Source organism: Benincasa hispida, chromosome 6 (genome assembly GCF_027475165.1).
Source record: "Benincasa hispida cultivar pf3 chromosome 6, pf3_genome.v1.1, whole genome shotgun sequence".
Classification (NCBI taxonomy): domain Eukaryota; kingdom Viridiplantae; phylum Streptophyta; class Magnoliopsida; order Cucurbitales; family Cucurbitaceae; genus Benincasa; species Benincasa hispida.
The window spans coordinates 435,576-507,664 of record NC_143483.1 but is presented as its reverse complement, the minus strand read 5'-3'; the positions used below and the strand labels follow the sequence as shown (position 1 = coordinate 507,664).

Below are 72,089 nucleotides of genomic sequence, written 5' to 3'. Positions count from 1 at the left end.
ATATATTCGTATATTTAGAAGAAATTTAAGAACATAATTTGAAACGTATCTTAAAGTCGAAAGATATTTATGTATAATTTAACCCAAGGTATATTATATTATGCATTTGTAATGGGACCTTTTATTGAAATATTGTAGATTTGAAAAATAATTAGGGAAATATGGTTGTTTGAAAACTATTTAGAGATTTGTAGTGGTTTCTCATTTTCGAGGCACTTATCGAAGGTTAAAAGCTCAACAATGGAGCTTTTCGAGTGTTGACCATTCGGCCTATGCTTATATGCTTGTCAGGTCTTCAACATTCGACCTCCAATTAGGTCGAAAATTCAACTCTCAAAAAAGGTCCTTTCCCATCGACCTGTCGCTTGCCTTCCCATGCCTCTACTGCTGCATGCTGACCGAGATTCTCATGTGGGCAGCTTTAATCATCCCACCAGCCACAGCTTTCTTGTGGGTCGAGTGTTCAACACTCGACCTATGGGTTTTTAAACCCCCCTCCTCCCATCCTCATATCACACTTTCGAATGCTCTCTGCCTTCTTCGTTCTCACTTATCAGAAACCCTTTTCCTCCCTTTTTTTATCATTTCCATTTCTCTTCTTCCATTTCATTTCATACAAATTGTCCCCACACTTCTCCCGTGATCACAAACTGTACTGGTTTGTTAATTCACTCTACTGAATTTCTATTTTTTAAGAATAATTATAAATTTTGTTTTTGTTCTTATATTATTATTTTTTAATAGTTTTTATTGCTGCTCGGGAAACAAAGATTCATAAAGAGGTATATGTCTGATCAATTAAATTACTATTTTTTTATGAGTCATAGATTCTAATATTATTGTATTTTTTGTATTGTTGCGAGATAACAAATTTTAAAAAAAAAGGTGAACATTGTTACTTTGAAGGAAAAAAAAAAAACTACGGTCGAATTTATGAGTTGGACTTTTAACTTTTGTTTATTTGTAGTTTTTTTATTTTTAATATTTGTTTATGCTAAATATATCATTTTTATTCCTTATATTGATGTTAATGATTTTTTAATATTAGTTATATATCTATATTACGCTGAATTTAATAATATTTTAGATGTATCATGTTTATGTTAGTCTACCATGTTAACATTAATTTTTTAATATTATTTTTTAGTTGAAGATCAATAAGTAATTTTGTTTATTTGTCGTTGTTATATGATATTCTATATTTTAATATTGTTTTTTAGTTAACAAATTTAGTATTTTGTTTGTTTTTAATAAGAAAAAAAAGTTACTACTTTATTGTTTGTTTTTATCTAACTGCGATGTTTATAGTTTAAAAAGTTTATTTTATTGTTATGAAAAGTTGATGTTTATAGTTTAAAAACTTTAGTATTTTTAGTTTAATACAAAATTATTATGTTTTTTTAATATATTTATTATGATATTTAATTTTTTTAGTATTAACTTTGAAAAAATAGTTTAAAAAGTTTAGTTTGTTGTTATGTTTAAAAAGTTGATATTTATAGTTTAATAACTTTAGTATTTTTAGTTTAATACAAAATTATTGTGATTTTTTTAAAATATATTTCCTATGATATTTGATTTTTTTAGTATTAACTTTGAAAAAATAGTTTAAAAAGTTTAGTTTGTTGTTATGTTTAAAAAGTTGATGTTTATAATTTAAAAACTTTAGTATTTTTAGTTTAATACAAAATTATTGTGATTTTTTAATATATTTCTTATGATATTTAATTTCTTTAGTATTAACTTTGAAAAAATAGTTTAAAAAGTTTAGTTTGTTGTTATGTTTAAAAGTTGATGTTTATAATTTAAAAACTTTAGTATTTTTAGTTTAATACAAAATTATTGTGATTTTTTTAATATATTCTTATAATATTTAATTTCTTTAGTATTAACTTTGAAAAAATAGTTTAAAATTTTAGTTTGTTGTTATGTTTAAAAAGTTGATGTTAATAGTTTAAAAACATTAGTATTTTAATTTAATACAAAAATTATTGTGATTCTTTTAAATATATTTCTTATAATCTTTGATTTTTTTAGTATTAACTTTGAAAAAATAGTTTAAAAAGTTTAGTTGTTATGTTTAAAAAGTTGATGTTTATAATTTAAAAACTTTAGTATTTTTAGTTTAATACAAAATTATTGTGATTTTTTAAAAATATATTTCATATATATTTGATTTTTTAGTATTAACTTTGAAAAAATAGTTTAAAATGTTTAGTTTGTTGTTATATTTAAAAAGTTGATGTTTATAATTTAAAAACTTTAGTATTTTTAGTTTAATACAAAATTATTGTGGTTTTTTAAATATATTTCTTATGATATTTGATTTTTTTAGTATTAACTTTGGAAAAATAGTTTGAAAAAGTTTAGTATTAATTTAAAGTTTAAAGTTTTTTTTAGTATAAAAGGTTTTTTTATTCGATTCTTCTAGTTTTTAACAATTTTAATGTTCAAACTAAGTTTTTTTTTTTTTTTTTTAGAAAATGACAGGACAAATATTAGAGATTTATGTTGTTTACAAATGGTAATATGATTGATGGTATTGATAAAGTTGATTATGACCAATCACTATGTGGGAGTTTTAGCATAATTGTGAACTGTGAAATAGATACGAAAACAAATCAGTTAGAAAAAATATATAGACGTCCTAATCTAGCACCATCAGGATCAATAATGTTTATGTCATTCCCTATTCCGAATGAACAAGCTATGAACTTGATGTTCTCAATTGCGATGCCACTCCCGAATTTAGTGCATTTGCATGTAAATGCAAGCAGGATACGGTTAGATATAAACTTGAATGCACCATTTAGTCAGTTTGAAGATTCAACTCAATGTATTGATCCTGATCCGGAATTAGTTACATCACCATGTGATAATGAGATATGGTGGCTAACAATCAGATTTTAGAACAAAAATGAACGATGAATTTGAATAGTTAGGATTTTGATGGTCATAAACGCGAGTTACCTTTAGATACATTCAACGATTTGGATATGAATATACAAGATGGAATTCGAGAATACGACTCAGTTAGCTGGACGAGCCTACGGTTCTCGGTATTTATTTCAATTCAATTTAGTTTTTATATATGACTGATCTAGTTAATTTAGAATCTAAATTATCAGGTACATTAATACTGAATCAAATTGGTTTTTTTTATACAAATTTTTATTGTATTTGTCTTTAATATTTTCAATATCATATTTTGTGTTTCAGATTAATTAGGAGCCTTACAAACTTGTTATGCACACTTTGTCTAATTTCTGTATAAATGTCAAAACATATGGCGGACGATAAGTCCTCTCATATATTTTCACATCGGTGAGTGGCATCTTGGTGATGAGACAATTCGGTTTTCAGTAGGATGTCCCATCGCCTTGTAATATTGAACCCCTACTGCATGACATTGACTTAAGAACTGGAGATTGATCTGAAAAAAGTTGCACATTTGGTAGTGTGATGGCACTATCGTGCAAGTTTTATTATAGTGGGGTTTCAATTGGGTTGTCTGGCAGGATGTCACTCAAAACTAGATCAACTGGTATAATAATATCACAAGACGTTACGTTACTCGTTCAGAAGCAGTTGTGGGTCATCTAGTAAATAAATTAATATTATTTAATTATTTTTAATTTAAATTTATTTTAAATATTGTCTAATTATTTTATAATTCATAGAGATCGAACAACAGTAAACTCTGTGATGTTGCGAATGATCCGAACCAGGTTATTGCTATACGCAGTGACAACCAGAGCAAAATGGAGGAGATACATTACATTACGATATATCTATTGTTCCTCCACTAGTTCTTAGACGTAGAGGGCCCATTCGAGAAGAAGAAGATGAGTTCAATGAGGTTACCCACAATATGGAAGAATTGTCCCTTATGATGTAGACGTAGAGTCAAACTGATTATGTCAGTCCGATGATGATGATGCCAGCATTTGGTTCAAGATATTATGACTTAGAGGTTGGTCCATCGTCTTCATACGTGCATGAACATGGTTGCGGTCGTGGAGAGCCTAATGAATATCTATATTATGAAGCGCCTGCAGAGGTACCGGAGCAGCCTCAAGTTCGAAGTTGACGACCACAACCAGTTTGAAATCAATGACGTTCGCCTTGTGGGACACATTGATTTTTTTTAATTACTTTTATATAAATGAGATACTGTATTGATATGAATATTTTAATTTACACTTTATTATTTTTAAATTATAGAAGAAAACATGAATGAGATATTATTTTATATGATATTTCCTAGAGTTAAGTTAAGAAAATTATGATAAAAAATAATAACAAAGTGAGAGTGAGGTGGAATATAATAAATAATAAAATAAAAAAGGGAGGTGGAAGATTAAAATAATAAAATGGAAGAAGGAAGTCGAGTATTCAATATTCGGCAATTGTTAGAGTTTTGAAAACTTGACATATTGAATTTTTTTTAAAAAAATAACAATATTTTTCTAAATTGTTTTGAAACAACAACATTTTCCTAAATATTTTTAAAAACCACAATATTTTTCTAATTTTTCCTTTGGAATGCACGATGTGACAATTTTTTTAAAAAAATTTTTGAATTATTTTCCAACCAAATTTCTCTAAATTTATTGTCATTAGACTGCATTATTCAAAGAGCCAGATATTTTTCTTAATATTAAAAAAGCAAGAAAGTTGTTGGCCTAAAAAAAAAAACTTGTCAATTAATTACAACGTCATAAATTTGAAGAGCCACTTGGCAGAAGAAAAATAATGGAGTCAATGATTCTTTGTGATGTTTGAGCCTCCAATCTTGAATATTTATATTATTATTATTAAATGCTTTATCCAGTAGTAAAAAAGGTACAATTATAAATGTAGAGGATATTTTTTCTTAAAAAAATATTTACAAAATATAACATTTAAATAAAAATAATCAACATTGATTTTAATTATATATATATATATATATATATATATATATATATATATATATAATCGATACAATTTTTACTATTTTACTTTCATCATTTTTTTTATTATTTACTACAATATTTACTATTTTCTTTTTAAATTAAAATAGTTTACACCTCAAACATATACTTTTTTAACCAAAATTAAAATAATTTATACCCAAACACACACTATTATAATCTAATTATAATAACATAGGATTATAATAATCAACTCGGTGTCTCAAACGCTTCCAAATTTAATTTATATAATGCTAAACATGTTGTAAAATTGGCTAACAAAGAGTCGTTGAATTGTGATTGGTAGGTGGATTTTACAACCATATTTCATGATTTGGATCATAAGGATGTTTACTCTAATTTTGCCCTAGAGTTTTAATAATATGAGGTATTTTTGTGTAAAAAAAAAACAATCTTATAAATTTTGAGAAGAAAATATAATTTTTTTTCTTAAATTACATTTTTATCTTATAAAATTTAAGTTTATCATCAATCAATCATATCATTTACCAAGTTATAATTAAAAAAATGTTAGATACAAAAGTCTAAATTGAACAAAATCATATTTTGAGTATTATTTTCACAAACATTTTGTTTGTTCTTTAAAAAAACATTGTTTGGAAAGACATAAATTATTTGAAGTCATTTGTCATTTTATGGGAAAAAAATGTTTTCAAAAGAAAAACTTATAAAAGAAAATTAAAGTATCTATTATTAAAAGAGAAAATTTCACAAATAAAAAAAACATCAAACTATTTATAAAATAGAAAAAAAATATATTAATAGACATTAGTAGACTTCTATTAGCATCTTGATAGATTTCTATCAATTTCTATCTGGCCTCCATCAAATAAAATTAAAATTTTGTGTAAATAGTTTTCCTTATTTTTCTATTTTTGAAAATCCCCTTATTAATAACCGATTTCTCAAAAATTTTAACTTTTTAGAAAAATTAATTTTTTTAAAGCACGTCTAAATTAGTTCAAAAGCTTTGTAGACTAAAAAGAAGCACATGAAAAAAAAAATCAATTTTATTATATATATTATAGAATAGATTATAGAATAGATGCTTAATGCTTAGTGTCTTAAAAGAGGTATCTTATCCCACTTTCTCTTATAAAATTTATAGTACTACGATAGTATGGAAAATTTTCATTCATTATGCCACAAAAATAGAAATTAAAAATTATATGTGCTCCCCATAATAAATGAATAATAAATTAATAAATCATTTAGTGACGTGCCCAAATGATAAATGAGGGTAGTATATATTACTGTAGTACTAGATTTGTTTTTCTCCTTTCTCCATGTGTATCAGTGCATATTGATCGCGTGTCTTTATCTATATATGCTTATTGTCCATATAATTTCACATCCCATTTACCAAAGTTCCTATAAATAGTGGTCATTTGTGGATTTTGTAGGGACGCACATTGGAGATAAAATCGAAGAGAAATTTCATGATTTCCTTTATTTTATTTTATTTATTATATTATATTTTCTTGATATTCATGTTTCATTGTGTCTCGTTTTTCTCTCAATTTTTAAAAAAATATATACTATTAGTATCATTTTTTTTAAAAAAAAGTTAGCCTTCTTTTATTCTCTCCCTAATACTACATATTATATTGTTGAAAAAGGAAAAAACTACAATATTACATAAAAACATTTTGATGCAAAAAGAAAATATATTTGTAAAAAAAAATTAATTATGGAAAGATAAATGTGGAGATGAGTTTCATGTATTTCTTAATGTTCAAGAGAATCAATCAATTTCTTAAGTGAGAAGAATCATGCATATGGAGTAAACATAGAGGAGACTTTGACAACTTTGAAGGTCTTCCATCCAACATCTAATATATTAATAAAAGGATGTTCTTTAAAGCAACCTTCTTAAAAATATGTAAAATAAAATTTGTGGTCCGTTTAATAATCATATTATTTTTGTTTTGAAAATTGAGTGTATGGACACTATTTTTATCATCAAATTTATTCCTTTATTATCTACTTTTCATCAATGGTTTAAAAAATCAAACCAGATTTAGAGAACAAAAAAAGTTTCTTTTAAAAAAGTCGTTCTTTTTTAAATTTAGCTAAAAATTCAACCATTGTATTTAAAAAAAATGTAAATTATTATAAGAAATATGGATGATATAGGTTTAATTTTCTAAAAAATAAAAAATTAAATGATTACCAAATGGGACCGGAGTGAATGATATTATTTATTTTTTAAAAGTTATGAATATATATTCATATATAAAAGTAATTTCCAAGTATTTCATTATTTAAAAGACAAATTACAATCTTAATTTCTTATGTAATATTTTATATATTTATTATATTTTAGACGGTCTATAAAACTCTACATGGATTTTTTAAATTAATTATTTAGCATAAATTTAAAACCGACATAGTTTTTTTTTATTTTTTTATTTAATATTTTTTTTATTTAGAGTTTGAAGTCACGGGGAATTTGAGGTGTCAAGTTGTTAAAAAACAACGGAGTTTTTCTTTGGAGTGTAAGTAATTTTTTGAAAAATTACTTTAAATCTCTTAATTTATTCGGAAAGAAAATGAAGTTTTAAACACGTGAATTATGCTAAAAGAAACGTGTTTAAACTAATTATTTTATTTAGTAGGGAAGGGATAGGAAGATTTGAGTCCCGAACCTTTGGTCGATAATAAATTTATATTTACAGTTGAGTTATGCTTATTTAATTTTGATAAATTATTGAAATTTATTCAATAATAACATATTTAAATTTTTAACATATTTTTATTTAGACGATGCCATTGTTTGTTAGTGTGGAATCAAAATTACAAGGAATCTGATTACGATAAAGTTTATGTTATTTGGAATCAAGATTACTGTGAATGTTGACGTTTGTGTTCGGGAGGTTAGGTTTGTGGTTTCAGATACATATGTTTGGATTATAGGGTTGAGTTGGACTTTGCTTCTTTTTTTTTTTTTAAATTGCTATTTTAGATTTTTTAAGAATTTTTTTTTATTTTCATAGTACACGTGTTTGATATTAATTATATATTACTTTCGATTTTATAACTCATACTATCCTTTTAAATTAAAAAATCTTAATATCCAATTCAAACTTTTATCATACTAATTTGTAATATATGGACATGTAATCTGACTATTTTGTGTCTGTTTAAAAACATTTATCATACTCACTTTTTTTAATTAGAAAATCTTGATATTAATTTTATCCAAAGTTAAAATATTTGTGTCAATCAAGGGCTATTTTATATTGATTTAAATACTTTTATCATCCTAAACCAATATGTTTAATAAATAATTTATTTTTTTAGTGAAATAAAATTTATTACACATAATATAATAAAATATTATAAAATGAATTTTAAACAAATATAAAACCATTACAAAGAGTTTACAACATTTCATACAATTTCAAACACAAAGAAAAATATTACAAATAATTATAATAAATTTTATCGTCAAATTGTTGTTCAAATTTGTCAGAGGTGATTTTGGATTGAAAGTGAATAATTAAAAATAAATAAATAAGAATAAGAATAAAAGCGACAAGGTCGATAAAATAACAAAGTTTGAACATCAAATACACCCTACGTCCAAAATGGGCCTATGAGAGAATGTTAGTTTGTGGCAAGCACCACACTTGAGTTTTATCTCAAACTCTCTAGCTTCCACACTTTTTCACCTCTAACTTAAGTATTAGGATATTTGGCAAGTACACCGTTGTGCAGATTTTCTCTTATGTAGGTCACGTTCTTCTCTCCTTCAAACAAATTCATTAATAGTGTCACATGAAGGTCAGATGTGTTTTCCTTATCCAAAATTTAGCATCAACAAGATATGATTTGTAATGTCATCTTTCACTCTAACCAATTTATGTTAAATAATGGTGAGTTTCGTTAGTTAGTCCAAATTATACTATTTTGTAAATTGTCCATCAAGCTTTGTAATTAAACTTTTAATGATCAACAATTAACTGCACAGCATGATATATATTCATTTGTCCACTGTAATGAGACATTTAGGAAAGAAAATTGAGCATTTCCACATTTATTTCATTTAGTAGTAAATTTTTTCTCTTTAAAAATGAATGTATTTCACTTTAACCAATCATACACTGTTGAGATTGGTGTCCTAAATCTCTTGTATTATTGTAGTTTGTAAACCTTTGCAAACAAATTGTTATTAATAGAATAATTGTTATTTTATGTGCATACATTCAATCCAATAAACTAAGATCCCATGTTATTTTATGTAATTTAAACATGTATGATATAGATAAATCATGTTTAAATGATAATCTGAACGGTCTGTAGTAGATGGATAAGATTGGGTACCTTATTCTGGTGACGCTATGAATAGACCCGCTTTGTTGTTGTTACAAGTGTTATATGCTACAAATGATTTGATTCTGATCATTCATGTGAAGATATGTGAGCAGGGGTATCATATGCAAAGAGTTTGTATAAGATCGAACCACAAAATAAATAGTCTCTCTTTATAACACCATTGTTAGAAGAGACTTACATTTCACCAAGATGATCATAGGTGACTTCACTTGAATCCTTAGTGAGTTGTGAACTCCTACCTATGAGGGCGATCTTTTGATTTACATGGGTGAGAGTAGCTAGTTTCGCTGACTCAATATGGCTACCACTTTGGGGATTTGTTTGATTGGGGAGCTGGGAACACAGCTATACAAGAAAGAATTCACCCATTCCCTGGTGATAGGGTAAGTAGAGAAATTACTCCCTTAAGGGTTGATTCCAAAACTTGAACATTGTGGTGCCACACCATCTCCTAATCAAAGATAGGTTAAGTTATAGTTGGACTATAACTGATTGTTCATTAGAGGATCAGTGGTATTTATGGAGTTAGAGGTAACTACATGGGGCAAAACGGTAATTTTGGCTCAGCTATATTTACGAGCAATTAACGTCAATACATTATTGATTAGTTATATTCAATGGACATAAAAATATATCTATAGTGTGAAGAGTGCAACTATCAATCTTTAATGGAATGACTGACAGTTAATGGAGGTTGATTAATTTAATTAATGAGTTTAATTAATTAATTAAGTACTATTGAAGCTTCAATCTAAGGTCTCCTTGTTAGCTCAATTAGGATTAGTGAGAATCGAATTAATTTTGAATTCGTTTGAATTGTTCAAATTAATTAAAGGAAATTAATTAGTTATATGAGATATAATTAACATAGTGTATATGATACATTATAGGTTTAATATGAATTGTACAGATTAATTAAAGAGAATTGATTATATAAAATCTAATCAATATAATGTATATGATACATTATAAGTTTTAGTGACAGGAATAAATATGTGAATATGATTCAAATATTAATTATATGAATCATATACGATATAATTAATATAATGTATACACATTATAATACAAAGTTTGATTGGAGAAAGAAATATTTGAATATGATTCAAATGTTAATTATATGAATATGATTCATACAAAACTATAGGTTAAGATTAATAGAATGTGATTCATACTAATTCTATAAGTTATATGAGAGATTAATAAACTACGGGTTATAATATATGTGATATAATATAAACGATAGATTATATATTATAAGGGATATAACATATAGTTTTATTAATATATAATAAAGTTAATTATTATATATTTTATTTTATTTAAAATTCGAAATATTATTTATTTAATTTTTTGTTTTTTTAAATAATTATGGAGGAACTTATTTTTATAACTTCCTCCCCATTAATCTCTCTACCCCATTTTTTTTACGTGAATGCAGTTCATGTTTGACAAAGAAGTTCATTTTCTTCCTCCTACGTTTTCTCTCAGGGGAAAAAGCTCTCTATGAAAACTATATGGCCAATTTCTCTCACAGAACTTCTCATCCATTTCTCCTAAAATTAATCAAAGCGAGCCCACAACTTCGCTTTGATTCTCATCCTTGAGGATAACGAGGAAGCCCTTGTAGTGGTGGCCGAAAGGAGATCCAATTCTATTGAGATCGAGTTACTATGGTTGCTACTGGGTATCTGATGCTCTAGTTTATTGTATTTATTCTCTCATTACTCATCATTGTACATATATTAGTATATATGTAAAATCCACTGAAGTTTTAATCCAACTGGGAGTTTGATGAGTTGTATGTCATAAAACTTGTAGTTTGTAATGTTAAACATTTTCTATTATCAATAAAGATGTTATTCAATAAAATTGTTATTGAACATGTAAATTTCACTTGTAAAGATTGAATCCAATAAATTAAGATTCATGGCTATTATATGAATACTTGAACTTTATGTGACGGCACAAAGATGGATCAAGTTCGAGTAAATAGCCAAAACGGTCTATAGTAATATTTGAATTTGATATCATTAACGTTTAATTTATCAAAATTAAACGTAATTGGAGAGTTTAAAATATTTAAATATTGATTTAAATATTAATTATATGAATAAGATTAATGTTTAAAATTAGGTTTTTGATTAATTTAATATTTGATATTAAATTATTATTTAATTAATTAAAATCAAATTACTTTTCAATTTTAAATTCAATTTTTAGAAATTCAATTTTGTATTTGATTAATTTTTTAAATTAAATCAATTAAGAATTGAAAATTATTTTTGAGATAGTTGAGAAATCTACATTTTGAGTTTCTTAGAAGGTTTACTCAAATTTGAACTCCTTTCCCACTCAATATAGCTTGATTGAAGTGTCAATCAATGATATTTAGTGTCTGCATGTAATACTTGCATAAAAGCTTCAATTTTTGAATTGAAGTAAGAGAGACATGTTGAATTTGTGAAATTCTGGAGAAACTCTCCTCTTTCTCTAAAAACCCTCTTTGTTTTCTCACTCAATTCCCTTCAATTATGAGTTCCACTTCTCAAATCCAAGTTGGAGAACAGTAGAAAAGACACTCTTGGTGGTCTACTATCGAGTTGCATCTCAATTTCGTGGATTTCATCAAAGGTATTGTGTTCTTGAAACCCTTCTCTTTGAAATTGTTTTTCATGCATGCTTTGAAACTCAAATTAAATGTAATTAGAATACTTATTGATTATGATTGCTTTCGCTGTATACTTGTACATTCCATCAGTTGCTGCATTCGTGAAGGTGAGGTCGGAAACGTGACCGTTCGTGAGATAAGGAGTAGAGATTCGAGAAGATCGTAATTCTTCAAGGGTGAGTAGTCTTCTCTTAATTTTCTCTTCTTTAAGCATGCTGAATTTTATGAATTTATCCTGTAAAATAGTTTTACTTTTTCTTCTTTGCATTTTCTGTTTTGTATTGAATTGGGATTGAAATCGTATGACGTTTACATGCTTCCGCTTAGGATTCAATCCCTTCAATTGGTATCAGAGCCAGGTTCTACGATTTTAATGTCCCAATTTGATTCAAGAATCAGAGATTATGTGGGATTTTACATTTTGCAATATGATTGTGTTGAATGCTACTGCATTATTAATGTGGGTTTTGTAATTGGGCGTTTTCAAATCTTGGCACTTTAGGTTTAATTGCTTTAATTTTGATTAAAGTTTCAAAGGGCCCATTGTTTTTAGGTGTTTATTTTACTGCTATCGAGTCTGTAAAGTCTAGGTCTTAATTTGGCAAGAGTTGTTGAGGATTGGATGAAAAACAGGGGATTTCGATGCAAGATCAAGGTTGTCAAGTGCATTTTGTATAGCGGTGCCGCAGTGCTCTGAGGCGGTTGACGCACGGTAGCGCACGGTAGTTCCTAGTGGGACTAGGACTACGAGATAGATAGACCTAGGATAAATGGGAGAAATACTGAGTATCTGATGTCCTAGTTTATTGTATTTATTCTTTCATTACTCAACATTGTATATATTTCTATATATGTAAGTCCATTGGAGTTTTAGTCCAAGTGGGAGTTTGTTGGGTTGTATATCCTAAAACTTGCAGTTTGTAATATTAAACATATTCTATTTACAATAAAGATATTATTGAGGTTTATTCAATAAAACTATTATTGAATATCTAAATTACCTTGTAAAGACTAAATCCAATAAACTAAGATTCATAGTTGTTATATGAATATTTGGACTTTCTGTGGAGACATAAAGATGGATCAAGTTCGAGTAAATAGCCAAAACGATCTATAGTATATGAATAAGATTGGGTACCTTATTCTCGTAATAGTATCAGATGCGGCCCACTTTGTATTTAGTATAAATGATGTGATCCAGAATCGTTCTTGTTGAGATATGCGAGTAGGGACATCCTATGCAATGAGTTTGCATAAGACCAGGACGAAGAAATAAGTCACTCTTACTTTATAACGTTGTTTACTGTTTAAGACTGACTATTTCAAATCGATGACCTAGGTAACTCGACCTTAATCCTGAGCTAACTATGAACTTCTGTTTATTCAGGATTATCCTTAGATTTTCATAAGTGAGGGTTGGCTTAACAACGTCGAGTCGATAAGCCTCCCAATTCAGGGGTAAGACCGGGTAGATAGCTGGCGACATAAGGTGCAAGATGGAATTCGCTCCTACCCACTTTTAGGGTTAGTAGAGAGGTTGTTCTCTTAAGTACTGATTCCAGGCCTTGAACAAGGGGCTCCACTCTCTCATTGGCCCAAGAGGGACTTGATTTAGTGATTGGATCACAAATCAATTGTTCATTAGAGGATCAGTAGAACTTAAGAAGCAAGATGTAATCTTAAAGGTAAAACAACATTTGACCTAGCCCTTATTACGAATAACCTGTGAAGGGTCAACTTACTGATTACGGTTAAATCAAGTGGAGAGTAATATATCTACAGTGAGGGGAGTGCAATTACTAGGCTTTAGTGGAGTGACCCGGTAGTTAATGAATGTTGATTAATTCGGTTTAAAGAGTTTAGCCAATTAATATCGGATCGTTGGAGCCTATGATCTGTAGGTCCATTAGGTTCCCCTACTAGCTCACAAACGAATTGAACCTTAGAATAGCATGATGAGAGAATTTGAAATGTTCAAATTCAAATTAAAGGAATCAGTAATTATATACGATATAATTACACATTTAGTTAACGAATTAAGCGAAATTGGAGAATTGGATAATACTTCATTTGATTTAAATAATAATTACATGAATAGAGATTCATGGTTATAGAATTACTATTTAATTAATTTAATATTGGTATTAAATTATTTAATTAATTATTTGAAATTAATGTTATAAAAAATTAATGATTAGAATTAAATTTTGGTTAAAATTAATTTTACAAATTTTCCAATTTTTGAAATTTGATTTCAAATTAATTTTTTTAGTTTAAAATCAAATAAATTGAAAATTAGATTTCAAGTTTTTAAAAATATTTTAAGTTAAAGAAATTAAAAAAGTTGGAAAATTCCATCTTAGTGGGTTTATTCCACTTGAGACACTCAATTTTCACTCAAAATCTTTGTGCTTTGGTGTCAAAATTGTGAGACAAATGAATGGCAAAATAATTTTGATAAAGATCAAATTCATTTTCAGCTGAATTATGTCATGCAACTAAATTTTTTCCTGAAAAAAAATAATTGAAGAAGGTGTTCTTCATTTCTCGATACCAAATCTATTTTTCCCCTCAAATTTAAGCTCATTTTGAATTCCACAATTCAACTTAAGGTCCAAGAGAATAGTAAGGAAGATCAAGTGGTGGTCTACAAGCTTTTGGAGTCAAGATTAAAGTTGAATTTGTAGATTAAAGAAGGTCTGCAAAGGTATATTCTTCAAACCCTAATTTTTCTTATGAACATGCTTTCTTAATTTGCTAAAATTGTTGAATTAGAGTGCTTAATGATTTTGTTTGCTTCCGCTTATTGCTTGCTAACTCCAACAAGATTAGTTCATCCTTCTCAATCGTGGAGAGTGCTTTAACGCAGCGGAAAAGTTAAATCACAACCTAATCATTGAAACTCGGGTCGTCATACCAGATGATGGCATTAAGGATCCATTGTCCTATAAGCAGACAATGAATAACGTAGACAAAGATCAAATGGTCAAAGCAATGAACCTTGAAATGAGGTCTGTGTACTTCAATTTAGTAACTTGTATATCTACCTGAAGGGGTTAAACCCATAGGATGTAAATGTATCTATAAGAGAAAGAAAGATGTCGTTGGAAAGGTATAAACCTTCAAAGCTAGAATTATAACAAAGAGTTATACCTAAAGGGAAGGAGTTGACTATGAGGAAAATTTTTCCTCTGTTGCTATGCTTAAGTGTATAAGAATTCTCTTATCCATAGCAACATATTACAACTGTGAGATATGACAAATGGATGTTAAGACTACTTTTCTGAATAGCAATCTTAAAGAGAGCATCTTTATATCTCAGCCTGTAGGGTTCATAGCCCAAGGCCAGAAGCAAAATATTGCAAGCTGAATCAATCTATTTAGAAGTTGAAACAGACATTCAAATCTTGGAACATTAGATTTGATACTACGATCAAATCTTTTGGTTTTGACCAAAATGTTGATGAACTTTGTGTCTACAAGAAAATCATCAACGATAAAGTAGCTTTCTTGGTACTTTATGTGGATGATATCCTACTAAATGAGAATGATGTAGGGTACCTTACTGATGTTAAAATTGGTTAGCAGCCTAAATCCAAATGAAGGATTTGGGAGAGCGCAGTATGTTATTGGAATCCAAATCATTAAGGATCATAAGAATAGAATGTTGGGTCTATCTTAAGCAACTTATATCGATAAAATGTTGACCCAGTATTCGATGTAGAACTTTAAGAAGGTTTTATTACCTTTAGATACGAGGTTCACTTGTTTAAGGAACAGTGTCTTAAGACACCTCAAGAAGTTGAAGATATCAGATGTATTCCCTATGTCTCAATTGTGGGCAGCTTAATGTATGTCATGCTTTACACTAGGCCAGACATTTGTTATGTAGTGGGAATAGTCAGTAGGTACCAATCCAATCCAAGGTTAGACCACTGGACTTTGGTTAAGAACATCCTTAAGTATCTTAGGAGAACAAGAGACTAAATGCTGGTGTATGTAGTGGGAATAGTCAGTAGGTACCAATCCAATCCAGGGTTAGACCACTGGACTTTGGTTAAGAAATCCTCAAGTATCTTACAAGAACAAGGGATTATATGCTGGTGTAAAGAGCTAAAGATTTGATCCTTACAGGATACATCGATTCTGATTTTTAAACTAATAGAGAATCTAGGAAATTCAAGTCAGGATCAGTGTTCACCTTGAATGAGGGAGCTGTAGTATAACATAGCATCAAGTAAAGATGCATTGCAGACTCCACTATAGAGACTGAGTATGTAGCTGTTTGTGAAGTAGCAAAGGAAGCAGTTTGGCTTAGGAAGTTCCTAAGTGATTTGGAAATCATTCTAAACATGGACTTTCCTATCACCTTATACTGTGACAATAGTGGAGCAGTAGTCAACTCTAAAGAGCTTCATAGCCATAAACTAGGAAAACATATTGAGAGGAAGTATTACATGATACGGGACGAGGAGATATGATCGTCACAAAGATCATTGCGAAGCACAACATCGTTGATCCATTTATGAAGGCTCTGTTGGTTAAAGTGTTCGAGGGTCGTCTAGAGAGTCTAGATCTATGAAACATATACATTGTATAATCTAGGGCAAGTGGGAGATGTGTAATGGGTATATGACTACCCTAGTTTATTGTATTTATATATTTACCATTCCCGTTGTTTTGGATTATTAATATTATGTATATCCCACTAACTAGAGTTTTAGTTCAAGTGGGAGTTTGTTAGGTTTTATGCCATAAAACTCGTAGATAGAAAATGTAAATAATTGACTGTCATCAATGTTATTTCAATAGATGTTATTGATTGTATTGTATTTGTTTTTTTTTCTTAATAACTCTAAATCCAATAAACTAATATCCTAGGCTGTCTTATGAATCTTGAACTGTATGTGGAAACATACAGGGATCGATGTTCATGTTAGGGTTGATCCCCTAAATCTCATGGGTCTTATAGTTTGTAATTGTAATATACAAATAATTTATTTATTTAATAAAATATGAGATGTTTTATTCAATATTTAGTAGCATTAACCAATAAACTAACATCCAAGATTATCATATGTAACTTACATGTATATAGAGACATATAGGTGGATCATGTTTAAGTAATAACCCAAATGGTCTGTAGTAGATGGATAAGGTTGGGTACCTTATCTTGGTGGCACTACGAATATGACCCACCTTGTAAATGTTACAATTGTTGCAAAGTGCTACAAATGATCTGATCCTGATCATTCATATAGAGACATGTGAGTGAAAGTATTCTATACAAATGAGTTTATATAAAATCGGACCACGAAATGACTAGTCTCATTATATAACGTCGTTCACAATAGAGACTTACATTTCACTAGGATGACCATGGGTGACATGACCTGAATCCTGAGTGAATTGTGAATTCTTGCCTATGAAGGCGGTCATTTGATTTATATGTGTATGAGTGGCCAGATCGTCGACTCAATAAGCCTACCATTTTGGTGATTCATCTGATTAAGGAGTTGGAAACGCAGTTACCAAGACGAAATTCACTATTTCCCTAATGTTTGGGTAAGTAGATAAATTGCTTCCTTAAGGGCTGATTCCGGGGCTTGAACACTGTGGCGCCATACCATCTCTTGCCCGAGAGGGGCTTGGTCATAGTTAGAATATGACTTATTATTTATCAGAGGGATCAATGGTACTTAAGAAGTTAGATGTAATTATAGGGACAAAATGGTAATTCTGGCATAGCTACACTTACGGGCAATTTGTGAAGGGTTAGCGCACCGTTGATTGGTTATATTCAATGGACACATAAATATATCTGTAGTGCGAAGTGTTCAACTGTCGGTCTTTAGTGAAGTGACCGACAGTTAATGGATGTTGAGTAATTTAATTAAGAGTTTAATTAATTATCTAAATATCATTAGAGCTTCAATCATAGGTCCATAAGGTCCCATTTGTAGCTCAACAGGGATTATTGAGAATTATTTTTGGATTAATTTGAATTGTTCAAATTAATTTAAGGAATTAATTATATATGTTATAATTAAATTAATTATATATGTGATATAATTAATATAATGTATTTGATACATTATAATATAAAGTTTATTTGAGAAAAAATAAATATTTGAATATGCCTCAAATATTAATTATATGAATGAGATTCACACAATTAAATTTAACACAATTGTGATTTATATTAAATACCACACACGTACGAGAGAAATAAAACAACAGATTATATTATATTTGATACAATATAAACTATAGATTATGTGATATATTTGATATAATATATAGTTTAATATATATAAGGTGGTTATCATATATATATATATATATATATATATTAAATAAATTATTATTTATTAAACTATTTTTTTAAAAATTAATCTGGCTCCCTCCACCTCTTTTCTCTTTGATTGCAGTACATGTAGAAGTGGTTATTTTGATTATTCAAATGATCATCTTCTTCACAGAATCCCCCAGTGAAGATTCTCTAAGATTTTTCTAACTTTCATAGAAGACCCTTTTCTCTCAAAATCACACTCCATCTTCCCAAAAAGAAATACAGAGCCCACACTTCCTGTTATTCTCATACCCTAAAGAGAATACAGAGGAAATTCTCATGGTAATGTCCTCATGAGTTGTTCGTGACTGGTTCAAGGTTTTCTAGTTTGTGATCATTCGTGGAGAAGGGGATTTCGTGAAGAATTTTGGTTCATCAAGGGTATGAATTTCTTTTCCCTTTTTATCCTTCTTATGCATGTCGTAAGTTTTTTTTTTTTTTTTTTTTTTGTTAATGCATAATTTCTTTTGGTTCTGTAAATTTCGTTGTTCTGTGAAAAATTGAAAATTGGGTCGATCACCACTTCTGCTATGGAACTTCACAATTCATCCAATTCAAGATACAACCTAAAGGGTCTATAGTATAGGGATAAGGCAAGGTATCTTATCCTGGTGACACTATGGATATCCACTTTGTATTTTATACAAATGCAATGATCCAACGCGTTCGTGAAGGTGACATGTGAGTGAGGGTATCCTATGCAATAAGTTTACATCAGATCGAACCACGAAATAGTAACCACTAGATGTAACTCCGTTGACTAGTTAGGTTTCTATTTCAATAGAATGACCTAAGCAATTTAGTCTTAATCAGAGTGTATTATGAACTCCTGTTCACGAGGGATTGTCCTTTGATTTGTATAAGTGAGAGTGACCAATTCTTCAACTTAACATGCTTACCATTTTGGGGCAAGATCAAGGGGGAGCCGGAAACATAATAATACAATATGGATTTCACTCCTTCCTAACTATAGGGTAAGTAGACGAGTGTTCCCTTAAGTGGTATCTTCGAGACTTGAACAAAGAGTCCTACTCTCTCACTGGCCCGAGAGGGGTTTCTGTTTAATGGTTGGACCATAAATAAGTTGTTCATTGGAGGAGCACTAGTACTTAAGGATATATAAGTAATTCAGGGGTAAAATGGTAATTTTAACCCAATTGATGTTATGAACACCTGTGAAGCACTAACTTGCTGTTATTGGTTTATATCCATGGTCATAAAAATATATATGTAGTGTGAAGAGTGCAGCTGTGGGTCTTTAGTGAAGTGTACCCACAGTTATCGAATATTGATTAACGTAATTATGAGTTTAGACAATTAATCTCATATTATTGAAACTTTTGATCTGTAGGTCCATTAGGTCCTCTTCCTAGCTCATAAAGGTATTGAGATAATTATGTGTTGAATAGAGTTTGAAATGTTTGTTCACTTAGGTAAATAGTATAACGTATAATAATACATTATAATATAAAGTCTATATTTCAATTAAACTTTATGATATAAGTTTGATTTTGGATACGATACAAACTTAATTTATGAGAGAACCAAATATTTGAAGGAATTCAAATATTAGTTTAATATGAATTTGATTTATATTAAAACTATAATTTAAAATTAATGCGTATTATATGTACATTAAAACTATAGGTTATGAGAGAAATACAATTGAATACGGTTCAAATGTAGGTTAAATTAAATATGTGATATTTAATTTAGTAATTAATTACTTAATTAAATTAAATTAATCGAATTAAATACTATATATAGAGATGTTCATTTAAATATTATTTAAATGAATTTATTAATTAAATTGGATTCAATTAATTATTAATTATTTTTTCTTCTTACCAATCTAAATATAATGCACTAATTACAAAGATAAATAGTTTTGATTTTTACGGAAGTTTTGAGGTGACCGACTTATGTTTGATTGAGCTGATTTTAGATATGTAATTTTTTAAAATTTTTTGGGATGGACTAAAATGATTTTAATAAAATCTAAGATAATTTTCAAATTGATTTTGAAAGAATTAGTTGTTAGGTGATTTTTGTTAAAATATTCATTGAAATTTGTCTAAAAAATACTACCCAATTTAGTTTTGGTTCATTTTTATTTTAAATCATTCACTAAATGATGACCGTTATTACATTCACTTAAATTCTTAATAAGATACATGTGATGATATAAACAATTAGATTGAATGATATACATATTTTGAACTTTCTTTTGATATTTATTACACACATTTTTCTTACTTAACATATCAATCATATCATGCATATAAAAATTTAATAATAAAATAAATAAAAAATAGATTGAGGAAAATAGATACTTATCATAATTATTTATTTAAATAATTTCTCAAATTTAAGAAAAAAAACCTTTATAATAATTTAATAGCTCTAAAATTACCTTTGGAACTAAACATAATAATTCAAAACCACTTCTAAATATATTAAAATCACTTTGAAGAGTTTAGAACAAACTTAAATATGATTATTAAATTATACCTAAATTTCTTTTTCTATTTCAATCATCACTCCTAAACACACCCTTAATTAAATTGATTCATAAATTCACCTACAATGGTTGACGTTAACTTGAATCAACTCAAACATGTTATTATTATTTTTTAAAAATATTTCTTTTACATTATCTATTGGACGATTTTAAAAAAATAGAAAAATAAGAGAAATTATTTACACAAAATATCAAAATTTAATCTAAGCGGATACTATCAATATAGAAATTGATGCTATGCAATAGATGTGAATAGAAGTCTATCAGTATTTATCCATTCTTTTTTTACTATTTTTTAAAAATAATTTGACATTTTTTCTGAAAATTTACCTCCTATGCAAAATAAAAATTTAAAAGCTTTTAAAATTAATCAAATTGAAATTGCATTCAACGATCTAAAATTGACTAGTCTAAAACTACCAAGCCATTTTAGTACCCGCCATTTTTCGATCAACATTCTTCTTCAATTGCTGCATGTAAACCCTAAACACTCCATTTCATCCGCCGCATTTCCCACCACCTCCGATCACCTATCGGCGGCCATATACCTTCAATCAATTCCGATGCAACCGAGGAAAAGTAATGAACAGATTAGATATTTCATTTCGAATTGAGGAGGCATTGCAACGTCCGATCGAGTATGATTCGAGTGGAATTCTATCTGAATGTGGTGGTGATGTAGCGTGATCATCGAACTTGCCGCACCATGAAAGAGTTTTCCGAAGGATTTGATTTAGATTGTGCGCGGCAATGGTGAAGGTAAGTTCATAATAGTTAATTGCTTAGAGTATAAAATCACATATGTTAATGTTGTTTGTTTGTTTGTTTATATGAATGGTTGGGCGAAATACAATTGTTCAATTAAATATTGTTTAGTCCCGACTAATCATGCATTAATATAATATTTGATTGTTGGCAACATGAAACAGATCAAGTAAAATATTCTAGTCATATAGAATTTACAACAATGACTAGGAAAAGTATAGTTCAATATAGTGTTGATTTGTAAATGTAAGCATAATATATCTTCAACATATTTATTTGTCTTTCCCGAGCCCGATATTTATTTGTCTTACCTTCTGTCTTCGATGGAGGAGACAAAAACTCAAGCACCGTTGAAACGAACAATATCGTCCCTCAAAATAACACTAGTCTCCATCTTTAAAGTCCTGAAAACTGTCAAAGATCTGAGATTGCTGATTTGCTTTTCACTAGCAATTGTACATCCGAGAGCTGAATTGCACGCTAACAAGTTCAATCTAAGGCAGTAGGAGATGTGGAACCAATTTGGTCCAGTCCCTGTTTTTAGCCAAATATTGAGGGCAGAAAGTGGGTGATGAGAAGTTGTTTTCAAATAAAGTGGAATAAGAGCTATGTTTGTATAGGTTATAACTCGTGTGTCAAAGTATTGATATGATTAAATTTACCCTAATCAATTAGTTTAAACTTTTGAATTGATTAATGATTTAACATAGTATCAGAGCAGGAGGTGTGCCCCTGTAATGTTATGATGATTTAACAAGTATATAATTTGTACATTAGAATCTTAGATAATCCAAATAAAAATTTCTTAACAGAGACATCCAGCAGCATGGTGTTGCTTTGTGATTTTGTGGCTTGATTTTTTTTATACAACTTGACATTAGAAATTTGGTGCTAAACTAGTTGTACTTTGCTGTTACTGATATTTTTTTCTCCTTCTTTGCCTCTACTGTGAACCCACCATAACAGATTGGTAAGTGAGTTTCCATCATCAAAGTCTTTCAAGTTCCTAATCTTCTGCAAAGAACCATCTTTGTCATAAATGCTTTCCAGAGCATAAACAAAACCTTTCCATCCTTCCCCAACACCTTCTCTTCCCAGAGAAGGTAATGCCCAGTTCACAAGCTCCCTTACGAACCCAGCATCTGAGAGCAACAGCTCAGTGATTGGCAATATGGGTAACACCTGAATACCAAGCCTACACTCTTTCCATTCACTAGGAGCAAACCATAATCCACAATCCCTTTTGTTAGACCACAGTACTCCCACCACCCTGTTTTCCTTAACAAATTCTTCATGGTACAAAGTTGTTTCTCCTTCTCTTACTTGCCACCACATCTGACCTGCTTTAATCTCCAATGCTGCTAGCATAGAGCCAATGGATACAAGATGGGCATCTCCATAGGCTAACCCCACCAAAGCTGCAGAATAGTAAGCATTTACTGCTTCACTGATGCTCTCTTGACTCCGGCCATCAGTGAATTCGGCCAATCCTGTACCCCAAGAATGCAATTTATACGCATCAAAACATCTCAACTTTGGAAACTTTGAATTGGCTTGCCTGCTCAAGTTCATGATGTCTGCCATAAGAGAATAAACTTGAGGACTGTACTTTCTCCCCCAAGCGGGGTCAATTTTCACAAGCACAGCAATGGCATAAAGAAAGTAGCCCAGATGATGATGGTGATTATTATACATTCCAAATCCAAAGTCTGCACCAGAATCAAAGGACCCTTCTTTGCTGACAATTCCACCCCACTTTTCATCATGTACAAAACCATTCCCCTCAAATGTCCCATTTAACCAAGGCTCAATTGCGCCCACTAGGAACTTTCTTATTTCTGGAACCACTTCAAGAAATCTCACTTCCTCAGCAATCACTGCCAACCTTGCTGCTCTTGCTATCAATTTTCCATAAGAATAAGGAGATTTTGTTGTCAATATCTTAGATGTTGAATTTAGAGCCCCGACATCTTTACCAAGTGCAGAAATGATTTCAGCAAAGGATTCTTCCTCTACACCCCTAATTGAATGCCAGCTTACTGAAATAGATTCTGGTTTCAAAGCCCATGAACTTCCCACCACACCCACAAGCTCACCATCTATACTTTTATACTTGAACTTATCTAAAATAACTACATCATTATCACTGCCTGCTAGGAGACGAAGATGCAGAGGGTGTGCAAGCATGAGCAAATCCCCCCACCCTTTTGTCTCCCATTTGTATTCCAAACAAAATGGCTTTGTAAACTGTGCCTCACCTGAGACTGGGTAACATGAACTAAATCTGTCAAGTATCAGTTCACATTCTGGGTCTGAATTCGACAATGCTGCAATCCTAATGATTCCTGCAAATCCCCCAGAAGTAATTATAGAAAGATTATGTGTCAAATTGATGGGAAATGAGGAGTAAATAAGCCATGTTTGATTGTTTTTTAATTTTATTGTGTATTTGGTGAGTGCATTATTAAAGGAAAAGGAGAGAACTTCGTGAATGGTGGAGATTGAAAAGGCAATGCCTTTGGAAACTGTAAAAGTCAGAAACGGGCTTCCCCTGACGAGATAGAAACGGAGGTTGGAGGAAGGAATATCCAAAGTGACATTCAAATCATTGAATGAGGAGATGACATGAGATTTCTGGGGAAGTGGGTTCATTTTTTCAGAGGGAGAGATGGTGAGGTCAGGGGTGAAAATTTGGCATTCTGAAGCAGAGTTGGAGGAGATTGATGGGTAGGAAACAGAGATGGAGGAAAGGGAGGATTTGATCAAATAGGGATGGATGTACTCAGGTTGGTCCCCATTATTGAGAGTGAAGTTCTGGAAGAAACTGTTTGTAGGGAGAGGGGCTGAGAGGAGTTCCGGGGAAAAGAAGAGCGAAGGATCCGGGAGAACTGTGGATTGAGTTGAAGGAAATAGGAACGGAGTGGGCTCTGATGGTTTTTGAGAAGGTTCTGGTGGCTGCGACTCAGGGGGCTGTGGTGGAGGTGGTGGAGGCGGAGGTGGAGGAAGAGGAGGAGGTGGTGGAAGATGCGGTGGAGGGAAGCGACGTTTCCCTTTGATTACCCACCTGAGTCCTCTTTCAATCTTCTTGAACATGGAAACTCAGCAAGTCAAGATTCAAACTTTTTGGTGATAGTAATAGACAGAAACAGCTCTAAACCGATTAAAGCTGGAGAAAGATTGAAACTTTTTGCTGATTAAAATATGATTGTGATTATGAATGAGAAGATGGAATTGAAGTTGCAGGATATACATTCCTCATTTTTCGTAATTTGAAGTGCAAAAGAATTTGAGGGTTGCAAGCTATGAACAGCCAATAGGTGCTTCTTGTCAAGAAAAGGAAGGGATAATATATGGGATCCTCCATTGCTTTACTTACAAGAGAGATCATATATGGTTTCTTGCATCTGAAAGAGCTGTTTAGTATGAGAATGAACATGTTGAGTGTGCAACGAAATGAAAATATTTTTTGTTACACAACCTACACAGAAGATTCTTTTATTTATTTATTTTTTTAATTTTATAATAAAATTCAATGAAAACTTGTTTAGTTTAGTTGTTTGAACGTTATTTTTCTTAATTTGTTCTTATGAGCGGCTATTCTTTTGCATGAAAATAATTTGTTCTGTTTTGAAAACTAAATGTTTGTGAATGGTTACACAATTATCATTTTAATGCTTATAAATTAAGCTGCTAAGCCTCCTTTTTTATTTTATCGTTACCATACATGGCTTACTACAGGTTTTCTTTATAAACTTATCAGCTAATATACCACAAACTATTCCAGGTTTCTAGTAATTAATAGCCACCCAGTAAAGAATCTGAAGTAATTCATAGAGACTAATGCATTGATATTACAGTATAGATTATATATATAAAAAAAGGTATAACTTTTAACAAAACTCATCTACCCCATTTCCCTATACATTATCAATGTGTATCTTCCCTTCCTGTCTTCAGTATATAGAGTAAAAACTCATTCCATGTGTCAATGGGGCCTGGCAGACACCAGTGCACACAGTCAGCAACATTCCCATTCCTAGGAGGAGAATAATGGTTTGGATGCCCATCTGGTCTCATTAGCATGGCCTCAGTTGTATCCAACAGCCTGAACTGCAGGCCTCTCCTCAACCCCTCCTTCTCTGCTGCTCTGAATTCCTCCACCTGAGCCTTATGCAACTCGAAGATAAAACTTTTCCAGTTCATCTCTTCCTTTGTAAATGGCCTTGTCCTTGCACAGTTCCCTCCTTTGTTCCAATCTCCATTCTCGAAGTGAGATGGAGAAAACGTCCTCATAAATGTCACCCCTTTGTAGCCTTTGAGGCCCATAAGCGTCCTAAAGGCAGTTTGAAAGACTTTCCCATAGCCATAGAAGTTCAAAAGCTGTGTAACATTACTTTGCTGGCAATTGAAACATCCTATCATTTGACCATTTTCGTAGTATACTTGGGGGCGAAAGAACCACTGTCCTGCTGAGAAGATGACATAGTCGAAAGATTCGACGGCGGAAATCCAGGTTTCGTCTGCCTCATCCAAGTATAGATTCATGAGGCTGTTGGAGGAGAAACCATTCTGGTCTGCGTCCCTGTTTTTAACCAAATATGGGGACCAGAATCTAGCCACCGTGAAATTGTAATCAGGAAAGAACCACCTTTTGAAATCGTAGGTTAGGTTATATTTAAGAGAAACATCTTCTGGATGAGATACCTGCAACATATGCAAAAGACAATTGAAAAAACAGGGAAAGTTTTAACTCTTGAGATTGAAAAATGTGTTTGGAGAATGAACTTACATTGGAGAGGAGACACAACAATGACTGCATATGATTTCTAGCTACAGAGTCTCCAACAAAAGCAAGGGACTTCCCTTTAACAATTTCTAAGAACTGAGCAGAATCAAAGAGAGGAAGCTCACATTCATCTGGCTTCCATCTCCACTTCAAGAATTCTCTGTCTGGTCTTCCATACTTCAAGCAGTTTTGATACTCAAACATCATGTCACAAGTGTCATTCGTGTAATAAGGTGGCTCGGATTTCGATACCCAAGTGCCAGTAAACACGTCACATTTCTTCTCTGACTCCACTGTCTTCAAGCTGGTGATGTTTTTCCATAGATTTGGCACTGATGAAGGCAAATTCTTGTTTGTAGACAGAGGAATGATGGTTAGAAGAATCAGTGTCAGAGCTAGAAGAATCCCTTTGTGGGGATTCCACAAAACTGATTTGTTAACAATTGGAGCCTCAAAAGCATGAAGTTTCATGTTGAGAACAGCTCTGAAATCTAGATACCAAGTGTTTTCATTCATATAACACACACACAAACTCTCTCTCTCCCTTTTTGTGATAGGTGTAGGTCCATGTAAAAAGCAACTTAGGGTAAATTATTGAAAAGCATTCATTCATATAATAGTGAATGCTGCTATTCTTGGCTTGGATTACCTACCAAACCACCATCATTATGCTACTTTGGTTTTATTAGGCATTGCATAATATTTCATTATTAAAAACTTAGTGGGACAGATGGAAAGACACAATTTCTTTTGGGCCACCGACAACCATACAACACTCATACAGATTACAGACAGATATCCTCAAAAAATTCTTGAAGAAACATGCTTTACAGATAAGGATACAGAGTAACTACCACATGGAGCAAGTAAGTTTTCTATTTTTACTTAGCAGCTTTATTCCTCTGCTACTTTCAGGGAAACAGAGATATAAAAATCCCTTCAAAATCAATAACCTTGATACAATATATATAGGGTAAATTTGTGTTTGGTTTCTGAATTTTTAAAACATACATTTTTAGTCTTGAGTTTTTTTTAGAATAGATGCATTTGTATCTAAATTTTCAAAATATACTTTTCTAGTCCAAACTTTTAACTAATAAGTTTGAAATGTCCTTAGAACTATTTTTTTTTTCATTTTATATAATTATATGAAATTTTGAATAACAAAAATATGTTTAAAAAATAATTTCAGAGATGAATTAATTTTTTTAATTAATAATAAAATTTACTGTAGGGACCTTTTAAACATATTTTTAAAAGCCTAGAGCTAAAAAGGTACGTTTTTTAAAAACCTGGATCAAATGAACCTATTCTAAAAAATTTGGGATTAAAAAGATATGTTTTAAAAATTTAGGGACCAAATATAGATATTCTTCAAAATTCGGGGACTAAAAAGGTAATTTTCCTAAATATGCATATTATATACACAAAAATAATGGCAAATGAAGGTCAACAACAATAGTGTTCCTAGTAAAAATATAATGTAAATTGTAGTATATGTACATTTAAACTTTTTTGCTAAATACCTCAAGCAATCATAGAAATGATTTCAACATTGAGCCACCTCATAGCATAGGTGATCTGAATCATCAGTTTTGTTGTGTGGTCTATAAGTGATAGAGGCTCTTGATGATTACATTGGGGGGCAAAGTGATAAAAACTTAGCTTAGCAATGAAGGTTTGCCTGTTTCATTATTGCTTCTTTGAAATGGGATATTGACTTTTTTTACACTGAGATTTACTAAAAACTGGAAACTTCTTTCACTTCAATAATGAATCAAATAATGACTCATGAAGGTCAATGAACCAAGCTGGAGTCTGAATTAACAACATTTGTGAAAGAATAGAATCTTCTTGGATAAAATCATAAATTAAAAAAAAAAAAAGAAAAAAAAAAAAAAGAAGAGCAATTGGGTTTAGATTATTATGTACAAGGAGTTGTCATCTTTCTTTTGTTCTTGGCAACATGGTATAGAGTAGAGTCTATATCAAGTACAGTTGGATTTTCCTTTCACCACTGATTATAATCCCACTTTTTTTTCTTCTTTTTTTGAACATGAAAAATAATTTCAAAATGGCGTTGTTCTCAAGAGATATGGACTGGATAGAGAGAGAGATAGGATTATGAAGGACTAGTTGATGGCCATCCACACATTCAATTCCTATCTATAGAATTGACAGTTTGATTATACTACCCTCTTGTTTATTCTCTCTACCAGATTGTACATTATAAATATTAGGGTGAGAACTTGCAACCTTTTACATGAAACAAAGATGTCTTAACCACAACAAATACCTAAGGCCTGTTTGAATTGACTTTAAAAAAAAAAAAAAATTAAAAAAAATCATTTTTATTTAAACACTTTTGATAATAACAAATTAAAATACACTTGAAAAATTATTTTGAGTGATTGACAAACATTCCAATTTATTCCAAAATGACTTATTTTTTTTAATTAAATACTTAAAAGTGTATTTTAAATACATCTTTAAGCTATCTAATAAAAAGCCAAAGAATAAAAAGCATGTGTAATTTGCGGTCACAGAGGCTCAAAGTCAAATTTATTATACTCCTACACTTTATAGTGTGGTATCAATTTAAACTAACAAAAAATTGTATTAATTTATATCATTGAAAAAAAAATCTTGTGTAAAACTTATAATCGCATCAATTGAATCTCTAAATATTAATAAATGAATCAATTAGTTTAGGCTTTTGGTCATAATTTTCTTTGAATATCATCATCTTGTAATGAAGGGTTTAAATTGATTGGTCTATGAAAATTTATGCGTTTAATTGACTCAAATTATACGTTCTATATGATATTGGTCGAGGAGTGTGTAAATAAATTATTGATATTCTTATGAAAATTCAGAGTTAAAATTGCTACAATTATTAAGGTATAGAAGTCTAAATTGATTTTGCATTAAATTTTATTTTGGGAAGCTGTTCATATCCTCCAAGATTGGAAAGATGTGCTTTACTAGATTTAACATAATTAAGTTGGTTGCTTAATTAAATTATGCTCTTATTACTTCTTTCACAATGTCTAATTACATACATACAACTTAAAAATAAACAATAATGATACAATTATACAAAACTCCCAAAAGAAGAATTAAGAACAACAAGAACACCAACAACAAAAGAAAACAATAAGAATGAAATCTCACTAACTCTAACCGAACTGTAACCAATCCCTTGCTGATCTAATCCCTTCCATCTTCAACATCTGAAGCAAGAAATCACTCCAAGCATCAATAGGCCCAGGCAAACACCAATGAACACAATCATTATACAATGTCACATTCTCATTTGCCAAATGCCCGTACCTACTTGGATGCCCGTCTGGCCTCAACAACATCGCTTGCGTCGTATCGAGAACCCTAAATTTCTTCCCTCTTCTTCTTCCTTCTCTTTCCGCTACCCTAAATTCCTCCATCTGTATCATATACAGCTCCAAATTATGCCCTTCCAACTGGGTTTCGTTGCTTCGAAACGGCTTCGTTCTCAAGCAATTCCCTCCTTCATTCCATAGCCCGTTCTCGAAATGTGACGGCGCGAATGTCCTTAGAATTGTTGTTCCTTTGAAATTCTTTAAGCTGTTTATGGCTTTGAATGCTGTTCGGAAAGCTTTTCGATAGCCGTAGTACATTCCGAGATCGGTGACGTTTGGGAGGAGGCAGTAATGGCAGCCGACAATGCGGTGGTTTTCGTAGAAAACCATTGGCCGGAAGAACCAGTGGCCGCCGGAGATGATTATGTAGTCGAATTCGTCGATTTGAGTGGTCCATTCTTGGTCGTGCTCATCTAAGTAGAGGTTGAAGAGACCGGTTTTGGTTGGACCGTTGGAATCTCCCATGGCGGCTTTGATTAGATGTGGCGTCCAGAAATTGGCCATTGTGAAGTTGTAGGTTTTGTATTTCCATCTCTTGAAATTCTCGTCCGCCGTGTACGACTCATCTATTGGATATTCCACCTGCCAAAATAAAAAAATATTAAATAATCTATTCACCCAAAAACTTAAATTAATTGATGAAGGTTAAATTATTAAAAAGATACCCACTTATTTCAATAATAATATTGGAGTTTTAATTCTTTAAAAATTTGGATGAAAATTTGAAATATTTTAAGTGATCTAGAAAGAATTTAAATCACCACATCATTTTAAGTTATTATCACGTAGTTTTGAGTTTTAAGTTTTTTTTTTTTCAAAATTAGAATTTTTACTCCAAGGATAGTTTTGAAACGTTTATGAAAGTTTAGGCTACTAAATATTATTAAATCACCCACTGACCTAACCGCTTAAGTTGTCATATCTTAGTAAATGAAGATACCCATTATCATTCTAAAAATTGGAATGGTTGAACTATAAAAAGGAATAAGTATTTTTGTATGCTAAATGCATTTCCAAAATATCATGTTATATGGAAGGAGAGGGCATCCAAATCTAAGACTCGTTAACAAAGTATTATCTTTAATCTTCATCTTTGTTGAATTTAAATAAAAAAGAAAAAAAAAGTATTATCTTTAATCTTCATCTTTGTTGAATTTAAATAAAAAAGAAAAAAAATGAAAAAAGGGTATTTTAAATATAAAAATGTTTAAAAATATTTACACTTAAAAAAAAAAAAAGATAAAAGGTATAATATAATGTAAAAATGAAAGGGCAAAGTTAAAAATAGGTAAAATTTCTTTTCTTAAGAAAAGAAGGTTAAGTTTCACTACTAAGATATAACTTATTTTAACTCACCTAAATAAAAAATATATATATATGTATATAATGTTTAAATCAACCCAAAAGAACTAATAATTAGAAAATTGGATTGCACACTTTTTTGTATAACATTTTTTTATTGGTTTACTTTAATTATATTTTGGATCTAACTTCATCTGACCATAAACTTTTATTTAATAAAATTAAATCAGGAGAAACTCATCTTACTGGCATACAACACAGTCACTTTAATTTTTTTTTTTAATAACACTAAAAAAACTTATAATTTAAAGTATCATATACTTTCTCTCTCTAAAAAGTGGAAACTTTAAAAAAAAAAATGAAATATGAATATGTTAGAAAATTGTATGAAAACAATGTGTCACACCATATGAGATTGTACTTTAATACAAAATATTTGTTGGTCAAATGTTTACAATATTCCACTTCTCTTCTGACACAATACACCATTGTCGGCAAAAATGCTAGAGAGAGAAACATATACATATTTTCAATGTCTGAAAATTGCATGTGCAACCCTTTTTTTAATCCAAATTCACATTTTATTTGCTGCAGATAAAATTTGCTTTTTTTAAAAAAATAATAAGGGGAAAGTTTATTTATTTATTTTTATTATATTAAACCACTTTCATGTGAAAGATTATTCTTATACCACATGATGCCATACATGTCCAAACAAACCAATAATTTCCTTTTTTATTATTAATTTTTAAAACCAACAAAAAAAATCCACAACTTATGCTTCTCCCTCGATGAAAAAACTTGAGGGCCCTTTAGATAGTGTATTCCAAGTATATTTCAATAAAATTTTATCACGTGGTATTTTTATTTTGTAAAAAAAAATTCTAATTCATCCATTGAGTTAAAAAACACTGTTTTCAGACCAAAAACGCTCAAAAGAAGATGTAATTATGGATAACGACTTTATTCTCCTCTTTAGGAATTATACAATTAGTAAGTCTAGGATCAAGAGAGTTTGATTTGACTTTCATTTCATTTTAGACTTTAATTGAACACTTTATTTTCTTCCTTATTAATATTTTTTTTATTAAATTATTAGAAAAAATGAGATACACACATTTTTTTTCAATGGATGAATTAATATCTATATCTATATGTTAGGTGCTAGATTTTTCTAAATAGATTTGAATTTTCTTGTCAAATTATTTCAATAGAATTATAATTAAGGAATAAAATAGTGTTTTAGGTGGAGTCTAAAAATTATTATAGTATATATATTTGAGAATTACAAAACTAAATAAAAATACATCTCAAATCCTATCAGTTTCTATCAATGATAGATACGGATAGACTATCAACCTCTATAAAAAAAATTAAATTTTTTTTTATATAAATAATTTTTCTTATTTTTTTATTTTTGAAAATCCACCTTAAAATTCTTGATGTCCTTTTATTTTATTTTATTGAGGCAAGGTTCCATTTGGGTTTGTTTGCTAACTATCAGGTGAGATTATTCCCATAAAATAATTGGAAATTATATATTTTTGCAAAGTATTTTTATTGGTTAAAATGTCACAACTTATCAAGCTGGCATATACTCTTTTATTCTTTGTTTTTTTTCCCTTAGAAAAAGAAAGCTCAAACACATCAACTTTTCTATTTTATAATCAAAATGATGTATTATTCAAAAAAGTCCTTTTTTTTCCCCTTTTAATAAACTTATTTTTTCTTTTTTTTTTTACCTATTTTGTTTCATGCATCTAACATAAATTGAAATTTTCTATATCTTGTTTTTTTAGATATGGGTAAGTAATTTACTCTTATTACATTGATCAAATAATACTTTTGATTAGTTAAATTTATTTGATCTGATATAGTAGTCTAAGTCACAATCCTCTCTACTTTTGAATTATAACTTTAAACCTATATAAAAGCTTCAACTAAGAGGTCAGTCGTCGGAAATACCCTCTTTTTCAGTCGTTTTTTAACTCAAAAAAGAAAAAAAATTACTCCCACAATGTATATATATAGATAGATAGTTAAGCGACAACATTTATCTATATATCTACCTAACATGGTTGAAGATGAGCCACAAAATAATTGAAATGGAAAGCAGATGAAGAAAACAATTTACAATAATGAGCAATGAATTGGGTTTAGAAAGCAACAATGAACATAAAATCAAAATACAAAAAAGATGATAGAGAAAGAGAAATGGAAGAGACATAGATGATTCACATGCATTGTTCCTCTTTGGCCTAGTGTTGTGTGCAACTATAATACAAACTTGTTGGCATGTTACAAGTGCTAAAGATTCCCATTTATGATATATCCTTTCTTTTTTTCTCTAACTCTAAAATATATCAAAGGTAATATATATACAAAAAAAAAAAATTTATTTATTAAAATTTATCACGTGACAACTTGTTAAACGTAGATGTACATTCAGAAATATTACAATTTGAAGGGTTGAAAATTTTCAAAATTTCATAAATTTACTCTAATAAAATGACCTTCTTCTTTGTTGATTGGTCAGGTTTGTGAAAGTTAGTGAAAAAAGAGGTGGCCTTGGGAATGGCATTCAGATTCCCAAAAACCAATAATTAACTTTATATATATATAATCTTAACATAAAAAGTGAACTTTTCACTTGGGTTACTTTTCAATCTTTTTTTTAGTCACAAAATGCTTTCACAAAGTTAGATTAGATCATTGAAATTATCCCATTATGAGCTGATTTGATCATTTTATTTATTTATTTTGCAAACTTTGTTGGCTTTTCTATAAACTTTAATGAAAATGTAGCCATGAAACAACTTTAATTTTAAAAAAAGTAATTTAAAAAGAAAAAAAAAAGTATGATATCATTTACAAACCATACCCCAACTCTAAATTAGAATTTAATTTCCATCCATCAAAACATAAATATATTGTTTTTTTTTTCAACTATATTATTTAATGACACATTCAAATTATTGACCTTTTAGACAAACACTCATATTATTAAAGTGATTTCAGAAAAAGGAATATATTCCAAAAACCCATCTCAAGAATGGCAAAAACTGACTCAAACATCCATAAAAAACTCATCTTTGAATAAAAACAAAAATCAATATAATAGTAAAAACCCAAATGAATATGGGTCATGTCTTGTAACATAATGTAAAAGAATTTACAGATTCATCTCTTGAAATCTATCTAATAGATGTTATATATTTTCAATTCTTTAAAACGTTGCTATATACTTAATTATTAGTGCTACTTAATTAAACTAATTCGATGGTAAGACATCTAAACAGCTAATCTAATCGATTACGATATTAGAATATGGCCACAAAAATCAATATGACATGAATGATGATGGGAGATGGATGAAGATTTAGAATTTGAAATAAGAAAAAGAAGAAGAAGAAGAAGAGGAAGAGGTTACCCTTGAAAGAAGGCATATCAAAGATTGCATTTGGTTTCTTCCAACAGAGTCACCAACAAAAGCCAAAGATTTATCTCTCATAAGCTCAAGAAATTGAGAAGGATTGAAAATGGGAAGTTCACAACCATCTGGTTTCCATCTCCATTGCATAAATCCTCCATCAGGTCTTCCATATTTCATACAGTTTTGATGTTCATGAATTGCCCAACAAGATGAACTTGTATAATATGGAGCATTTGGATTTGGTATCCATTCTCCTGTGAAAATATCACATTCTGCTTCTTCTTCTTCTCTGTAATTTGACAATTTCTCAACAAACCCATCATTCTCTTCTCTACTTGAGTATGAAGTTGATGGAGATTTTGGTGAATTGTTGAGGATGAAAACAGAGTAATAGTTCACAAGATTGTATAACAGAGGAATCACTGTCAAAATCACTAAACTGAAAACTATGGCTAATGTTTTGTAAAGGGTGTAGTTTTTCCCTGTGGGAAGCTCATTGCTATGGAGTTTCATGGGGGAGAGAAGATGGAGAGAGAGAAAAAGTTGATTGAGTTGTGAGAGAGATAGCTTGGGGAAGTTTTATATAAAGATAATATTATTATTCTATTGGGGTTTTGGTATTATATGATTGTTAACTTAATTACATGTGGAAATGGAGTAGTAAATGAGTGGGTGATAATATTATTGTAATGATGGTGGAGAGCTTCAAGATTTTAAGAAAGTGGTTTTTTTGTTTCCTTTGAAATGAATGAAGTTGTGTAGAAAAGACTCTTGTTGTTGCTATTGCTTCTTCTTTGTTGATGAATTCAAATGATGAGTAGAGATGGTTCTTTAAAGGCTTGGTCATTTAATTGCAACTTACAACTCTTATTGTTAGGGTCTTATTTTTCTTTGGCTATACTTTTCCCTTTTTAATAGGCCTAACTCATTAGCCAAGTCTCTTAACTACTTAACTACTTCCTACTTAATAGGGAGATGGATTGACTGAGTATAAAAAAGGAAAAAAAAAAATGTTAAATAACACTTTTGGTCCCCCGAACTTTTATAAAGTAGCAATTTAGTCCCTAAACTTTAGGTGATAACAATTAGTCCTTAAACTTGAAATGATAACAATTTAATCTCTTTATTTTACAATTAGTTAATGGTTTATACCCTATCGTAAAATTTTTCATCAAAATCATACTAATGTTTTTAACGATAGGGTCTAATCTTTACAAAATGCATTGTACAAAGATTAAGGTGTGTTTGGAATATATTTTCAAGTGTTTAATTTTAAAAAATAAGTCATTTTGGAAGAAATTTGAGTGTTTGACAATCACTCAAGATTGTTTTTTAAGCGTATTTTAATACGTTTTTATCAAAAATGTTTAAATAAAAGTAAGTTTTTTTGAAAAATACGAATTAGTAGTGTGTCGGGAGAAATTGGTACAATAATTGCCCTTCCATATAGATCGTCGTCGCATGAACTTTGTCAAGAAAGACCAAGGATCGCATAAGGCCCCGTGGGGTGCAAGAACCTAATGTTCAGAAATTCGGGTCGAAGTTCAATCAAATCTAGACATACCTGTATAAGATCATTAAATAGATCCAAGATAAGTCAAGAAAAATAATAAGAAAGAGAGTTTCTGTTATTCGTATTAACAACTAGGAATGTTTTATTTGATTATTGTGGTTGTCTGTTTTGAGATTTCACTTATCACCATGAAAAAGATTCAATAAAAAACAGAAACAAATCTACAAGATGTTTTACTTCAAGTAATACGTGGAAGTCCTACTCTAGTCTACAAACTAATATGTATACTGTACAGAATTTTACGATTTTTTATGGTAAATTTAAAGACTAAATTGTTATAAATTTAAAATGAAAATGGATAGATTTTAAAAATGGGAAATAAAGTATTTATGGTAGTAAAAAAATAAAACTTGAAAAATGACAATTGCAAGGGAGGATAGGTTCCAAAGAGAAGTAATGGGTTTTGGTTTTGTGTGATTGATAGCTAAATTGAAAGGCAAACTTTATTTGGATTTTCCTTTAGATTGATATGACTTCATATATATCAAAAAAAGAATAATTCATTTAGAAAAATTGCTTCTTTTTTTTTTTAATGAAAAAATTTGTCATGACAGCTGGGTTTCTATTTAATATCTTTGAATTAATTAAAAACTTGTTGAAACTTTCTTGGTTTGGGTTTAATTTAACTTTTGTGGTTCAAACTTCAATAAGATTTACATATAGATGGGGTTTCCATATTATATAATATTATTCTCTTTAAAGTTTTATTTTAATTAAGCAGCCTCAATTCATTATTATAGTAATATATCCATTTCAAATCTTGATAGGTAAAGATGAGCTATTGTGCTAGTTGTTGAGATGTCATTTAATTAGTAAACTAAATACATTTTGTATTCTTATAATGAATGTCAATTTAAAAAAAGAAAAAAAAAACCAAATAGTGTTTTTATAAAACTTGCCCTTTGATTTGTTCTTTCAACTTTTGTTTTTATGTTTATATCAATTGATTTTAGGAGTTGGTGGCATTTGATACTCAATGAAATTGAAAATGATGTTAGTTTTGCTGCAAAATTAGTTGCATGTGCAATAATGTAGGAAAATAGGTTTCTTTTTGGGCATTATATTTATAATAACTACTTCAATCAATTACTATACTTACCTAAATTTCTCGACGTTAAATATTAATTATATTCACCATTCCTTATTTCATTTTCATCATAAAAAAATATTTTCAATCCTTAAATTTAGAGTCTAGTTTTTATTTGATCTTTAGATTTTAAAATATGACATTTTTAGTCTTAAGTTTTAAATTTAATTTCAATTTAGGTACTTGAATTTCAAAATGTTACAATTTTACTCTTGAAAATGAAGTTAACTCAATTTGATCCGTAGGTTTTAAGATTTACACATTTAACCTTGATTTTTTATTAAATACCTATATCTAGTCTTCGGTGTTAATGACTATTAATTATTTTAAAATAACTTTAATAGCTATGAAAAATAATGTAACTTAATTAATTATAATTATTTTAACTAATTAATAAACATTAACACTAAAAATTAAAAAAAAAACGAATATTTAGTAAAAAAAAAAAAGAAATTAAAAGTTTAAAATCCTGAAATCTAAGACCAAATTAGCAAACTCAATTCTCATAAATAAAATTGTAACATTTTGAAAATAAGATTAAAAGTATCACATTAAACCCAAATATTAGGAAAAAACAAAGTAATTTTCCCTAAATTAATCAACCAAATTGAAACAATGAGATCCCTAACTTACATGCAATAGATTTTGACTGTCTTAAATTTTAAATTATATGAATGATTGATACAATCAATCTTATAAATTACATCATTTTCTTTGCATTTAAAAATAAGTTATACTTTCTTTTCAGATGATGGTGGGTATGATTTATGTATAGATTGATCCAAATAGACCAATCTTTTTATAAACTTTTCACAAACTAATCCATCCAAAATGAAAGATCACATCCCACTAACAAAATTCATTAAACAAAAGGCAGAAAAATGGTTAGTTTCTTCTCCCATTTAATTTCTTCCTAATAATAATACAAAGAATTGCAAAGTAGTTGATGTGCCATTTCACCTGATGGATGCCTATATTGACTTTAGCATCAGAAGGTATATTCTTAATTTTTAGCATCTAACAAATTTCAAACTGGGATTAATGAAAAAATTGAAAAATGGCTTTTGAGGACATTGTATCTTCTTTAGTTCATTATCATGTGAAGTTTCCTTGATCAGACAGCTGAAAATGATGAATCACTAAACTAGAAATGATTTTGACCTTGATGTCAATATGAAGTTCTCCAATGATTCATTAAAAGTTTGTCGAGTGCATTTGATAATCAACTTCTAGCAAAAAGAAAAAATGTCTTTGCAAATCTAAGGGAATGGCACAACAGATGACAAACACAGTAACAGAAGATATTCTCAAATGGTACCTTTGGCTCATCTCCTACCAGGGTTTCCTCCACCTCGAGATGGTGCTTCGAACCCACCACCACGACCAGGCGGTGTCGAAGATCGATAAGGAGCGGTGTTTCCAGGTGCAGCATGTCCGGCAACACCTCTTGATTGAGCATCGTAGCCAGCTCCTCTAGGTGCATCATAAGTAGGTAACCCGGGCACATTGTAACCTGGTCCTCTTTGTCCATCATAACCAGGTCTTTGTGAATCATAGATGGATCCTCTAGCTCCATCATAACCAGGTCCTCGTTGGGGACCCCTTGTGGCATCGAAGTTGGGTCGAGTTGTAGTAGAACCAGTTTGAGGTCCCGCGTATGCAGTCGCACCAACGCTGGATGCAGCAGGCAGCGGGCCACGTCCCTATTGCACAATTTCAACAAGTAACAAATCATTAGGAAAAATAAAACTTAATCAACATATTTACATTGCAGTGTAAACCACTAATCATGTCCAAACTAGAAAACAGATGGAGGAAGATGGAGATAAAACCAAGTTTAATGTTGCAGCTCTGAATCCTTAAGACTAACTTATAAATTTAGCATCTGAATTTTTAATTTTGTGTCTAAAAGGTCCCTATACTTTAAAAAGTGTCAAGTAGGTGCTCAACTTTTAATAATCCCTAAGCTTTGAAAGAAAAGAAGCTTCTTTGGGAAACCTTTGTTAGAGCCATCGACTGGAACATTTGGCAAGAAAGAAATCAACGTATCTTTCAAAATAAGGAACTCACATATAATAAATTTTTTTATGCTATAATTAATATGGTTGTGTCTTGGTGTAAATGCTCCTCTTTTACTACAGTTTTAATTTCTTCATTTCAAACGGGAGAGGCCTTTTACGATCCCTATTGAGGTCCCCTTTCTTGTAATTTCATACCATCAATAATTTTTTTTTTTTTTTTTTAATTTAAAGATAAAACTTTGAATTGTGTGTCCAATGCCTTACTAACATATTTGAAATTTTCCAAAATTAAGTAATCTGTTAAATACAAAATTGAATTTTATGTCTAATAGGGCCTAGAGTTCAATTTTGTGTTCTATAGGCCAATGGAGTTAAAAGGGAAAAAAAAGAAAAAAAAATATTGAACAAGCCAAGGACCTATTAGGCATAAAATTAAAAATTAAAGAACTTATTGGACTCCAAATTGAAAGTTTAAGAACCCATCAAGCAATTTTTTTTCCGACACAAAATTAAAATTTTAGAGACATAATCGACTAAACACATTAAAAAACCCCAGCGTCTCCATCGTCCTTCATAGGATCCATGAACTACTGAAATGTCAAACTAATATACTCATATGTTGAGATAAATTAAAAATTGCCTTCAGAGAGAGAGAGAGAGAGCCCAATGCAGAAACACGAGCTCAAATGGAACAGAGACAAAATTACCAAGGATGCTCCAATGATTGAGTATCAAAATTAAAGAAGAATTATAAAATAACCTAGTCGTGGATGAACAGTCCTGTTTAATGCCAAGATAACACCAAAGATGTACCAAAAGCTAACCCAAATCTTCACCGTAAAGTTATGTCTCCATTAAATGTGACCCAAATCTTGTGATCCAAATCATGTCATGTTCAAACAAAGCATAGGACCCAAAACTGTAGAAGAGGATTCTTAGATACAGTTCAAGGTGTTAACCCTTCCATGAGCAACTAGCCAGCAGAAATATCTGGCTTTTGCGAAACGGAAGAGGAATGAAGCAAGCAAGAGAAGAAGGATTTAAATGAGAATAAAACAGAGTAATCAAGGGTTTATGTACACCTTTCAACGTAACTCATACCTAAAACAAAAACCATGTAAAAGGGGCAACGTCATAGACATATGCACATCTTCCCTATCCAATAATGCTCTACCCTAATGTGAAAGTTAAAAGAAAACTCGTGTCCAGACAAAGAGAAAACAAGTGCCATGGGACCCCTTTTCTTTTGTTTTTGTTTTGTTTTTTGTTTCTGTTTTTCCCCCCCCCCCCCAAAAAAAAAAAAAAAGGACAAATCATATAGATAAGGGAATAAAGAGCATAGAGGAGCATCGCCAATACAAAAATTGTCCAGAAGTGGAACATTGCACATTCAAGAATTTTGTGAAGTCTAAAAACTTGAGAGGACACTTCAAAATTGCCTTTCACGAGTTTCCCTTTGATTATTACTGCCTCACTCATTAACACGGGGTACGAAAATCCTATGCCACAACGCCTTAGATTCTAAAGGAAACCTCTGCAACGACTCTACTTAGCCAAAAAGGACAGAATAATTACATTATAAGTTTCTAATATCCCAACCCACTATTTTCAGAAATTTTGGAAACAAACTCTCACTTTAGCCATTTTCATAAATTTCCAACCAGATGATAATTGGAAACCACCCCCTCATGACTGATATACTCTCTCTCTCTCTCTCTCTCTTTCTCTCATACACATACCAACAGCTCCTTGAATTTGGGACCTTTGGATTAAGAAAGTCCTTGAAGCCAACAAGCTACAAGGAGAATTGGTTCCATGACTCATATACTCTCCCCAAAAAAAAATCCCTGATAACTTTGTACGAACCTAGGACAGAATCATAAATAAAGATAGTAAATTCGAGAAACAGAGGATTGTGGAGGTTTTCTTATGGACTACTTGGAAAGAATGGAACAATCGCAATTCCAATGGAAAAGGCAGCACTTTTGAGAGGTTTTTAGAACAAATTATCTTTCTTGCTGTCTTCGGGTAAATGTACATCTTTTTATAGCTCTTGTAATCTCTCTACTCTTTTGACCAATTGGAGAAATCTTTTATAACTCCATTAGTGGAGACCCTTTTCGTATGGTTAGCTTTGTGGCTCTTTCTTCTGAGCTGTCTTTTTAATAGGCCTTTTCTTCTGTTTTGTTTTTTTTATTATTTCATTTTTCTCTCAATGAAAACAATATAGGTTGGACTAAAACAAGTCTCCTACTCCTAGAGAAGAAAGCTTCCTATCAAGAAGATAACCATTTCTAAACCTTCTCAACAATTGGCAAGGACAACGAGACCTAGGATCATGATTCACAGAAAAGCCTAGGTAAAGCATAAGTAGGAAAGAGACCTCACAGACCATCAAAGGTTTGTTCTCCTTTTACATCTATAGTAAGAAACATACAGAAAGAGAGAGAACTATAAATTCAAAAACAAAATGTAGGGTCAGGCAGGTTGCTCCTTAGATTAGTTGAGGTGTGCGTATGCGGACCCGAACTCTCATGAATATAGAAAAAAAAAAAATCAATTCATGAAAACCAGAAAGTGGAATATGTGACAAACCTGGGCAACACCATAGCCGTCTTCGTAAGTATTTTGTCCAGCTGAATTCCCTGAAGCCTCTATCTCATTGTTTTGGGTAGTACCATAAGGCCCACCTACGTGCAGTCATCAAAATATCAGTGGTTGATTAAGGGAAATTTGAGAAGGATAAGATAATCCCAAAGAAAGTGAAATAAAGGTAAGCAAGAGTACCATGTCTTCGTTCTAAACTAGCAGTATTTGTCAACTCTGCCCTAAGCTTCTCCAGTTCCCTAGCCATAGTGATATAATTCTTTTCCATCACCTGAAGTGACTCAAGATGATCATTGTATAATTTTTTCTCATAGTCATAGGTCGCCCTGCAAGGTCAATAACTAGGTCATGGCATTTTACAAACAAGGAACATAACCCAATAAAAGAAACCCTGTAGTACATTAGGATCAAACTCTGGTCCAGTAAAAGATAGACCACACAGTTGAACTTTAAGAAATTTAGGAAAAATGGGTTCACCATGGAAATGGACTACAGTCAACTTCTGAAAAATACTCACTAGACACCTTGGCTTAACATTTATAAACACAATACATAAGCCTCCTAGAAATGTCTAAGGAATCAGGTAAAGCTAGGGCAGCATCTATAACCACAAGCCGGCGGCTTTATTAAAAATGCAAAGAAACTGAACTGCAGAAGTTGAAGACTGAACTTGATTGAAGTCACAAGGCATCCTACGCATGTACTAACTTAAGTAGTTGATGCCCATGTATTCTTTCATTTTTTTCTCAATGAAAGTTGTTGATTCTATCAAAAAAAAAAAAAAAAAAAAGAAAGAAAAAAAGAAAAAAAAGTAATGTAAAATCCTAAAAAGTCCCTCTAAAGTTGAATGCTATACAGATTACACACCTACAATGCTGATATTCCTGCCTCAAACTCTCAAGTTCTGACATCAAAACAGGAACCTGCTGCGCATCTCCATGAGCCCTCTGGAGGTCTTGGGTCAAATGTTGCACTCTAGTAATAAGTTCCTGCCTTGCTACAATCAAGTTTTGAGCATCCGATTTTGCTTGCTGCAACTCTAACTTAATTGGTTCAGCTGCTTGTAATTCTGCTTCCATCTTTGCAATCTTATCAGAAAGATTCCTTGCTTGTTTCTCTCTTTCAGATTTCACAGCTCCTATTTGAGCATGTAGAATTTGCAGCTCATGCTGAGCAGCAGCAAGCTCTTGCCTTAGGGTTCCATGTGTAGCAGCAAGCCTCTGATTCTCGGTGGCAAGTTTCTGTATCTCAACATGTTGCCCAGCTAGCTTCTGTTCCATCACATCTGGAGGAGGTAACATGTCAAAGGGAGGAAAGGCACCTGGTGGAGGACGTAGCCCATGACCAAATGCTTCTGGATGCAATATACCAGAACCTGGAAGAGTACGCCTTCCATGTGGAGGTGGAATACGACCTTTACTGCCCATTTGTAATAGGGCAAAATCACCTAGGTAAATAGAAAGAAATTCTTAACACATACTCCATTACTTTAACTGGCTAACAACCAACTAAAATTAAAGAACTGGTGCTATGCATATCATGCCACAATGATACCAAATCCAACACAATCAACAGGCATTTCGTAACTGTAAAAGAACCCTAGAAACGCCTAATAGAACGCAAATTTGCAGCAACAAATTAAACAGAGCAAGAGATAAAGACAACAAAATAGATAGTGGTTCAAGATTTCGGTCTACATCCAGTTCGAGACTTTTATTCAGAGCATGATTTCGCAAATACAGAATACAGTGGAACAAACCCACTACACCCAGTATCTGTGGATTGAATCGCGTCAACAACAAGGAAAATACCTCAGAAGCTAAACCACCGTGAAACACAGCTTCAACCGCCGCCGGATGCTACCGGAAAACCCACACCGTTTTCAGGCTCTTGAACCAGACCCACGATTGATTCCAGCCACCTACGGAGACCCACGGCTGAATCTTTCCCTTCCTCCCAAGCGTTGCCGTGCGTTGTTCTGGGTTGTGGTTAAAAGTAACCCTCTTGTTTTAATTTTTAACGAAATAACTCATTTGAAAATTAGAACTTGAAATTTGGACTTTTTTTTTTTTAACTTGATTTTAAATAATATAAAGTTAGGGAAATTCTTAAGAATGACCCACAAATTGTGCCAAAAATGTCAAATAACTCAGTTTTTTGAGGAAAAAAAAATGTCGAGGGGTCATTTGCTGACATCAAATCTAGGTGAAATTGCCAAAATATACTCGCGCGCACGTAGAAAAGCATCTTGCTCTTTCTTGGTCTCTCTCCCGCTCTCTCTCATGGTATCGCACCCATTCACTCTCTTCTTTTTTTACTCATAAATCACTACTCTCTTTATGACTTTCACTTTCTCGGTCTTGGTCACTTTTGCTCTTGGTCTCTTTCGATCTCTCTCTTCTTTTCCTCACTCATCTCTTTCGCTCTTGCTCACCGGAGTTGGTCATGTCGAAGCTGCTCGCTTGGACTCGTCGTGCCGGAGAAGAAGAAGAAGATGTGTAAAGGAGAAGAAGTCGGAGAATCTCGTTCTCGCTCTCGTCTGTTGGAGAAGATACAATGCCAAAGAAGGTGTGGTCGTGCTAGAGAAGATGAAGATGTGAAGAAGAAGAAGAAGGAAAAAAAATTACCCAATCGGAGAAGAAGAAGACTCACGGAGATGAAAAAGAAATGAAGAAGAAAAAGAAGAAGAAAAAACCAAATCGAAGGAGAAGAAGACAGCTTGAAAAGGAAGACGAAGAAAAAAGAAAAACCAGAGCTTGTTGGTGGTTTAGAGAAGAAGAAAGAAAAAGGAAAAAAAATAAGTAAAGGAAGGCCAATACCGTAACTTTACTTGTCTATGAAATCAGCAGAAGATCATTTGAACTTTTTAAAAAATTGGGTCATTTGGCATTTTGGGCCTAATTTTTGGATCAGCTGCACAATTTTTCCACATAGTTACCATTTTGGATTTTTTGTACGGATGGCCTCATTTGGGATGCCCAAATGAAAAATGGTCACCTGTAGAAAAAGTAATGGAAATTGCCTTTTGCTTACATCATCCACGTGTGATTTTATCATTTCGCCCCTAAGATACACCCCGCGTGCCTGCCACTACCAAGGAACTCGATCCTTGATTACTCGTCACTCGACCCTTGTTGGCTCATCACACGATCCTCGATGCACGGTCGCTTGATACTCGGGTGCATGGTCACTCAATACGTGTGTAATCGACACGTGCATACTCGATCATAGCCACATCATAATCGATCATTTTGAACTTTTTGAATTCTTAACTCGTTTGAAATCCATTATTTCACCACTTCAACTCGTTTCTCAGACTATTCTCTCTCGTTTTTCGATTTTATATCGCTCGACAACTACACCTCTACACTTGAAACTTTCTCGATTCTCTTTGCATCAGGTAACATTATTCTTTTTGTTTATATTTTTGCATAAATCGTCTCTTTGTTTGTTATATTTTGGAATCATGTTCTTCAACATGCACTTGCATGTTTCTTGATATTTGACCGATATAATTTTAATTTCGATTTTCATATCTTGCATGTTTCGCTGGAGCTCGAACTTTTTTCGTTTCGATTTTCTTATTTCTGGTATTTTAAACCGTCTAGAGTTTAGAGTTTGAGTAGGATAAGTCATGAAGGTGGAAAATCAAACCAAATGCTCGATAATCGACCATCTAGTTACATGTAATGTAGAATGTATTGTATATCTAATATCGAGGAATCGTATATCATGTATTGAGTATCGAGTATTATATATCGTGCATCGAGTATCGTACATCGAGTGTCGAGTATTGAACAAAATGCTTAATTTCTTGTGTTTTTTGTATTCTATACAGTTAGGCTAGACAATTCAAGATTCCTCCTCGAGATCGTTTCCTAGGCCAAGTTACCAGCCTATCCTCTCACATTGGGATGGCTAACAAAATTGTGAAAGAGAAGCTTACTCCCATGCAGCTTGCCCTCTTCAAGAAGACGGTATTTGGGTGATATGTGGACATGGACATTATCTTCAATGGTTCATTGGTCCACTACATTACATTGAGGGAGGTTGTAGACGATAGGAAAGATGCAATGACCTTCGATTTGAATGGTACAGTTATTGCATTCTCCAAAGAAGACTTCCTATTGGTGATGGGATTGTGGCGATCACCTAATCCAACAGTTGTAAGGAGTGGTGAAGCACTTGGATCACTGCGTAGTAGGTACTTCAAGAATGATTTTGCGAGGACATTTACATTGGTACCTTAGAGATAGTGTACAATGAGATAAAGTTTGAGAACGACATGGATGCTTTGAAGATGACATTGGTCTATTACATTAAATTGGGAACGATGGGGCAGGAAAAGACAAGGGCCAATGTCAACAAGACATTATTAATTGATGTGGAGGATTCAGAATACTTTAATTCCATGGATTGGAGAAACGTGCTATGGGAGAGGATCTTACTTGAACTACAAAGAGGATTGAGTGGCAAGGCAAATAACTACAAAAAAGGTCCAAGAACAATAAGAACTACACTGTAAAGTACAACCTACTGGGGTTTCCTCATGCTTTCTAGGTAATATCCATTCATTGGCTATATAAGATCTACTTATTTTAGTTACAATATGACTTACTATTTATTCTTGGTTTATAATCGTTTATGAATTATGGTAAGTGTGGGCATACAAGATCATATCAACGGTTGTTGAAAAAATTGCAACCCGATTGAGTAGACATGTTGTACCTCGATTTCTGAAGTGGGAGTGTACATACTCACCATCGACCAAAATAATACATCAAGATATGTTTGAGTTTAACAAGATTAGTGTATTACATCAATATTTACTTGGATTTAAGGTGAATGTCACATATAACTAATAAATTCTTCGTTGTTTTGTACAGACAAGGATCACATCCATCCCACTAATCATGTTGGATAGAGAGAGGCAGTATAGGGACATTAGGGTTGATGAACGACCCATATACGAGTGCATTGATGCTAAGACGATCTCCTCAGAGACATATAGATCACACCATGATGCAGATGCTCATAGTCACTCTAGTGACTAAGAGAGTCACGAGCATCGACCCCACGAGCCAAAAATTGATGAGTATCAATCTCACGAGCTCTCTACTGATAGTCGTGAGACTCACCCTCCTCATAATGAGTCTTAATAGCTCCCTAATGACGAGCATTTACCCTTAAAGAGAAGCAAGTGTCGCCTCGGCCAAATACATCCCATTTGGAGCCCATGAAGCGTGTAGGCATTTGTACATTACTCTGTGACATAGACCAGAGAGTGTCTGTGGTGGAGCACAAATTGGATGATGTGCAGTCAGACTTGAAAGATGTGAAATCTGACTTGAGTGTCCTTCAGGCCGGCGTACAAAAAATCACCATCTTACTGCGGTCCTTGTGTTGGGTATGTAATATTATATTGAACTTGTTCTAATGTAAATATATAACATATAGTGTTTGACTTAATGTATTCATAAATGATGTAAGGTTTAGGTGTGGATTCCACTGAGACCAGTGACCCAATTCCTTCACCATCCAGTGAGTCCTATGACCCTATTCCTCTACCATCCATCGAGTTCCGTGATCCCATCCCTCCACCATCCATAGAGTCCATTGACCCCATCTATCCACCATCTACTGAGCTCATTGACCTCATCTCTCCACCGTCCACAGAGTTCATTGACCTCATCCATCCACTATCCACCAAGACTATTGACCCTATCCCTTCACCTTTCATGGAGTCTAGTGACCCCATCTTTACACCCTCTATAGAGTTCATTGACCCTATCCCTCCACCCTCCATAGAGTCTAGGGACCCCATGCATCCACCTTTCACCGCATCTATTGACCTTATCCCTTCACCATCAACTGAGCCCATCCTCCCCATCATTACAGTATCCACCGTTCTCTCCGAGATACCACATCTTTCTATGTTGCTTCTTGAGATACCACCCTTTCCCTCATTGACACTACCTTATCCTGAATTGCTTCCACCACAGGTATTAAAGAAGTTTAGGATAAGGTCGAGCCTAAGGTGAAGGGCAAGCCCAAGGTGAAGGTCGAGCCTGATGTGAAGGGTGAGCCTGCAAACTTTGAAGGGGAACAAAGATGGACAAGTAGGAAAAGGAAGCCAACACAACCGCATACCCCTTTAGTTGACACGACTAGGGTGGTGGGGAAAAGGAAAAAATACATTCAGTTAGGTCAACATCTGACTGACATCGTTCCCTATGACCCAACACATGTTATTCTAGAGGACGTGATGAGTGAGTTCATGGTCTGGTTGACCAGCGTGGATATGGGTTCTCATTGGTCGGGTAATGAAGTCCTCTAAGAAAAATTGCACGATGAAGGAGTTATTCCGTAAGCTAACACGTGACAATTATTGGGTTGAGAACGACGTAAGTTAACATCTTCATTACGTTTGTATGCTTGTTATTTACTATTTCTACTCATTAAATAGACTTAGATATTATAGATTGTCGATGTTTTATTCATGTTTCTTTGACGAAAATTTATTACTCCGGCGAAGATATGTGCTCCTCGGTTCATGACGTTGCCACATGGTATATTAATATGTATTATAGATGATTTAAATTTTGCATGATTGATCTACACTTAACCTATTGTTATCTATTTTACCGAGTCACTTGAACCTAAGAGTCCAAATAGCTTGTATTACGACATATATAAGACAACGTGTGAAGAAGCTGCTAAAGTATGAGAGAAAGAGCACATGTATGTTGATTACATGCTCGGAGTAGAAGCTAAACTTCAGCCTGGATAGGCAGATGTCGATTATATCTATAGGCCACTCAACTACAAGCATCATTGGACTATGTTGGTGATAGACATGAACCTTAGACGCATCCTTTTGTATGACTCACTCCCCAGGTATATCATATAGGATCCGGTATCACTCCTAAGGTCCCTATGTCTCCCTTCACTGTAAGGTTGGCAAAAATCCCCGCGGGGTCGGGTCCCAACCTCAATCGAGATGGAGAATCCCCAGTTTGACTGAAGATAGGGTCAAATCGGAGATAAAAAAATGGGTCCCCGACCGGGGACAAGCCAGGGACGGGGACGGTATCCCCGCCTTGTCCCCGTCCCCGACCCTGCCCCGAATATTTTTTTTATATAATTTTTAATAATATCTATAGAGAGAGAGCTTAGAGCTACTGTTTTATTCTTTTTATTTTTTTTATTTTTTTAAATTTATTTCATAATATAATTATATTAAACTTTTTATTAAATCTAAAATGTTTTAAATTATTAATTTAAATAAATAATAAAATAATAAAAATAATAATAATACTATTTTGTTATATTAAATATTTAAAATTTGAATAAAATTTAATTTATTTTAAATAATTAATTAATTAAAAATAAAAATAAACGAGGAATTTTTTCCTGCGGGGATTCCCTGACCTCGATTCCGACTCCCCAAAACGGGGAATGGGCTGGGGACGGGGAGTGCATCCCCGACCCTGCCCCGTCTCGTTGCCAACCCTACTTCACTGACATATTTTTGCAACTTACATGTTGCAAAGCTCAACCTTGCACATAGTCCTTGAAGCTTGAGTCGTGTCAATACAAGCTTCCTATAGGGGTCAGATACACTAGATGTGGGATATTTTATCTCAAGTTCTTCAAATACTTGATGACTTGATCCAGTCTAGGGAGTCTATGGCAAGATAAAATGCATGATTTTAGGTTGCAATATGGTGCCGAATTGTGGGCCGATCAGTTTTTTTTATCAGATCTGTTTATGTAAAATTTGACAATATTTGTAAATGTATGAACTCGTTAAGTTTATGAGCAAATTGTATATTTCTGTATTATAAGGTTTCAAGAAACTATGTGTATATTTCTATATTAAGCAGTTGTATGTATATCGAGTATACATGATTTTAGGTGCCGTGTATTGAGTAACATGCATTGAGCATAAAGTAACATGCATTGAGCATAGAGTAACATGCATCGAGTATCGAGTAATGTGTAACGCGAATAGAGTATTGTCGAGTAATCATATAGAGTAACATGCACCGAGCAGCAAGTAACGTGTAAATTGAATTGAATATCGAGTATTTATTAGAATGTCTTTACTTTACAGAATGAACAATATAATGCAGAGTAATAAATTATAAAGTATTTATTAGAATGCTATACATTATTTGATATCGATTATGTCTAGGTCCCTTGAGTCTTGGTCTTTGCTTGTTTATTGCGTTTGGACGTATCAAGTGGTTCATTGCACTTTTGTCTATTATGCCCCGACTGGCAACACCGTCCATATTTTTTAATGTGACATGTTCTCCAGCAAACAAAATCCTGTTTACCGTTCGTCTACCAACCTGTACCACTTTTTTCTGTGGGAGTATGTTTACCTTGGTATACTCTGGTGCCCTTTTCCATTTGGATACATGACCATGCGGGTTTATTGACTCCGCATATACTAGCACTAGAGAATCAACACTACATAATCTTTTATATGGAGTAAACGGATTGATATTGCACTCTATAGCTGTAGTAATAGCATGCGATCACGGAATCTCCAAACACTGAAATTTTCCGCAACTACATTCTAGAGTGTTAAGGCTGACGATATCATCTAATCCACCGTCATTGACATGAAATCTATAACAATCGATTGGATTTACTCGGTATCACCTAACTTTTTCACACTATAAACCCATTATTTCCTCTGCATACTTTGAATGTGACAATGTACTATTAGACCATATTATTCGCCGCTCATGAAACCAACCTCGAAGTAAACCTATTATCTATTCTAGCAATGAAGTTATTGGCAACACTCTTGCTTCTTTGGTAATAACATTGAAGCATTCGACACTATTGCTGGTCATGTTATCATATCGGTTCCTAGACTGGTAACACCATGCCCATCGCTGAATATCAGTATCCTCTAAATATTTAACAAGGAAATCGTTGTTGTAGTTCACTATTTAAACCCATTGGCGCTTGAACTCTGATTCTCGATACACTCTTCAATCATCCCGAAACAATTTTCTAATAGACTCTTCCTCGAAGTATTTCTCCATGTTTCTTTTCAAATGGAAGGTACAAAGTTTGTGGTAAGTATGGGGGAATACTGCATCAATGACATTAGCTATACTCTATCCATGGTCTGAAACAAATACAAGGTTAGGACATTCTTCAATTGTTGTTTTAAGGTTCGTCATGAACCATTTCAGGGCTCAGTCATTCTCACCATGAACAATTGCAAATGTCAATGGGTATAGTTAGTTATTACCATCCATTGCAACACCAACTAGTGTTATTCCCTTGTACTTACCATTTAGATGAGTACCATCTACAATGATTAAGAGTCGAAAACTCTTAAAACCTCTTAAACTCGCACCTAGTGCCATGAACATGTATTTGAAATATTTTGATTCTTTAAGCTCGATCTTAATCACAGTTTTAGGTATCTTCAAAGCCTCACCATATGCATGCAAGATAGCATATGTCCTCTGGCGTCCCCATTGAAAGAGCAAAAGAAGTTTCTCTCACACTCCATTCCTTGTCATAACTAATATTGACACTGTACTTATGTTGCATATCCTCATTAATATGGTGTGGTTTGTTCCCTCGACCAATACTGAACTTGTCCTTGATTAAGTGACCAATAACGAATGTGATGGCATGCCTGTGATCATGAATCAATACTTCAATCGAGCATGTGCGATTGAGTGTGCATTTTGTGATCTTGAAAATATCACATCCTTCCATTTTAATTGCTTGAACGACCCACTTACAAGTCGAGTGTAAACAACGAACAGTATACAATTTTTTATTTGGTTTTTAACTCGCAACTCAAAGTTGTTCTTAATAGCCAATATTGCTAACCTCATATTCACATCATTCTTACTGAAGAAAATTTGACATACTTCAATGGTATCCACCAACTTTATGGACAACTGTAGTTGCATGATCAAGTCCCCCGTTCTCGCGTTACTATTGGATGGTATGTTGCATGGATTTTGGAGAGCATGCTCTCAAGAAAAATAGATAAAATCATTTGACATAATCGAAGTTGGTTATTCTTCATTCACAACAGAAGAACTACTCCCTAAAACAACCTAGGTTGGTTGTTCTTCATTCCCAGCCTCTTCCTCTTCTATCGCCACATTCTCATTTATACATATCTCAACCTCTTTTATTGTCACATTTGGATGCAATATGTTCGCTATATTAACATTGATGTTGTCATTTTCCAGTGAGACACTCAATGGACAAACTTCATACTCAATGACATCTGCTCCACACATTGGTTGGTCTTCTCTCTCTGGGTAATCAAATGTTACCTCGCGATAAATTTCTTCAATTTTCTCAAGACTTACAAATACTTGCGATTTAGTACGTTCGTACTATGAGAAAAAAAATTAATATAAGCATCGTCCATTAAGCATACTAGAGAAGAATCAATATCCGTCTTATATGTCATCCTCATTATAATATTGAACTCTATCAAACTAACTTGTATGATCTTGTATACTAGATTTACCAACTCATTATACCTCAATATGTTGGAACTAGCAAACCCTTCCTCCAATATATTGTTCTTCTGTGTTGTCTTATGTATCACCATAATATAAGAATATATACTTCTCCATCCTTCAAGAAAAACAATACACAAAGTGAGCAGTTAGGAAAATTAGTTGTTGTTAAATACTCGCTAACTTGATCCTCCCTACACGTTTTCACTACTCGATACTCGATACTTGTCCCTTGATACTCGATATTCTTAACTCGATGCTTACTGTTTCATAGCTTTCTCTCCCCCCATCCTCGCTCCACTGGGAGCTACTCGCATGTCTTAGGGCACACTCACAAAATCACATTCACTCGTTCTCTTTGCTATGTTCGTATGTCTTGCACAACATTGATAAGGTTAAAAACATGAGCAAAAATGAGAAAAAAACTAGCACATTTACATACTTGAGGTGTGAGACAATATAGTGAAATGATTTGAATGCCTTTATAACTTGATCTCTATCAAGAAAAATAGGTTTTGTGAAGTGGGTTTTTTTGGAGGGAAAGTGAGCTCAATTTTCTCTTGTGTTTCAGTTTTGTTTGTTCTTAGTTAATAAAAAAAATATAATTCACATTTCAAGAAATTGATTTGAAAGAATAGTTAGAATTGTTAGAAAATTTTCTAATTTGTGTATGTCTATACATGAGCATTAATTACAGAGCAGGTCCTCTGACGGATGCGGGAAGTTCAAAATGATCGAGTATCGAGTATGAAGTGGCTATGATCGAGTATACACGTGTCGATTGCACAGGTATCGAGTGATCATGCATTTGGGTATCGAGTGACCGTGCATCGAGGATCGTATGATGAGCCAACGAGGATTAAGTTTCTTGGTAGTGGCAAGCGTGCAAGGTGCATCTCAAGGATGAAGCGGTAAAATCACATGTGGATGACGTCAGCAGAAGACCATTTTCCATCACTTTTTCTATAGGTGGTCTTTTTTATTTGGGTCTCCCAAATGTGGCCATCTGTACAAAAAAAATCCTACCATTTTACCTTTATTTTTAAATCTATTTGAAAGTTTCTCCTCTCTCATTCTCTCATTCCATTGAATAAATATTCAAAAATTGTTGTTTAATGAAATTGCATCTCTAGTTAAAATAAACATAATTAACTAACATAATGTTTATGTACTATCAATTTTGGAGACAGATATTCAATTGTGCACCCTACATATTATAAAAAAATGTATCTCTCAAACAAAATCGTGATTTAGATGAGTTATTTACCGTTTTAGATTAAGTTGGAGAGTTGTTTTTGTTATTTTGATTTATTTTTTTAATTAATATTTTAAGCGTGATTGTTTTTTTGAGTCTAAGGATTTAAAAATTTAACAAGAACCCTATTAAATATTGGTCAATTTTAAAGATAACTAGATGAATTTCAGTATCTTAAAAAAATGAATTTCCTATGATATACTTTATATTTGAACTGTTTTATATTAAAATGAACCAAAATATATACAAATATAGCAAAATTTCACTGTTTATTTACGATAGACTACTTTCTGTATCACGATAGACATAGATAGTAGTCTATTACAGCTTATCCTGATAGATTGTGATATTTTGCTATATTTGTAAATATTTTCAATAAGTTTATCATTTAAAATATTTTTTCTTTATATTTTGTACAAAAGCAAAGTGGTATATCCAATAGTATATCAATGCATAGAAATTGATATACTATCGGATATACCACTTTGCTATAAATATATTTTATGGAAATTGCATGTTTTAATGAGTATCGATATACTACTCATACGTTAATGATATAATTTAAATGCATTTTGAATAAATATTGATGTATTATTGACACACTAATGTCATAATTGAAATGAAATTTAAATAAGTGTTAATATACTATTGATACACTAATGTGATGCTTGAAATTATATTAAGAACGAGTGTAGAAATACTATCGATACATTATATTAATGATATACTTGAAATCATAAATTTTAATGAGTTTTAATATACTATTGATACACAAAATATTATATTTTAAATAAATTTTGAATGAATGTTAAATATACTACTGAAGATAATTCAAATGCATTTTAAATGAGTATTTATATACTACATTTGAAACACCAATAATATTATACTTTAAAATGATTTTTTGAATAATTGTTGATCAACTACCAAACACCCATGTTTGAAATTGAAAAATTATATATTGAATGAGTGTTGATAAATTGCTAATACATTAATGAGATATAATTGAAAATTCTAAATTAGTATACTATTAACACATCATTGTTATGAGTACTAAGTGCATTTAAAACCTGTAATAGGAATGGAATATTTATCCCCATCTTGGATGTAGGGTTGATTTTGAGAGCGCTTGGAAGCGAATTAGACATGTTTAGTTCTCTTTTAACACATTAATTACTTCAATATTAAAAATATATTTTGTTCACGTTTGAGCTTTGTTGATTCACCAATTATAAGATGAATCGAACCATTACAAGTTGATGAAATATACTGATAAAATAATACAAAACAATTGAATAAGAACTCAAATTTAAGTCCGACGAGTAACAAGTGCAAGCATAAATAGATCAATAAATTTCATATACTAGTGATATAATGTCACACCCCGCCCCAGACCACCCTTTGAGCCTGAGAAAGGGCGTGACTGCAGTAGTTATCAACCCTTTTGTTGACACTTACTGCCTAAAAACTCTTGCGGAAATAACTCTGATACCAATGTACAAATTGAACAATCAACTGATTAAGTAGGCCCATTTTATTTTACAACAATGTAACGTTTATACAACTCCAAGACTTAACTACAAAGTTTACAACAACTGTAAAACCCTCCGGAAGTGTAACTGTGGCACGTGGCAGACCTTGACCTTAGTAGCACCCTGGAACTCCTTATCTTTCCACTACCTGGGAAGAAAAAGAAAAACATTTGGAAAGCATGAGCTATAAAACCCAGTGAGTGACCAGAAAACTGATTTTTATCAAAAGAACTACCCCACACTTGGGTACTTTTGCTCAGATACCTTCTCAACTATGTCCTTCAGTTCGAACTACTCAGATACCTTCTCAAATGTCCTTCGGTATCAAGTTTCAAGTAAAACTAGTCATACAATGACTTTCTTTAATAAAACTTAGAAAACATGTCTTTATCTGAAAGATCTTTCTTTAGCACATGGTTTCTTAAAACATTTTAAATATTTTAGTCATTCACCTTGATCGTTTAGGAACCTTTCTCTCTAGAAGTTCTTTTGTCACCTCGGGCTCCCTTTTGAACCTTAAAATCCAGATTCAACTTAAAGCTCAGATTACTCATAGTTATAGGCTTTATCTAGAGATACTTCCTTCTACACATATGCTCTAAAATGTCTTCAGGAAGCTTACCATAAAATCTTAGCTCAGAACTCCTCGTGGTTTAGCCGGAATCTTCAAAACATCAAGACTGGCCCAGCTTACCCAACAGCTCGACCCTTCTGTTTTTTCCTCATTCTCCAGCCTGATTTCTTGGAGCTTCTTCTCCGACAGCCCCATCATGAAAACTAGACTCTTATAGTTTTCAGATGGCTTTGGAATCACTCCAAACACACGAGAATTCTAGAACTCCTCATTCCAAGTTGATGCTACTTCCTGTCTTTTCTGCCCGAGAGCATCTCCCCTCTTGGAACTTCTTGACCAACGCATGGTCTTCTCCCACTTAGTCCTCACACACTCTTCTTTATGTTCTTTGAAGAGAATTTGAGTTCTCATCTGAAGTCTTTGGCCCTATTTATAGACGTCCAAGATTGCTCCATGGCCGACACCTCCTACTTGGCCGCATGACCAAGTGTCTTTTCCTTACACCATCAACACAATCTTGCATCAGCATAAGCCAAAATATCTTCTTCTCCTTTCACTAACGCAGAGCCCCCATCCTTTACATGTATTTTTATGCCTCCACCTAATTTGCTTAAGGTTTAAGAATTCCTCCTAACAAGCCACATGTCCGGATGACATCCTCCATGAGTTCATCCTTCTTATGCGTCCACAAACCCTTGAATGTTCAACGCATATTAGGCCATCAACGCATAGTCCATACTTAATGCATATCCTATAATCAACGCATAGCAAGCTAATTCACTACCATCGCAATCCAACTTAGCCATCGCAAGAGCTAGCCATCACCAATGCATAGGATGGTAGCTCATCCTCGACGCATGGCTCACTAGGTATCACCGCAAGACATGCTCGACATGGGCGCATGGTGCTTGGCATAGGTGCTAGCTGCGGACTCATGAGCGTGTGGCTTAGGTGCTGGCCACCGACGCATGGCCGTGCTTAGTCGCATGGGCATGGCCGTTCGACAGGGCGCTCGCTGCATAGGCATCAATGCATGGGCATGGCCGCTCGGCAGCGCTTGACGCATACCGTTTGGCACACGCATGGACGCTTGGCAGTGCTCGACGCATGGGCTGGGTATATCGACACATGCCTGGGCAGTTTGGCCAAGGCTGCTCGACACATGGCTGGGCATTTGGCCGAGGTTGCTCGACGCATGCCACCCTCCAGCCCTTGTGCCATCCTAATGCCTCACCTCGGCTGCCATCCTTCAACCGCCTGCCACTCTTCAACGCATCCTTCCATTTTCCTTCCTTCAGCCGCATGCCATCCACCAACAACCCTTCCAACGCATAACATAATCCTTCCAACACATCACTTCACTTCCTTCAGTCGTATGGATGCATACCATCCTTCCAACGCATCCAACGCATCCATTGAGTCTAATGCGTTGGTCTAACCTCCAAGGCATTCGTCACTCCCACTTTAAATTCTCCGTTTGCCCAAGTAATCTTTCCAAGATCTTATGACCAATGCATAACACTGCCTAGTCCAACAGTCAATTTTTCATCAATTTAAGCTTAACTCAACTACTCAAGGAAAATCTATTTAACACCTAGAAATTTTCCTTCACTTCAACATAGGATTTAACTTTTACTTAGTTAATTTCCTTAACCACCTGCTTAAGTAGGAATAATGGAAATCCGGATTTCAAATATAATTTAGTATATCAATTAGATATACGAAATATTATAAGAAATATATTAATGGTATATTTTTTGATACATTGGAATAAATGAATAAAAAAGAAAACAGAAATAAAGTTTAACCATTGTGGCAAATTTCAAAAAACTAGTACTACTATTATGCAATTGCCCCTTATTCTTTTCAGTTTTATAACCTCAATGACAATATAGGGAATTCCTTCCTATGAACACATCATACCAAACAAACACAATAATCTTACACTCTAGTTTCTACTTTTGCAAGTCTTGCAAGCAAACGACCTCTCAACGATTCGTTAGCTCGTAAACCCTAAACCTTAAACCTTAAACCCTTATTTTCAATAGGAAAATTGCATCTTAATATATATATATATATATGACTTCAGACCACCTGAGGAATGGTGATTAGTGATTCCTGTATCTTCTCCTTTGCAAAAGAAAGATCTGTAATCCCTCCTTGTAGATACTTCTCATAAGCTGGCAAGTCAAAGTGACCATGCCCACACATGGCTGTGAGAATAACTTTTGATTCTCCGGTTTCTCGACAGCGAAGAGCCTCTTGGATAGTTGCAGCTATGGCGTGAGTTGGCTCAGGTGCTGGTATTAGTCCTTCCGATCGAGCAAATTGTATAGCACCTACAATCAAAAAGAAACTTAGTTGTTGCATTGTTGGCCAGTTATGCAGAGCCAAATTTCTAATAACTGGTTTATTTTTCGGAGCATCTATCGGTTAACTTTTGGAAATTCGAGTATGTATCGGTACCTTGAAAGCATTCTGTCTGGGGAAGTGATATAGCTTCCAAAAGACCAAGATTATAGACATGTGAGATCAATGGTGCCATGCCATGATACCGCAATCCGCCTGCCAAAAACAAGTTAGCCAAGATGGTGATCAAGAGAAACAAAGAGTTCAACGTGTTATATCTGTTTCAAATCTTTTGATAGCTTATTTTAACATTACCAGCGTGGATGGGATCAGGAATGAAGTTGTGACCAAGTGTGTGCATTTTCATCAACGGCGTCATCCCGGCTGTGTCACCATAATCATAAGCGTAAACGCCTTTGGTTAACGAAGGACATGCTGCAGGTTCAACTGCTCTAATAACAGGGTTTATTTTTCCAGCAAGTTTCTCACGAAGGAACGGGAAGCTAAGACCTGCAAAATTTGATCCTCCACCCGTGCAACCAATGATGACATCCGGGCTTTCACCTAAGGCTTCCATTTGTTTTAAACACTCTTCACCAATGACGGTTTGGTGAAGCAAAACATGGTTGAGAACACTTCCCAAACAGTATTTGGTATCAGCATTGAGAGCTGCAACCTCCACAGCTTCTGAAATGGCAATTCCCAAACTTCCCGGGCTTGATGGGTCAACTTGAAGAAATTTTCTACCTGCATCTGTCATATCGGACGGAGATGGGTGAACTTTTGCCCCCCAAGTTTCCATCATCATTCGTCGATATGGTTTTTGATCATAAGATGCACGCACTTGCCACACCTGTATAAAGAAATTACAACATAAAATTTCATGTGATATGTTTCAGAAGCAACTAGAAGCTGAGCTTTGATCCACTTTTTTGACATCTTAAATCAACAAGAGCTAATCATCAAAAGGAACTTTAAGTTTGTACTTATTTGAAATGCCTTGAATCTATTATCTGACACTTCAAACGACCCGGAGTGTTGCTGAACTTAGGGTTTAGAGAAGTGTGCTATAAACTCTCTAACTCTAAAAGTGTCCCTAATTTATAATTTGAATTGTTTTCTCTAATAGTAAATCATTCTCCCGCTACCCATGGACGTAGTTAACACACTATTAGTAAATCAAGTAAATCTTTGTGTCGATTTTCTATTGTTTACATTTTCCTGTTTTTCTTTATTTGCCGATTTTATAATACTATCAAAAAAGAAAAAGTTCACAACTATTGTTTCTTACCTCACAGCCAATACCAAATATGCTGCAAGCAAAGGCCAAACTGCATCCCCATTGCCCAGCCCCAGTTTCTGTAACAACATTCTTGACACCTTCTTGTACATTATAATAAACTTGTGGAACAGCAGAGTTGGGTTTATGTGACCCAGCAGGGCTAACTCCTTCATACTTGTAGTAAATTCTAGCAGGTGTGTCAAGAAGCTTCTCTAACCTCTTAGCTCTAACATTTGTTGAAAAATGCCATTAGAATTACCACATCTTAGCTCTAAAATGTTGAAAATTACATTTTAGAAAGACATACCACAGACCTGATCAGAGGGGTTGGGCGCCAAAGCCCGTAGATATCGACAACTTCATCGGGGATGTTTATGTACTGATCAGTACTGGCCTCTTGCTTAATCAATTCATCAGGAAAGAGATGCGACAAATCTTCGGGCTTTATTGGTTCCAAAGTCTTGGGATGCAATGGAGGAGGAGGTTTTACAGGAAGATCTGCAACCAGATTGTACCATTGACGTGGGACCTCGACTGCCTTCAAATTAGGATTTGATGCTGCTTTTGTTCTATAACCATTTGAAAACCTCAAATGTCTTGGAACTCTCTTAAGTGAAAGATACCCAGACAATTGCTCCCCAACTGAGTTGAAAAGGTATAAATTTATCAAAAATGAGGGGAAAAAGGAAGGGGCTGAGAAGCTTAAAATCTATGTTGGAAATTATCACAACATTGTCAGAATGAAAGTGTTTTCCACAGCTAAATTGACCTCTCCATTGATATAAAACTGCCAACTCCTACCAAGATTGGAAACCAACGACAGCAAAGTGCAGTTGACTTCCAAAAAGAAAATAAAAGGCAAAAGTAAAATCCAGCAAAAATCACACGTCTGATTAAAAACCAACAAAGAACTTCCAAAAAAAATAGCAGCATGTCAAGCATCAAACCAGACAAATCCCACTTGAACACTGATCTCTCTCTCTTGTGCCACATTGGTTAGACCTTAGAGTAGGATGAGATTCATGTTATATAAAGTGAAGGCAATTATTTACATTAGTATAAAACCTTTTGGTGGTTTCAAAAGCAAAATCGAAGGTTTATGCCCAAAATGGACCAATGCAGAGATTGGTGGAGATTCCGTTGTACTTTATCATCTTCCATCTCACAATTTATAAAAAAAAATTAAAAAAAAAAAAAAAAAAAAAAACACATGGGTTATGTCCAAATGAAAGATCCCATAGATCCCACACAGTTTCTGCAATTTCATCTCCAAAAATGGCAACAAAACATGATGAATTTGAAGGTAAAAACTCAAATAATAACCTGGGTCAAGACTCAGGCATAAATAGGTACAAAATCACCAAACAAAGCATGATCAATATCCACAAGAGTAAAATGAAAAGGGTTTGTAGGTTCAATCTAATTACAGGGTTATTTCATATCCAACTGAAGTTCCAAACACAAATAACAGCATAAATACAGAGAAGAAAAAGGGAGAATTGAAGTGCCTCTGCCATTATTGATGCCTGAAGAAGTTAATGATCCAACAGCAAGGAAGGTAGCGGCCATTTTTCCAGACGGATTTTCAACCCTTTTGAGTGTAAAGAAAGAAGGAAGCTTGAGATTTTTCTCTATGGATGAAATTGGGGTTAAACAATAAAGAAAGGCCAAATGAGAAGAGAAGGCAGCACAGCCTGGAAAAATATTGAAAAACAGAGTTTTATATATCGTTCAAAAATTTGGGCCCTGCAATTAACCGAATCTTATGTAACTTTTTTTATACATGTAGAAAATTATTAAAAAAAAAAAATGAATTTTTCATGCAAAAAAAACTATCATATGATATATTTTAATTTGATGTTGTTTGGGCTACCCAATAACACTAGTTTTTCTCATTTTAATGAGTGGAGTTATCTAGTCTAAAAATTTATTTAGTTGTGAGATTCACTCCATTTAAAAATTTTCTTCAAATAAACAAAGTGCGAAGTTACTTATTGAGTGAAACATATTCTAAGGTTGGAGTTATCATCTTTCGACTATAAAGTAGATTAAATTATAAAATTAAGTCAATTTTTAATTTAATAATTATAGAATTGGAAGATGAAACCATTTAATTTTGAAGTGGTAATAGTATTGTATTCAATAAACTACGTACAGTTTGATTTGATATAAAGTTTTGTTAATTTAACACTTATATGGCAAGCAAATGATGTTAATTACTAAACTTTCAAATTTTACATATATAAAAGGAGAACCATTTTAAATGAAAAAAATTACTAAAAATATTTACAACTAATAACAAAATATCACTGTTGATAGATCGCGATAGACTACTATTTGAATCTATTATTATATTTTACTATTTTGTAAATATTTTTGTTCATTTTTCTATATTTGAAAATAGCCCTATATAAAAGTAACTTCTTAAATGTTTATATTTTAAAATTTAAATATAAATGAGCATAACTTAAAATTAAATCGTATCAAATATAAAAGTGGTTTGATTCCATCACTTTTTATATATATATATATATATATATATATATATATATATATTGAAAGGTCTATTCTATACAATTCTTATAACAAAAAGAAATGGTGCCATAAAATAATATTTATGACAATTTATGAAAGTTGATGAAGAAATTAAATATTGAGAGGAGGACTTTGGAGTCCACCCCAGTAGGGGTGTACATAGTCCGGATTGGGCCGGATGGGAAGATTTTTGTGGACCAACATAAAAAATCGGGTTGGCTAATAATTAATCCTATTAGTTCTTTTTTAGAGCCCGGTTGGGTTACCGGTTCTTTTTTTTTTTTTTTTAATTTGACTGTTTTTTCCGTTACTTTTATATATATATATATATATATATATATATATTCGGGTCGGTCGGGTCAACCCGACTCTGAAATGGGGTAACCCTTGACCCAACCCGAATTTAATATTTTTTAACATTTTTAACCCAACCCAACCCTTACAGTTTAGGTTGGGTAGTCCGGGTTGATCTGGTTACCGGGTTTTTTTGAACATCCCTACACCCGAGGATTACCATGTGTGCAAAATGTGGTCTTAAATGTGGTCTTCCTTGTTATCTAATGTCTTGTTTAGTACAATGCAAATATTTATTTTATTTTATTTTATTTGTGTGGACATGAATAGAATTAGAGGTGACAACAAAATGTTGTTTTTTTTTTAAGATATCTCCCTATATATACGAATATTTGGGGATGTTGAGATTTGTTTTTAAAAAATAATTTTATTTTAATAAACAACAATAAAATATAGGGTCGAGGAGAAGATAATAACAAAAATAAGATTGAGAAATGTGGATGGAATACATGGTTTCAAGAAAACGTATAACAAGTCCACACGTATATTTTAAATGAATCATGGACCCATAAATGGTATACCCAACCCGCAATTTTAAGCTCCACGTGGTAGTCAATGTTTCAAATTTTGCCACATGGTATGTCATGGTGGAATTGTTGATAGGGTCCACGAGTTTGTGGTTCCTAAGACTCCATCCATCCCTCAAATTCGTAGATGCACCCTTGCAAATTTCTCTCTATTTCTTCTGCTCCAATTGCCGTTGTCGAGAAGCTTGCTGCTCGCCACAGCCAAATGTCGATTGTCTTGGACGCCACCGATGGTGGTATCTAAACGTTTTTTTTTTCTTTTTTATTTTATTTATTTATTTTTTTTTTACAATTTGTGATATTGTGGGTGAATGGGTCTATAGATCTAGAATGTTTTTTTGGGTGTGGATGAACAAATTTATAGATTTAGAGTGTTTTCGAGATTTTTTTTTATTTTATAATTTTGTACTTATTTTAGATTATTTTGGATTTAGCTAGTTTTTTATGTGATATTTTTGGATGGACTAATTTTTGTTTGGACTATTATGCCTTCTTAAGGATGATTTGGATTGATATTGAGAAATTTGTACGGATAGGTCAAATTTTGAGGTCCACTCAAAATTTGGCCAATCTTTCAAAGACACTCAAATTTTGGTCTTCCGATGACGTCAAATGTTCGTATAGTTCCCAAAACCTTGATATCGTGCACACATCGCAGATTCTCGCTCGTTCATCTCGTTTTAGACTCATTCCTCTCATTCATTCCACTCGTTGGAATGCCTATTAGCACGTACTCGACCCAAATTCTCGTGCATTCCTCTCGTTTTAGACTTCTTCCTCTCATGCCTTCCTCTCGTTCTTCATTAGGCAGAAATCAAATGTTTTAAATCTCAATTTTCAATCTGACTACCTCATTCCTCTCGCTTCATCTTCTTTTCTCTTGTTTCTGTATCTCGTTCTTTATCAATTTCCTACCAATTTTCATGTAATTAATAGCCATTGTACAATTTTTCGAATACTTCAAAAAACCCACAATTCTTTCAAATTTAATGAAAAGTGTTGTGCATGCTAAGTCCCACTAAAATAACAAAATGTGAAATTGGAAAATCGAGTATCATCTGTTCTCATAACACGTTCTCTCTAAAAAAACTCTTAACATTTAGCTACAAAGTTTTCCAAAAATACGAATTTTTAACGTTCTAATCGCTATTGAATCAACACATACAAGCAATTTCACACTCCAAGTAAGTATAAACATACACTGTATTATTTCTCATTTACTTAAATCGTACGAGTCGTGATAGGAACGGTTTGTTTATGAGTTGGTATTATATTGCTATAGATAGATGAGAGGAAGAAACAAGAGTGAGGCTAGTCCAATGTGAGGAAAGAAATATCGTGTCAAATATATAAACGAGAAAAATGAACAAGAGCGATAGTTAATGAGAGGAAGAAACGAGATGAAGAAACGAGAGTTGTTAACTAGAGTTTAACATAATCTAAATTTTTAATTTTACTTGTTTGTGTATTATTGAAGGATGGATGAGAAGCAGCTATTTGTCGATATGGAGGGTCATGGGATGAGAAGTAACAATCTTACAATGGAGGATATTTGAAGGGTATTCTAGTGCTAATGACATTGAAGTATAGTGAATTGAGAAATCGATTGTTTGACCTTATGGAAATTAATTCTTTAGAGTTCAACTTGATAATAAAGGTGAAATATAAATTGGATTGTTAATGTCCTCCTGTACTTTTTATGAACAACCACGATGTTAAAGTTTTTCTTTTAGAGTTGGATCTTAACATACCGTTGATATTCATAAGTGTTGAGAATGAGAATGGTGTGAATGAGAACGTTGTGAATGAGAATGTTGTAAATGAGACTCGGGCTATTGAAAGGGGTGGTTCTATCCTTATTCCGACCCCGATTCTCCATAATGACTTTGGTCATTCTATTGGTAATGTGCATCGGAGGACTAAGGCAGTAGAAGAGAGTTGTCCTCCTGAAGTTCGACCATCTGTGAATACTATGAGAATTAGAGACCTGATCATGCAACCATAGTCTTCATCTGGATTAGATATTCAGGTAGGCCAAATCTTCTTTTGCAAGAATGATGTAAAAATGAGGTTGTCAATATTGGCCATAAAGAATAATTTCAAGTTGCGGGTTAGAAAATCAAACAAAAAACAATATAGTATTTGATGTATCCATGAGACATGTAAGTGGGAAGTACGTGTAGTTAGAATGGATGGTTGTGGCATTTTCAAGATCAACAAATATACGATTACCCACACATGCTCGATTGAAATCCTTAATCATGACCATAGGCAAGCTAGCGCATTTGTAATTGGCTAGTTAATCAAAGAGAAATTCGACGTTGGTCGTTCTGAAACCCCGCGCCATATCATTGAGGATATGCCGCTAGAACATGGTGTGAACTATATTCTACACTAAACATACATTATGCATCTAAAAATTACAACATGTATACACTAAATAATAGAGAAGAAATAAAATAGGGTTCAGAACCCTTACCTTTGAAGAATGGTCTTCAATAGATTCCTTAAGCCCGATAAACACCACCACGAATGGGTACTTCGGTATTTTCTAGATGAGAATCCAGGAGGAAAGGGGCTCGGGTGATTTTGATTGAGAGGGAATTGAGAGAGAGAAGTGGAAAAGGAAACAGACTATGATATCTCTATTAGATTTTTTTTTCTCTTTGTACTCTTCACCAGACAGGAAGAAGAAGACGTAAAAACTAATTCCCCACTACAGGATATGGAGAGAAAGAATGAGAGGGGGGAGTTACAACTCCTTCCCATCAATTATTTCAAAAATATTTAAAAAAAACTTAATTTATTTTAATAAATAATTTAATATACATATATTTATATGATAAACAGTTTATCATATATATATATATATATATATATATATATATATATTAAACTATATGTTATATCAAAGATAACATATAACCTATAGTTTATATATTGTATCAAATATAATATAACCTATAGTTTCTTTTCTCTCACCGATGATATTTAATATAAATCACATTTACATTAAATTTAACAATATGAATCCAATTAATATAATTAATATTTGAATCATATTCAAATATTTATTTCCTTTCATTAATATTATAATGTATCAAATACATTATAGTAATTATATCATATATAATTAATTCTCTCAATTAGTTTGAACAATCCAAATTAATCCAAAAATCGATTTTCATTAAAATCCTGTTGAGCTACTAAGGGGACCTCATGGACCTGTAGCTTGAAGCTCCAACGACACGTGAATAATTAATTAAATTATTAACCATTCGTTAACTATCGGGCACTCTATTAAAGACCGACAACTGCACTCTTCGCACTACTGATATATTTCTATGTCCATTGGATATAACCAATTAATAGTATAATGACCCTTCACAAATTGCTCATAAGTACAACTATGCCAAAATTACCGTTTTGCCCCTATAGTTACATCTAACTCATTAAGTATCACTAATCCCTCTAATGAATAATAGATCATATTCCAACTATGACTAAACCCCTCTCAGGCCAGGAGAAGAAGTGGCGCCACATTATTCAAGCCCCGGAATAAGTCCTTAAGGGAGCAATTTATCTACTTGCCACATCTAACTCCTTAAGTACCACTAATCCCTCTAATGAATAATAAATCATAGTCCAACTATGACCAAACCCCTCTCAGGCTAGGCGAAGGTGTGACGCCACATTATTCAAGCCCCGAAATCAGTCTTTAAGGGAGCAATTTATCTACTTGCCTCAACATTAGGAAAGGAGTGAATTCTTTCTTGTGTAGTTGTGTTCCCAACTCCCCAATCAAACGAATCCCCAAAATTGTAGGCTTATTGAGTTGACGATCTAGCCATTCTCACCTATACAAATCAAAGGACCGCCCTCATGGGCAAGAGTTTACAACTCACTCAGGATTCAGGTCATATTACCTATGGTCATCCTAGTGAAATGTAAGTCTCTATTATAAACGGCGTTATATAATAAGACTAAACATTTCGTGGTCCGGTCTTATACAAACTCTTTTGTATAGAATATTCTTGCTTACATGTCTCCACATGAATGATCATGATTAGATCATTTATAGTACTTTACAACAATTGTAACATCTACAAAGCGGGTCATACTCGTAGTGTCACCAGGATAAGGTATCCAACCTTATTCATCTACTACAGACCATTTAGGTTATCACTGAAATATGATCCACCCATATGTCTCTACATACATATTTAAGCTACAAGATAACCTTGGATCTTAGTGTAGAGCATATCAACATGCAACGGAAGCAACAAGGATCAATAAGCATTCTAATTCATTAATTTTGGCTAAAAATAAAGCATGCTCATACAATAATAAGAGGGTTTCAAGACATACCTTTGTAGAACCACTTGAAACTCGAATTCAGTTGCAAATGTTCTCCAAATATTCTTATGAACTACCTCAAGGCCTTCTCTACTATTCTCTTGGAGCCTTAGATTGAGTTGTGGGACTCAAAATAAGCTTGAATGAAGGAAATTTGGAGAAGAAGCTCACTGATGCAACTTGAAGAACATCTTCTTCAACCTCATAAGTTTTCAACAAAACTTCAGCAAGTTCATATAGTTTGCATGCTCGACTCAGCTCAATCTTTCCTATTTATTGCAAGACCATCATGCAAAGAAGAAGGCTGCATGAAGAGCACCTCATACTTGGAAGATTGAATCAAGAATAAGGTGGGAAATGAGTGAGCTATATGGTTGGATAGTGGAAATCTCCCACTTTTTCATTTGTGTTTTTCAAATTTTGATTTTCAAAATGATTTCTAAAATCAATTTTGTTTTTCAAATTTAAAACTTTATTAATTTTACAAAATTAATTCATTAATTAATTTTCTAATAAAATTAATTCTAATTAATTTAATATCAAATATTAAATTAATTTTACACAAAATCCACTATCATGAATCTCTATTCATGAATTTAATATTTTAATCATATTTAAATATTAATTAATTCTCCATTCCATTTAATTCTAAAATTAAACATGTAATTATATCACATATAATTACTAATTTCCTTAATTCTAATTTGAACGTTTCAAATTAACTTATCACGCTACTCTAAGGCTAATCTATTTACGAGCTAGTAGGGAACCTCATGGACCTACAGATCATGGGCTCCAATGATCCGAGATTAATTAGCTAAACTCTTTGCACCAAATTAACCTCCATTTGTTAACTACTGGGTCACTTCACTAAATCCCAGAGTTGTATTCCCCTCACTGTAGATATATTATGTCCGCTCGATATAACCATGATTAGTAAGTTAATCCTTCACGGGTTGTTTGTAATAATGGCTGGGTCAAATGGTTGTTTTACCCCCGAGATTACCTCTTGTTCTTTAATCCTCTAATGAACAATTGATTTGTGATCCGATTATCAAACCGAGTCTCTCTCAGGGCATTGAGAGGGTAGGGCCCCTTGTTCAAGACCTAAAGTCAGCACTTAAGGGAACTGCCTCTCTACTATCCCTAAAAACAGGTAGGAGTGAATTCCATCTTGCATCCTATATCCCCAGTTATCTACCCATTCTTACCCCTGAAATGGAGGTTTATTGAGCTGACACTATTGAGTCAACCCTCACCTATGAAAATCTAAGGATAATCCTGAATAAACAGGAGTTCATAGTTAGCTCAGGATTAAGGTCAAGTTACCTAGGTCATCGCTTTGAAGTAGTAAACAACGTTATAAAGTAAGAGTGACTGATTTCGTGGTCCGATCTTGTATAAACCCATTGCACATGACGACCCCACTCCTCATGTCATAACATGTATGAATTAGGATCACATCGTCTATAGCACTTTACAAATTTTTGTAACAACTACAGAGCAAGCCACATCCGATAGTGTTACCAAAATAAGGCACCCAACCTTTATTCATATATTATAGACTATTTGACTATCTACTCAAACCTGATCCACTTTTATGCCTCCACATAAAGTTCAAGTACTCATGTAATAGTCATTGGATTTATTTCTAAAACGAAATAAGCAATTCATATATTCAATAACAACTTATTGAATTTTCAGAATAAGTTTTATCGTTTACAAACCACGAGTTTTATGACATAAAACCCAACACTTAGTTTATTGGTTTGTGGTTAATGCAACTCAAAAATTGAAATAAAACATCACATATTTCATTCCATAAATAAAATGTTTATACATAACAATTACAAACTATAGGACCCCTACAATATTTAGGGCATCAACCCCAACACATAAGTTGCGATAAGGCATGATGTGCAAGCATAATTGCTTTCACTCTTGTAAGGAGTACCCCTGAGGAATCTTACGCCTTGTTACATGCTTATGGTGAAGCTTTAAAGATTGAAAAGCCAGGGACCGCTTTTAGATTAAACTTGAAAAATCTCAATACTTCAAATAGTTCTTACTTAAGACTGTTTAATAGTTGTCGTCTAGTGATCATTGTTGATGGCACTCATTTGAAGGATAAGTACAAAGGTACAATGTTGGTTGGTTTTGCAATGGATGGTAATAATCAAGTGTATCCTCTAGCATATGTTATCGTCAACAATAAGATCAATCGATCATGGAAGTGGTTTATAACAAATTTGAAAGCTACAATTGGGGAATGTCCTAATCTTGTATTTATTTTAGATCGACAGTAGATTATCGCCAATGTAGTTGATGTTGTATTCCCAACAACATTTCACGAACCTTGTACATTCCTCTTAAAGAGGAATATCAATAAAAACTTCAAGGATGAGCCGGTAGGCAAATTGTTTGATAGTACAGTAAGAACATATCGGGAGTCTGCTTTTAAAAGTATTGGGACCAAATATTAGAGCTCAAGAATGGTAGCCCTGGAAGATATTTGGAGGATGCGGGTGTTGAGCGGTGGGCACGATATTATCAATGTATGAATCGATAGGATAACATGTAGTGTCGAGTGTTTCAATTCGATGATGAAAGAAGTGAGGAAATTGCCAATAACAACACTACTAGAATACATAAGATGTTTGATACAACAATGGTTCTATGAGCAATGGAATATTTGGTTAGTTAGCACATCGACACATTCAAAATATACAGAGAAAATTATATCAATAATGTGGAAGAAGATAATCGACAATATCTTGGCAATCGACGGTACAAAAATTGAATCGTATGCAAGTTATGGCATTTGACTTGGACGGTACTGAGAGAGAAAAATGTTGTACTGAGGAAAAGGAAAGAAGATGAAGTGAGAGGAATGAGGAAGTCAGACTGAAATTTAAAATTTAAAACATTCAATTTCAGTCCGATGAAAAACGAGAGGAAGACACGAGAGGAAGAAGTCTAAAGTGAGAGGAATGCATGAGAATCTGGGTCGAGTGCATGCTATGGCATTCCAACGAGAGGAATGAGTCCGAACGAGCAAGAATTTGCAATGCGTGCACGACATCGAGCATTTTGAGGACTAAATGGACATTTCACATGCGACTAACTTTATTAAGAGGCCAAAATTCGAGTATTTTTTAAAGATTTTTGTGTGATAAAACACTATCAGATTTTTGTGTTGAATCGACCAAGATATTTATTAATTTTGTAGGTAACTTATGTTTATAATTTTTCAATGTTGATTATAAATCATGATTTCACTATTTCAATACAAATTATATCTACAACAAACCCATCGTTCACAATTACAACAAACCCATGATTTATTTTAATATAATTTTATTAAATATTTTTCATATTCTTGTGTCAAATGCATCATTCTTCTATTTTATATATACTAATATTTTTTAAAATGTGTTTGTCACACGACAAGCATCTCGATGGCGGTGGTAGCTGGAGCAGAAGAAATTAGAGAAAAAGTTGCAAGGGAGTGGTGAAACAGATATGAGGGGATGGGTGGAGTTTTGAGGATCACACACTCGTAGACCAATCCACAATTTCCAACGTGGCATACTATGACAAAATCTAGAACATGACAACCATGTGGAGCTCATAACCATGGATTGGCTAATGATTTAGAGTAAATTGCGTATATTATCCACGATTCATTTAAATATACGTGGACCTGACATACGTTTTTATGTAATCGTATCACTGGTCCATGATTCTCCAGTCCTACTTTTATCATTATTTTTTCAACCCTTCCTTTGTCATTACTCATTAAAATAACTTTATTTTGAAAAAAAATTTGCATGTCGATGAAAATGTTCAGCTCTCATTTTTATATAAACGCCAATGAAAATTTTGATAAAATGTCGATGTCAATGAATATTTCTAAAAAAAATAAGAAAGGATACAACTTATTTAAATTTGTAATTAAACACTATACTTTTTAAGCAAGTTAATATGTTTATTATTTATACTATATTTACATCAATGGCATATTATTGTTTATTTTTTATGTTTCATAATTTTTTTAAGATATTATAGAAATATTAATTCGTTCCTCAACTCGATGTAAAATACATGTAAGAAAATGTCAACAAAATTTTAATACCATGGATTTAATTACTTATGTCAATTTGATAAATGATAATACTTCTATTCTTTTGATTCGATAATAAAAACAGAAACCTTATAATTAATAACTATGGTTTTATATACTTTTGTTTGAGAGAAAATAAATTTAAATGTGAGTTTTGAGGATACTTCTATACCTTTTTGACACCTAAGTTTGAGGTATAGATGCATTTAGTCTCTCATATTTTAAATTGTCCAATCTAGTCTCTAAGTTTTTAAGAATAGGTTTAAAAGATACATCTAATAAAAAAATCATCAAATTTGAATAGAAAAAATTGACTAGATGATGAAGTAGCAACTAAGAAAAAAACCTTTTTAATCTTTCTCTCATCTCTTTTCGCTATCGTCTCTCTCCTCCCTCTTTCTCTTATCGCTTCTTCTCCCTCCTCTCTTTCCATAGCTACTAAAAAACTTGGGAAAAAAAATCTTTCAATCTTTCATTGGAGGAGAGAGAATAAGAGAGAAGAGAATGCGCGAGAGAGAGGGAGGACGAGGAGAAAGAAAAAAGATGAGAGAAAGATGAAAAATAGTTTGTTTCCCAACTCATCTTGCCAGTTGTTGCTTTATTATCTAGTCTTTTTTAGTAGAGTGGCCTTTTAAATCCATTTTTAAAAATACATAGACTAAATTGGCCAATTTACACATTTTTCTTAAAATTTAGAAACCAAAAAGATATTTTTCTCATTTATTTAAAAAAAAAAATTAGAGAGATGGGAGACAATTTTTTTTTAATAGAGAAAAGATTGAGATGGAGAAAATAAAACTGTTTAGCGATGAACATATGTTAGGGAGAATATTAGGTTTTTTTAGATTA

General features: G+C 32.6%; 5 protein-coding genes and 1 pseudogene across 6 annotated transcripts; 1 reads left to right on the top strand and 5 right to left on the bottom strand.

Annotated features, from left to right (window-relative positions):
* Positions 1-21,299: 21,299 nt before the first annotated feature.
* Positions 21,300-25,179, bottom strand: LOC120079319 (glucan endo-1,3-beta-D-glucosidase-like). The gene has a single exon (XM_039033471.2). The coding sequence runs from the start codon at positions 24,714-24,716 to the stop codon at positions 22,515-22,517; it is 2,202 nt and encodes a 733-aa protein (XP_038889399.1). The 5' UTR covers positions 24,717-25,179; the 3' UTR covers positions 21,300-22,514.
* Positions 25,180-25,433: 254 nt separating this feature from the next.
* On the bottom strand, positions 25,434-26,987 carry LOC120079321 (protein trichome birefringence-like 19; annotated as a pseudogene). Its single transcript, XR_016530094.1, has 2 exons — positions 26,413-26,987; positions 25,434-26,327 (listed from the first exon to the last, which is right to left on the bottom strand). The product of XR_016530094.1 is annotated as a protein trichome birefringence-like 19 (transcript).
* A 2,434-nt stretch (positions 26,988-29,421) lies between these two features.
* LOC120079320 (protein trichome birefringence-like 19) lies at positions 29,422-35,383 on the bottom strand. The gene is made up of 2 exons (XM_039033472.2): positions 34,540-35,383; positions 29,422-30,389 (listed from the first exon to the last, which is right to left on the bottom strand). The coding sequence occupies exons 1-2, from the start codon at positions 35,053-35,055 to the stop codon at positions 29,589-29,591; spliced, it is 1,317 nt and encodes a 438-aa protein (XP_038889400.1). The 5' UTR covers positions 35,056-35,383; the 3' UTR covers positions 29,422-29,588.
* Positions 35,384-38,370: 2,987 nt separating this feature from the next.
* Positions 38,371-43,886, bottom strand: LOC120080313 (sarcolemmal membrane-associated protein). The gene is made up of 5 exons (XM_039034949.2): positions 43,642-43,886; positions 42,698-43,277; positions 42,011-42,156; positions 41,819-41,913; positions 38,371-38,905 (listed from the first exon to the last, which is right to left on the bottom strand). Exons 2-5 carry the CDS (start codon positions 43,255-43,257, stop codon positions 38,528-38,530), a joined length of 1,179 nt encoding a protein of 392 aa, XP_038890877.1. The 5' UTR covers positions 43,258-43,277; positions 43,642-43,886; the 3' UTR covers positions 38,371-38,527.
* A 1,942-nt stretch (positions 43,887-45,828) lies between these two features.
* Positions 45,829-46,884, top strand: LOC120079858 (uncharacterized). The gene is made up of 3 exons (XM_039034291.1): positions 45,829-46,071; positions 46,173-46,307; positions 46,717-46,884. Exons 1-3 carry the CDS (start codon positions 45,829-45,831, stop codon positions 46,882-46,884), a joined length of 546 nt encoding a protein of 181 aa, XP_038890219.1.
* A 10,650-nt stretch (positions 46,885-57,534) lies between these two features.
* On the bottom strand, positions 57,535-61,261 carry TSBTYPE2 (tryptophan synthase beta type 2). Its single transcript, XM_039034923.2, has 6 exons — positions 60,854-61,261; positions 59,660-59,987; positions 59,355-59,571; positions 58,379-58,916; positions 58,181-58,279; positions 57,535-58,053 (listed from the first exon to the last, which is right to left on the bottom strand). Exons 1-6 carry the CDS (start codon positions 60,912-60,914, stop codon positions 57,800-57,802), a joined length of 1,497 nt encoding a protein of 498 aa, XP_038890851.1. The 5' UTR covers positions 60,915-61,261; the 3' UTR covers positions 57,535-57,799.
* Between the last annotated feature and the right edge of the window lie 10,828 nt (positions 61,262-72,089).

Excerpts from the sequence above, each read along its gene's own strand:
- TSBTYPE2 (XM_039034923.2), bottom strand. The coding sequence starts at position 60,914 with ATGGCCGCTACCTTCCTTGCTGTTGGATCATTAACTTCTTCAGGCATC. Across the intron at positions 59,988-60,853 it reads AGGCATCAATAATGGCAGAG|TTGGGGAGCAATTGTCTGGG; the intron begins GCACTTCAATTC and ends TTTTCAACTCAG. Across the intron at positions 59,572-59,659 it reads CGCCCAACCCCTCTGATCAG|AGCTAAGAGGTTAGAGAAGC; the intron begins GTCTGTGGTATG and ends AACAAATGTTAG.
- LOC120079320 (XM_039033472.2), bottom strand. The coding sequence starts at position 35,055 with ATGAAACTCCATAGCAATGAGCTTCCCACAGGGAAAAACTACACCCTT. Across the intron at positions 30,390-34,539 it reads TGATATGCCTTCTTTCAAGG|GTGGAATATCCAATAGATGA; the intron begins GTAACCTCTTCC and ends TTATTTTGGCAG.
- LOC120079319 (XM_039033471.2), bottom strand. The coding sequence starts at position 24,716 with ATGTTCAAGAAGATTGAAAGAGGACTCAGGTGGGTAATCAAAGGGAAA.
- LOC120079858 (XM_039034291.1), top strand. The coding sequence starts at position 45,829 with ATGGACATTATCTTCAATGGTTCATTGGTCCACTACATTACATTGAGG. Across the intron at positions 46,072-46,172 it reads TTGCGAGGACATTTACATTG|GAAAAGACAAGGGCCAATGT; the intron begins GTACCTTAGAGA and ends ACGATGGGGCAG. Across the intron at positions 46,308-46,716 it reads AAAGAGGATTGAGTGGCAAG|ACAAGGATCACATCCATCCC; the intron begins GCAAATAACTAC and ends TGTTTTGTACAG.
- LOC120080313 (XM_039034949.2), bottom strand. The coding sequence starts at position 43,257 with ATGGGCAGTAAAGGTCGTATTCCACCTCCACATGGAAGGCGTACTCTT. Across the intron at positions 42,157-42,697 it reads CAGGAATATCAGCATTGTAG|GGCGACCTATGACTATGAGA; the intron begins GTGTGTAATCTG and ends TTGACCTTGCAG. Across the intron at positions 41,914-42,010 it reads TAGTTTAGAACGAAGACATG|GTGGGCCTTATGGTACTACC; the intron begins GTACTCTTGCTT and ends GACTGCACGTAG.